A 72,089-nucleotide genomic window follows, 5' to 3' on the forward strand; every position below is an offset into this window, starting at 1 on the left:
AAAAAATCAATTAATCAATTTCATAAAAATAGATTATTATCATCATTTGAATTATTATACTGATTTGTAATTTATTTTATTCAGACACAACCAACAGTTTTCAAATAACTGGTCAGTGCTCAGCATCTATCAGCATTAGGCATTGCTGTAAAGAGACAGGCGATGAAACTTCTGCACCAGACTGATATTATGAAACACTAAAGATAAATTTGATAAGAAACAACCAGTCATGATGATCTGCAACAAGCTTTTTTGAAAGACGTGTGTTGCATATTTTGGGGGTTATATCGTTGAGCAACTTATTCGGTTGTTTTCCACATTTAAGTTTAGCTGAAATGTTTTCTTTCTTGTAAATGTTTCGAAGCGGAACAGACGAGTTTCTGTCCCGATTCCGCAGGCATCTAATTCAATAAGACTCTTGAAGTTGATTAGCCTGGTTAACCTTTGAACTAACGCGGCTGTGGAAGGGTTAATCGGGCCGGGAACTTGGAGACCTGCGGGTCAGAATCCCTCTATCTGCATGAAAGAGGACTTGGTGAAACCACAAATAAGTCAGACGCAATTTTTTTTTTATTGAAATTTTGACTTTTACCATAAATAACGGACGTTGAGCCGTCGCTAAATATTTTCATTTTTACTATTGCTGTTTTCCTTTTTATGTTTATTCAGACTATTTTTGGAATAAAACTGCCTTTCCAGTTAAACGGCATGAATTGCACCAGCTATTTCCACCTCACGCAGCGCTTGGAGCTTTTTCTCTTGGCAAGATCGTAAATCTCAACTATTATCCGTCGCTCTATCGATTAATTTAACTGCAATCATCCCAATCAGCACATCTCCTTTGCTGTCTTCCACATTATGGGTGCCCGCTTTGTTTCACCAACAATAATAAAGTGATTTAGTCCTGTTTTTTTCTTCTTCTTCTCTCCCCTCCCTTTTCCCTCAGCCTGAGCATGAGAAATCGTTAAAGACCCAGCTATTTGTGTGTGATCAGTAAATATTTAGTGCGGGCGACATCCTCTGTCTCAACTTAATCGATACTGATCCCGTTGGGCAGCGCTATTGTTGTGCGCATGGTGGCTTGCTGAGCATTTAATACTTTTATCCTCTGCTTGAAGGCGACACGCAGAGGAAGCCGAAGAATAGAAAAAAAAAAGAAAAGAGAAAGGGGGAAAAAAAAGAGTATTTGGAAAATGTTTCTGCATCCCACACAAATTCCATGAAATAATTATTGCAATACTTATAATAATAATAATAATAATAATAATAATAATAATAATAATAATAATAATAATAATTAATTCAGATTTCAATATATATGACATATATTGTCGTATTTAAATATATATATATATATTCAATTTATATTAATTGCATTTAAATTTTGGTCTAAAATGGCATGGTGGCTCATTTTCAAATTACAATTGCAATTGTCATTTAATTTGCAAAAATGCACAATTCCACGTTACTAACTCGCCCCACTTAAAGACAGGTGTCAGTTCTGGCTGCACTACCCCCCCCCACCCCACCCCCCACCCCCAGTCCCCCTCCCTCTCCTCTCCTCTCCTCTCCTCTCCTCTCCTCTCCTCTCCTCTCTTCTTCTCTCCCCTCAGCATTGCCCACACAAAGCAGCGGCGATCGAGCGCGCTTCGGCCACATTACTGTAGGAGAGAAAAAGGCGCACAGGATCTTTGCCGCTCGCTGCAAACCTTCCCCGGCTTTGCTTGTCGTTTCCAGAAGGCATCACACATGCTGTTCTGCTCGGACGACACTTCAACCTATTAGGCTGCGTTTCCTCTCAATCTTCACTCAGCAGCACATGACGTGAATCAGTTGTTTGTTTCGGCTCCCGAAAAGTTTTTGCATGCTCATCCTCAGCAGCAACAGCAGACATTGCACTTCGTTTCCAATAGACAGCGAGCCTTTTTGGTGCATGCAACTCCCCGACTGGGTTGGAGAGGAATCAGTCTGAGGACTGTGTCGAAAAGGGGAAGACTAAATTTAATCTGAATAAGAGAGAGAAAGAGAGAGAGGGGAGAAGATGCATCCCGCTACGGACGAATCAGCAGGATATGCATTTGGTAGGTTTGCTATGAGAATACAGCCTCCTGACTCGCTATTAATGTTGAATAAAAATTTTATGAATGGCTGTTTGCAAACTTGCAAGACTTATCGCGGTTATCTTAGAAATTAATGAATGAGGGGGTGGAAAAAGTCCGTGTTCGCTGCACAGCCTCTAGAATACGATTCGCGTTCCTGATGCAAATCTTGCAGCTTATTTTAAAGGAAAGGTTTTGATTTAAAGCTGAGAAATAAAGCAACGCTGCTTAATTTAAAAAAAAAATCATAATTAATAATTATAAACACTCACCTTTATCTGTGTGAAACTGGATCCTCGCAGCGTCTTTTGGGACTGTTTCCACTTTCGCTGGATCTGTAAACGAAAAATAATAATGCAAGCAAAAAATATACAATCGGCTAATTTCTCTCAATATTAGATGTAATTTGGTTTGATACAACCACTGAGATTAGTAAAAGTAGCGGGGGGGAAAATGTGCAAAAGTAAATCCAACTCCTGCAGCTATCAAAGCTTTTTCCCATCCACGGTTGTGTTGAGCGAAATTAAAACAGTCATCAGTTTAAACTGCAGCTCGTTAGTTTGCTTGGTCGATGCGAGAGGCGAGACTGAAGCTGTTTCCGTCTCGGATGGCTCCTCTAAATTGAATCTTATTTGAAGAGAGAAAAAAATCATACGCTAGGGGGCACCCATATACTGTAATACATCCTGAGACAATGCTGGTGGATGCTGGTGGATAGGGCTGCTCTCTCTGTCGCCTAACACACTGACCTGGCTGGAAGTTCATCTCCACGGCTGTGAAGTTTCACCTGCAGTTCAAAGCTGCACTCAAAGTGAAACAGTTGTGTTGCTTCTTGTCTTTTTTTTTTTTTTTAAGGTTGGAAATGCTCATTTATCCCTACAATCACTAGCACTTTTGGACAGGCAAACCGTCCGCGTCAATGAGTTGAATTTTTAAATAGACATTTACTCCTGCACAATGTCTTTAGTCAGGAAGTATCTCCACAAATGACGCCTCGTTTTATTCCCCAGGATGTCGTCTTGCTGCCTGTCCTGCATGGTGGTGACTTCTGACATCTAGTGATAAATTTATATTTTTGGATGCAATCTCTGTTTCCTGCTTTTTTATTATTATTTGACCACATGTAGACAAAGCTTTGACTTTTGGAGGACCAGAGTTTGGCCTCTTGTGACCCAGTTGGATTAGAGGGGGAAAGATCTTTGTTTCCTCTGGGATGTGCAGACAGAGGATTTCAGTACACTGCCATAACATCTTTACGACTGTGATAAACAGCGCCTGGTTAGAAGCACTTACAACCTTTTAAACCTGCATAGAACCACTGCAACTTCAATGAGCGTGGATGGCAGAATTTGATGCATGTTTTGTGCAAAATGTGTGCAGAATTATTTTCCAAAAAAGCAACAACCTTATATAGTAAGATAGACTTATTGGCTCATAATATGAGCTATCTCTGTATCTTGTAACATGATAATACACACTTCATACTGTTTTTGTTGTTTTCATAAAAAGTTTTACTTTTAAAGCAATTCAAAGTATGTCACTGTAAAGTTGTCGCGGTAAAATAGATGCATTCTTAACGGCTCAGCACTTTGTAATGTTTACCTTATCTCACCTTTAGATTTCCAGTGCAACATCTAAGCTGCTGTAATTTAGAATACAGTATTGAAACTAAACTAAACATAGCCACTACTCCATCTGCTCCTGACTAAACTGAACATTTTTGGTTAAGCTACAGAAAACAACTTCTGTATTGCATGCCCTGGGTTTATAAAATAGAATTGGACCACGAGTTATAGTAAGCATTTACAGCAAAAACAATTGATGTTGAATTTTGCAGGGACTTAAAGCCTTTCCACTGTCATAAATAGTACAGCAGCAATATTTTAACATTAATTGGACAGCAAAACAGTGATACTTTAACAACAAACATTTTAGAGTGTAATCCATGTTCAGGAACTGGAACATCCTTGGATTTTCCACCATGTTTAATATACTGCAACCGGATACATGAGGAGGAAATTATTTTTTCTTCACGTAATTCCTAAAGCTTTGTGGAGCTATATGTGTGCAGGCTTATATCTCATATAGTCTGAGGGATTTTGGTAGCTCTTTCTTTCAGAAAACGTCTCCTTTTAGGACCAAGCGGCCCTCCTCTCGACCTCCATGCTGGCTCTGGCAAGGTACCAAGTAGCACAAGTGCCGACTAGCCAATAGGGTTCAGGGGGAGGTCCCTGAGCTCTGACCAGTCAAACACACTCTCCTTCCTTATATGGCAGCCGATCTCCATGGTAACGTGTGCTAAGTTGCAGCAGTCGTGTCAAAGTTCACTATATAGAGAGCTCAGTGAGCTGATCAGAGAGAAAGCATTCTGCCAGCCCGGCTCCTACCAATCGCAAATCACTTCCTAACCTCCGCCTTTTTAACATATTTGATCACTTTGATTCTCCGCTGCTTTTTCCTATTATTTTTCAACGCACGGAGGAGGTTTTGTAGGTTGTGATCTTTGTTTTTTTTTTTTTTTTTTTTTTTAGGTTTCTTGTTTTTACTGCTTTTGGTTTTTGGAGGGGGAAGAGAGTTGTCTTCATATTCCAAGCTCTCAAAACACAGAGCTTCAGCTGCGCGCTTGCTTGGCGCAACCTCACAAGGAGAAACGGGAAGAAGGCGCTGCTTATTCTGATTTTTCTGTCATCATTTGGCTGGTTTTCTTCAAGACTTGTGCTGGAACTTGATAGTAGAGCTGCTACAGTGTGTGTGTGTTCATGTGTGTGCTGCTGTTGGGAGCCTGCTCCATCATACCCAGAACAGTCCCATGCTACCTCGGTTGGTTCTTTTTGACATATTCAGCCTACCTTTCCTCCCATTGATGGGTGTGCTGGATGGCTGACTGTAAGCGCCCCTGGACTTGGCCTTTAAGCGCAAGGCAGCCGCTCAGCTCGCCGTCGCATCAGTTTTGAAAGCGTGCCTCCCCGGGCGTCTCCAACAGCAATAAAACCGACAGTTTTCGGGAGATCCGGAGTGGATCCAAACGCCAGGCTGTTACAGTCCCCCGAGTTTTTCCTTGAGACATTCTCCACCGCGGGCAGCAAACACGGCAGACAAAAAGTTTCTCTCCGTTGACTGATAGATATGGCAATGGTAGCGTGGAGAGGCTCCCAGGACGATGTGGCTGACACCCAAGGCGCCCTTTCCTCGCAGACCCAAGGAGGACTATCCCTTCCCACCCCTCAGCCGGGCCAGCTGAACCTGACAGCCTCTCAGATCGCCCCACCGACTCCTCAGACTCCGGTGCAGGGACCCCCGAACAACGCGCAATCCACGCCGACGAACCAGACGTCGCAGCAGCAGTCGGAGAAGCAGCCGCAGCACATCGAGTGCGTGGTGTGCGGGGACAAATCTAGCGGCAAGCACTACGGCCAGTTCACCTGCGAGGGCTGTAAGAGCTTCTTCAAGCGGAGCGTACGGCGGAACCTCACTTATACATGCCGTGCCAACAGGAATTGTCCGATCGACCAGCACCACCGCAATCAGTGTCAGTACTGCCGCCTCAAAAAATGCCTTAAAGTCGGCATGAGACGGGAAGGTATTGGGATTTTTTGGTTTTCCTAATCCGTGTGTGTGCTTGTGCGTTTGCAGACCACCCGACACGAACGCTTATGCTATTATGTCGTCCTCCATAGTCCTATTCTCCTATTCTTCCAACCCCCCCGACTGTTCCATGCAAGGGTGTGCGGCAGGAGCAGGCAATGGAGCCGCTCTCTGTGTTGTGCTGGAGACCAGGCTTTCTTTCTCCGCCTCACATCCAGCTCCACGCAGAGCTGCATTTAAAAACAATATAAAAATGGCCGTGGTTTTGTTTTTATTATTATTAATAATAATAATATTAATATTATTGTTATTCAATTCGTGTGCAGACAGCACTATGAATAGATGTTACATTACATAGCCTCCTGCGCTGATATGGCGAATTATGGGATAGCGTGCTCTGGCTACATCTCTGTCGCTTTATTTTATTTCTCTCTGTGTGTAAAGCTGGACATTATCGTAAAATGTGCCCGCAAAACAAATGTAAGAAAAGCCCTGGGAAATATGTACATATAAGAAATAGCGAAAGTAGGCCTGCGTGTGTGTGTAAAATGGAGATGGATTGCTAAGTAGGTTAAGGGTTAAACATGCAAGGTCTGTCTTTGTGTTTCCTTCACAGCCAGCTAATGCTACTGTAGCTGATAGAAAAATATGTGCAAAATGGCACATTTCATTATTCAGAGCGTAATTTGCTTTATTACAACCTTATGGTTGTGTGCGTTAAACCCAGTGAGTGTATGTATGTGTGTGTTGATGACAAACTGTAAACATGCTGTTTTTAAATGTGTTTTCTGTGCACTCTTAGTCCAGATTTCTGTATTTCTAAAAGGAAATCTCTAATTTAGTAGAATTCAGGCTTCAATATCTGTAGTTTCTCTTTTTACTGCAGCCGTGCAAAGGGGACGGGTGCCACCCACACAGCCACACCACGGTCAGTTCGCCTTGACAAATGGAGACCCACTCCACTGCCATTCCTACTTATCCGGATATATCTCTCTTCTGCTGAGAGCGGAGCCCTACCCGACGTCCCGCTATGGCAGCCAGTGCATGCAGCCCAATAACATCATGGGCATCGAGAACATTTGCGAGCTGGCGGCCAGGATGCTCTTCAGCGCCGTGGAGTGGGCCAGGAATATTCCCTTCTTCCCGGACCTGCAGATCACAGACCAGGTGGCTCTGCTGAGGTTGACGTGGAGTGAGTTATTCGTACTCAACGCCGCGCAGTGCTCCATGCCCCTGCATGTGGCTCCTCTCCTAGCGGCGGCTGGCCTCCACGCCTCCCCAATGTCGGCGGACAGAGTGGTGGCCTTTATGGACCACATTAGGATCTTCCAGGAGCAAGTGGAGAAGCTCAAAGCTTTGCACGTTGACTCTGCCGAATATAGCTGCTTAAAGGCAATTGTGCTCTTCACCACAGGTAAGAACAATAGACAAGCGCAAAGTTCACGGAGTGCGTTAATGTCACTAACCTGCACACACTGACATCAGCCAAAGCAGCGCTGACCCAAATATGTATCTGCAACTGGTTTAAGGCTGTTGCATGTGACATCAGCTTAAAGCTTCAGCGCTGCACTCACTCAGCTGCTCTTTGGATGTACTAACCTATTGAAATAAATACATAATTAGAGAACCGATTTATAAGACACACTGGGGTGCAGTGACAAGGAAACAGTCTCCCTTAAACGCAACCCTTAACAGTTGCCATAAGCATCATAAAAATCTATAATACAATATCAAATAACCTGAAGATTTTTTTTCCCCCAGCCATTTATCAATGTGTTTATACCCCACGTCTTGTTTGTAGGAAATGACAGATATAAATGATGTCAGGCTCCAAAAGGAGAAGGGGGAAGGAGCAGGCAAGGAAAGACAAGCCTTAGCGTCCCATTTGCGCAACGTATATGAGAGCAAAGCGAAGGTTTTCAGCGCTCTCATGTCATCGAGAGACACGTGAGACAAAAACGCGCAGGACTCTTAAGTAAACTGTAATCACAGAAAAATCCATGCCTCGTTCATGCAGCAGAGTGTGATATTGAGCAGTGATTGTTTTATGTATTATTATTATTATTATTATTATTATTATTATTATTATTATTATTATTATTATTATTATTATTATTATTATTATTATTATTATTATTAATTAGTATACGGTTGTGCCCATTTTTAACGGGGGTTTTCGAGGCCCTTCTGGAGTCCCTCCAGGCGCGGGGTCATGACCCAAAACTTCCTCCAGCTATTTTCTTACATTAGCCGCAGCTACAGACGAGACAGTGCAAGAAAAAACAGCAAAATAGTTTCTAAACGACACCTTGCAAGCCACCAGCCCCTGTACTCCGTGGTTTGCTATTGTCTTGGCATTTAAAAGAAATATCACATTTTCAGCTCATTGAACTTTAGTATTAGGCTTTTATAGAGCTATCAAGCCATAATTTGTCTTCTCCGCATACCTGAGTCCCAACTGAACATGAGCTGTAAGCTTGAATGACACGCCTTTTTGCTTCCTCGGTGGTTTGCTTGTTGTCATGCATAAACTTTACAAACTTAACCAATGCGCGTACAAGTGTTTTTTGGCACATTATCAGCTGCCGCCCACATGCAACAGCAGCGCAGATCCAGATTATGAGTCTCTGACTGTATAGTATGACGGTTATTCCGTAGGCTATGAGCCCCCTCTTTTTTCTGCTTTTGCTTAAATCTCAGCTCACTAAAGGTCAGTAGGTCTCCGTGTCTTTCCCTACTCCAGGCCCCCCTCCCTCCCCCCTTCTCTCTTTGCTCCGAGAAAGATGGGGCCATCAGAAAAAAAAAAAAAAAAACACTGCGTTCAGCTACGAATATGCTTAATTATTTAGTTCGCCTTTTAAATGGCTGCAGTCAGAGAAACAGAAAGCGATGAAAGGAGGAGGCAGAGATGGCTTTTTAATCATCTGCCTTTACGATGATGACGTGTTTTGTGTTACTTTATTGTTTTGCTTTTTTTTAAAAAACAGAATAATATATAGTCAGGCGGAGTTATTATCTACAGTACTTTGTAAAAAGAATAAAAAATAAAAATTTGTGTTGTGAATATTTTAAATACATATTTTGCATTTTAAAAATATTTATTTTAAAGCTATTTATTATATCACCTCAGTGGTGACCAAGCTCCTGGTGAGAGGAACACTTTATTAATGATTATTTGCTTTCCACCCCCCACTCCCCGCCTCCCTCCCTCTCAGATGCTTGTGGCCTCTCAGATGTGGCCCATGTGGAAAGTTTGCAGGAGAAGTCCCAGTGCGCCCTGGAGGAATATGTCCGGAGCCAGTATCCCAATCAGCCAACACGGTTTGGGAAGTTGTTACTCCGCTTGCCTTCCCTCCGCACAGTCTCTTCCTCGGTCATAGAACAGTTATTTTTCGTCCGATTGGTAGGTAAAACCCCCATTGAAACTCTCATCAGGGATATGTTGCTGTCGGGGAGCAGTTTTAACTGGCCTTACATGTCAATTCAGTAAAAACCAGGAAAGAGACGAACTTGAACCGGGAAAAAAAATGTAGGGGGGCTCTGAAGGTGTGTGTGTGCGGGGGAGGGGGGGATTCATTGATTATAGCTGCTTTTGTGGAAGGATTTAAAAACGGCTGTTACACGGGGCTGGCTTTCATGAAGAAAGACATAAATGACTGTGAATTCAACCCCCACCCCTCTACTCTGAGAGAAAAAAGAAAAATTAAGACATCCAACTGAACTTTCAAAATACAAGCTCCCACAGTGTTCAGCAAGAACAACATGCTCCTATTCATTTTTTTAATGAAAGAAGAAAATGAGGAAAAAAAAGAAGGGATTTTTTTTTTTTTGTTGATCCTTATGAAAAAAAATTTAAGTATTAAGTGCATTTAAAATGGAAAAAAAATTGGGTTAAAAAAAAGAAAAAAGTTAAGAAAGGGGAAAAAATTCATTTTCTGAAATGACTTGTCCTGTGTCCATGTATAGCTGTGTTTTTGTACTTTCTTTGTTCCTCCTTTCTGGTTACAAACCGGCCTATGTGATTTCTGTAGTTCAGGTGATGTTATTTTTTAAGACAATGATTTATTTTAAAAATGGTGAAATAATGTAAAGAAATAAATAAAAAAACAAAACAAACAAAAGGTTCTAAAGAGAATTAAAACCACAGCAATAGGAGAATAGGCTTAATGCTGCAAGCGCACTTATACACTTAGGAAGACCAATACCATGTGGGGCAAAACTAGGGAGGTGTTGAACTTTATGACCCATATTTTCATTAATTTGTGCTATTATGAAGTTACGGGAGCTGTTTTTTTAATTTCTTTTCTTACTAAAGAAACGTTGAATCTGCTTGCATGATTCAATCAGCCCCTCTCCCCCCCACTGCCCATCTCATCCAGCTGCAAATATCAGGCATTACTTCTTCAAATTGGACACACCTAAAAGGAAACTTTTAACATTTATTAAATGTGTTATATTTACAAGTCTCCAAGGCCTGCTGCTATAGAGGCAAACCAAGAGCACTAAAGAGCAACAGAAAGCATAACCCGGCTTGTTGTTGAAAAAGAAGTTGGAGAGGTCAAGGGGTCATAAAAGTTTTGAAGCAGGGCCAGAGCAGCGTTTAATAGCAGTATTATTAAAGCCTCCCTGAAATGTCACCCTTTATTCACTTCAAGCATTAAGTGCCTGACAAGAGCATGATGTGATTTCTTATCAAAACCTTGTTAAAAGTAGGCCTACAGAATTTTTTTGTTTTGATTTTTGATTTTATTTTTTTGCTTTTCTTCTTCAGAGGATGGGAAGGGGGGACGGAAGAAAATTAGATTTCAGTCTAATTTCAGTCGAGTTTCACTTGCAAAACACTGATTTAGAGGCAGTATTCTTGTAAATATAGGTCAGTTCATTTCGACAAGTTTGTTCCTTTATACAAAGTATATGTGATTAAGAAAAAAAATCTGTGGTTGCCATTTTTTTTTCTTTCTCGGTAATACAAACGTCTTCAGAATTGAGTGGCAGGTTTTAGCTGGTAGCACTGAAAGTTCTGTTTTTAATGTATATACATATTACTGCGAAAATGTTTTCTTTTTCATGTATATTTAGACTGTGAATGCATGGCCACAGGTCGCTAACCTATTTTACCTTTGATATATAAATGTAAATGTTTTCTCTATCTCTCTCTCTTATTCTCTCTCTTTCTTTTTTGACTGTATAGATATAATCTGTGCATTCAGTACACACTAGCCCTTGTATTTAAAGAGACAGAAAAGAGGGGAGCAAAAAAGGAAAAGGACGTTCATTATTAGGCTACAGACGCAAAACAGGGTGAGCAGATTTGTTTTGTTTTACTTTTATTTCTTTTCTCTTTTTTTTTTCCTTTTGAAAAAGAAAAAAGGAGCAAATATTTTAACTTTACTGTCATTGCTCCTTTGCTCTTTGACAGGTGCCGTGGTGTGCGTGTGTGCGAGAATGCGTGTGTGTAGCTGTGTGTGCGTGTCTGGAAGCTGCGTTTTGTCCTTGTTTTGAAGCTTTTCTTTAACACACACACACACACACCCACCCACGCACCTACACACACACACACACACACACACACACATACACACACAGGGAGAAAAAGGAAGAAAAAAAAACACCATGTTGTGGTTGAACTGAAAGGGATTGAACACTGATGTTTGGCTGTTCGTGGCCACATATGGACCAGAGAATGATACATGATTGTAATTATGAACAGTTTAAACTGACCCACGTTTTTATATAAATATATAAAAATATATGACTGCAGGGTATTGATAACGTATAGATACTTTTTTTATGATTATCATTATTATTATTATTATTATTAATTGCAAGTGATATATGTGAGTGTGCGTGAAAGTTTATAGTTGAACACAATTCTTGTTTGTTTGTGTTAGCTTATTGTAAACAAGCATTCTGCTGTAAATTTGTTCTTGGTATTAAATTATAATTTATGAATTTGAAAACAGTTTTTCATGTTTTTTTTCTTTATATATATATATATATATATATATATATATATATATATATATATATATATATATATATATATATATATATATATATATATATATTTGTGCGAATCTGCCTGCGCGTGAGTGCGTGCGTGATGCGTGTGTGGTCGCCGACGGGAAGGTTTGGTGGGAGGTTGGGGTGGGGAGGGGGGTGTACTGGAGTCAATTTGCTCTAGCAGGATGTTGCCCTTTTGCCCTGCGAAAGTGATTAATGAATTACAAAATAATTAATCAATCAGGCAAACGGCGGCCAGCTCGGCGCATCCACTTCTTTCCTTTAAGGCGATGCAAAAATTGTGATCATTGCTTCTGTTTAGTTGGAATAAGATAAGCGTGCTTTGTTTGTGTTAAACTTTGGAAAAGACAACATGTCGTACTAGCACGAGAGACCGCTCAAATACAGATAATACACCAACTCAGCTTTCCCCAATGCTGTGCTTTATTTTATACACTCGCACCTCTCCGTGTGCAAGTATAAATATTAGCAGACCGAATTATACTGCAGCCAAGCGTCAAAATAAGGGAAGTCATATGAAAGAGGGGAAAAAAATAAGACGAGATGAATTCCTATACTGAGCTTACTGCGTGTTGTTGCGTTATTGTGATTTTATTCGCGTCAATCGGAACTTCTGGTCCGTTCAGACGCCCTTATTTTTATTTATTTGTGGAATGTTGTGGTTTTCAGTTGCAGTTGCGCTCTAGGCACTCGTGTAACAGTGATGCTCTAACCCTTTGGCCTATCTGTAATTATTAGTGATATTGGCTGAGTTTGGGGAGTTAGGCTTGAAGTTGAATTAAAGAGGTTTAATCAGGATTGGTATTGAAGCCAAGCTTCTGCTGCTGGTGGTGTGTACAGGGTGAGTGCACGCGTGCGGGTTTGTTGGAGCTGATAATGAAGAAAATGATAATCACAATGCGCTGCTGATGGGCTTATTTTTGTTTATTTTTGCACAGAGCCCCATTCATCCACACCCGCTGTTTTCTCTGTCCATTTCAGCCCAAATGTCGCTGGACATGTGCGTTGTTAGACCTACAGTCGGACTGGGGCACAAGACCCGTTTAAAAGTCCAGATTCAAGTATAAATTTTAACACGTTTTTTCCACCTAATTCAAATAATCTGGCTATACTGAAACAAAAAATAGACCTCACATAAAAATACAAGGCAGCAAAACATTTTTTTATTTTCATTTAAATATGCTTTTACGCTGAATTTCTATCCTATGTCACTTTCTTCTTAAGTGCACCATCTTTTCCCTCGAACTGCGCTCTGACAAAGGGCAGAAACTTAACAGGTTTGCAAGACTTTTCAGGCAAAACTATCTTATTAAACTTGTGAGTTTCCTCAAAAACATTATCTACCACAAATGTACTGTGGTAGGTGATGCTTGAGTAAAACACACAGAATATCTTTTTGATATGTTTAAATTTGCTTCCATCCAATAAAAACTTCAAATTTTATAAAATTGAATTTTCTGATTGTAATTCTTTCTACTTAGCACATAGCCTAAGAAAAGTATTATTTGGCATCGCCAACGAGCTAATAGGGCAGAACTCATGCAAAGGTCTGCATCACACCGCAACCAGACGCTTACTTGGAGAAAACTGAATTTTCTGATTATTGTTTCTCAAACTTAGCTTTGATGGGTTAAAGATAACTGGCTTCACTTGTCATCTTATCTGTACAGAGAGTACATTGGGGAGTTTTTGTTTTCCCATAACGCATTTTAAAATGTTTTATCTTAAAATAGAAAAAAATAATAATCATAAAGTGAAGATTTGGGCATTTTTATATTTACTGGTTGCAAATTATGTTATTTTTATTCATATTTTATCGGGAGCGGTTTTCTTTCTGATGCACAGAGGGATCACCGGGGACTGGTGGGGCACGTACCAAGAAAAAAAATTATTTGGCAACGCCTACGAGCTAATAGGGCAGAACTCATGCAAAGGTGGGCATCACACATCAATCAGACCCGTAATTGGGGGCCACAGCAGAAGAGAAAAAGTGAAGAAGCGTCCTGAGGAGATCCGGGTTCACTCTCAGATCAGACCAACAACTACAAAAGAGGCTGCATAGTGCGTTGTGCTCTGTCTTGACTGATTTCGGCTGACAGACGCTGATTTTATTATACGGGATTCCATCATTTGTTCTTCTGCTCACTTATTAGCGCAGAACCAAAAAACTAACGAGGTGTTACTCGCTGCAACGTCACTTTTATTTACATTCGCGGCTGACGTGAGAACTTGTGACACGCGAGCTGGTGCGACCTAAAAGAGAGGGAAGGAAAAGCTGCTGCTTCTGCGGGCTGCAAGTGGGGATGCTGCAGGGGTTTACACACCCAGGCTGAGAACTTATTTAGAGCTCACGGGCTATTAGCGGGGATATTTGTTTAATAAGATAAGGATACGGTTTGCAAGTCTCTTTCTCTCTTCCCCCTTCCCCCCTCTCTCTCTCTGCCTCTCTCTCTCTTTCTCTCTGCTCATGCAGACACCCGAACAGTTAAGCGAGAAAACACACACGCATTATTCTCACCTTGGCACCATCACTATGACAAATTAGCTCATGCAACAAAACGCTTTATTGCATATATAGTGTATTGTTTGAGGCAATAAATCCCGTAAGTCAAACGCTTTGCAAGTTGGGACACCTGCTCCTTCTGTTAATGTGCAGAATTTTAAATTATTATTATTACTATTATTTGCGGTACTACTTGTCGTAGTAATAATATCACTACACCGCAAGTTTGCTCAAAGCGATGATAAATCATTGATTCTCCTTCCCTTTTCTTCATTCTAAGCTTTCCTTTCCGATCCGTCCCCTGCCATTAAAATAAAACACCCTTCACTTCAGCTTTGCTCGCAACGCTTCAGAAATGTAAGAAAATTGTGCCATCTACCCGCTGCCCCTGGAACTGAAGCTTATATCCCAAGACCTCGGAGACCTCAGCTCACTTCTAAGGCAGATGGATGAAAAAAAAAAAAGATGGTAGCGCCTCCTTGCTCGCACGTCCACGAAAGCAGCTGCCGGCTGCTATTAGGCTGTAACTTTACAAGTAATGTGTGTTTTAAGCACCTGTCATCCACTCTACATCCCACTGCGTCTGTCTGTCTCTCTGTGTGTGGATATGAATGGAGGAGGGAGCAGGAAATAGGCTGCAGAGGGGAACCCGTGTTCACATGAGGAGCAGGGCTTTAGGAAAATTCAAATAGTCTGTTTGGATGAATTTGTAACAATAATAATAATAATGATAATAAAAAAACTGTAGCCAGGAATAAATCTGCATTGTCGCATATTTAACGTAACCCAAAGTTATAATTTCCCTCCTTCCTCTTCCCAAAAAAAAAAAAAATATCGGTAGCATGATTTGATTTTTTTTTTTCCTTTTTAAGCATTAGGCTGGTTTGGAAGTTGTTTATATAAAAAAAACAAAAACAAAAACACACACACACAAACAAATAATCCTTTCCCCCCCCTAATATTTCCGGATAAACGGTGATGGACGAACTTATCTGTTCAGTTGCTGTGGAATAGCGTCATTTTGTGAAGTTTTTATGTGTGATTAAAAATAAAACAGGAAACGACATTCATTTGAAAATTAAAAGTAGAAAAAATATCTGAAAAGTCGCGTTTTAAGATTTATATGATAAGATAAAGAGAGTTTAAATTGACGAAGAGCAGAACCTTGTGCAGTGTTCTTATTCTCACCAAACACGCTCCCATGACGCAGGGGCGCAACCAGAAAACTTTATTAGGGGGCGACAAGATGTGGGGGCCACCAATAACCAGAAACGATAGTTTCAGATGTTTTATTATGAATTTTGCTTTCACAGAAGTTTAAAATGTGGGATTTTTTCCCCCATACCTACCACGTTACCAAAAGCCGTCTGATTTGACACCTCAGCCCACACATATATTAAGGTCAATGATTATAAAATACAATTTCTTTCGTAACTAGTACATGTACTGTAAATAATTGTTATTGTCTTGAAAATTAAAGACGCATTCAATGGCTTGAATGTCGAAGCGACATACTGTCACTCTAAAGGTAAAGGTTTTCACAGCGAAACTGCTCTATTGTCAGCAATTCTGCACTGCATAATCTGTTAATATCATTTTACTGTAGATTTATTGTGTGTTTTAAATTGTGAGATAGTCATTTAAATTACAATATTAATAATTAACAGGTAAAAATATTTTGTCAGTACCTAATATTTGTAGATGTGGGTTGATGTTCTTAAAGACATATTCAATGAAATTCTTTTTACTGCAGCCATTTGTAATATTTGCACAATTCCAAAGCAATTTTTGGTACAAAAGCATCAGACTGTAGAACAGAACCTACAGTAATCATTTTAAACAGTAAACAGTCGAGTTTTTTTTTTTTTTTTTGACAGCAGGTCTGTAAAATGTTTTATAATTTCTTGTTGTACAGTAGTTATTCTGTATTTTAGTTTAAGTTAACAGTTACCTAATACTGTAATACCAATAATACAGGAGCTAAAGGATAATTGCTGACATTGTGTTACTTTTTCATGGTTATTTAACAATTGATCCTTTTCTTATATAACAAAACAAAAAAAAAATCTCACTTCTTTGGATCTACACAAAACTTAGTGTCCATTGTTCAGACACACATTTTTGACCCATGTCTTGCATCATTTAAAAGTGTAGTACTGGTTGAGGTCGCGACAGAGTTGAAATTGAACACCAGGTATGAATAAATAAAGGATAAATTGGTAAATGAATAAAAATAACCCATCAAAGTTTGTATTTTCCTCTCGTAAATTTATCAAAAGTAGATAATCATTAAAAGAAAATAGCATACATGAGAAATTGTCTGCACAGGTTGCGGATGAATGTCCAGGGTGATCATTGCGCCCTCTGCTTTTGGATTTACATGTCTAAAGTCTTGGCTTTCTAAGGACGTCTGTTTCCTGGAGGTTTAAGGCTTGTTTTTTAGCTGAGAAAAAAAAGTTAGTAAAATAAATGTATACATGCTAAATGTCCCGTACACATTTACCCTAAACAAAGACGTCGAAAGTCAAGCTTGTTTAGCCCATTTGATTAACTTCAACCAGCTTTATGCCACATGTAGGCATAAAGAGATGTCGCTACTTGGATGTTCTTTCTGCATCCCCCTTTCGACCACCTCTCCTCGCTGTTCGTGCATTTTCAGTGATTGTTGCTCAATGGGTGGCCGTTATAATCTAGGATAATAATAAAAATATATTTATAACTGAAAGGCTAAACTTTGAGAGAGAGAAGCAGACAGAGTGGGTGGGAATCAAACTGCTCTATTTTAAAACAGACACGAGGGCTCTTTTTTTTTTCTTTAATCACTCCATGTGATTTGTCTTAATATCTACGATCACACACGGAGGGGAAGATGGAGATGAGTGGTTAGAGAGACCGCAGACACCGTCCTGGATATTAGACGCCCCACGCCCCATCCGCCTCCCCTCCTCAAGGCTCCCAAAACCCTGACGCATTACTTCATGTGTATTTATTTTGTATCGATTCTAATACACTTTATTACGATGAACCACATAGGCGTATTTAACCACACGAGTATTTAAAGGTGCGCCACTTTAAAGCCGTTTTGGCGCAGGGGGGAAGGCTCACCTGTCTCCTTTTAGGGCTCCCTCCGTGTGTGACTGCATGTTTATTGGTGCACGCTCATGTAAAATCACTTGCTTCTTTTTAATGTCTCCCATAAATGATGATGACGGATGGAGATGGGTGATGATGTATCATGATGTGGGGAAAACGATGGACATCAGCAAGGTCCGAGTTAAAATAAGGAAATATCTGTTTAATCAATTCTGCATTAATTAGATGGGCAGGCAGGGCAAATCTCCCCCTATGCGTCTTTGTGGTGATGAGGGAAGATGCCCGGTTTCCTCCCTTAAGACGCAGCCCAGCGCGCGCGTTTGTGTTTGTGTGTGTGTGTGTGTGTGTGTGTGTGCGTGAGCGCGTGCGTGTGCCTGTGTGGGTGCGTTTGTCTCATTTTTGCCGAAAGTTCCAAAAGGCTCACTTGGCAGCGCTCTCTCAAACTGTGAAATTAATTTGGCAAAAATACTGGTCGATGCTGCTGGTGATGGTGGTAGACTGAAGGTGCGTTAACAATAAAACTCACACCCTGCGCGTTATTTCTCCTCCATTCTTTATCATCTTCCTCATCTCCGTCGCCATTCTCGCTGCCATAATCTTCCTCATCATCATTTCCACCACACAATGATCCGCAGCCTACATATGCTCCCAAGTTTTCACAGGTAAAAAAGAACAAAAACAAAACAAAACAAACAAAAAAAACTTGACAAATCATGTCAGTTGTGTTTCAGTATGTCTTTACTAAGTTTTAGTTTCGGGCATTTTGTAAACACTTTATAATACGAAAACACCTTCTGTTTCTCTACAGATGAACACAAATAAGGACAGCATTTTGTTAAACATCAGTACTGGCTCTCATTTAACTGGCCTTTTATACGGCCCAGTGGTTAATTTCTTTCCCCTAACAAATGTACAGTGACCATCAAAACACTGCTAGGTCATAAATATGAATTCCCACTATGGGACTTCAAAATTGCACGTTTTTTCAACTCACATTAAATCAACAGCTTTTGATTTTTGTGCATTTGGATCAATGGCATTAGAAAAGGCACAACTGTTTTGCAGAACATGTTTGAAGAGGCAATTTGGTTAAAAGCTTACTTGCAAAATCAAGTAAAAACCAACAGTTTACTTAAAATAACTCCGATTATTACTTAGCAGCTATTGTGATGTCACCAGAGGCATGTCAGCCTGGGTGATGTATTTTGTGGGACAGGAATGTTTAATTTTGATTAAATAAGGACTTTCAAAAAAAAAAAAAAAAAGCTTAACAAATCAACCGTGTTGCAGCAACTGTATGTAAATTGAGTTTGGTTAGTTTAAAAAGTGTAGCTTTAATGCAGACGTTTTGTAGAGTTTTGTTCAACTTATTTTTAACAGAGTACAGTCTATATTTCCTTTCGTGTTCGGTTCACTTAAACCAGACACCAAAAAGATAATAAGTGTTTGAACAACTCCTCTCCTGCCGCATACAGTCTGGAGTCTTTCACCTCCAATTCGCAGCTCTCTCAGACCTTTTCTCATGTGAAGAACACGCCGAAAAGATATGCTTTGCAGAACCCCCGCATCCCCGCTTGAGATTGCCACAGATACCCACATCTGACATTTTCTGGTGTTTGATGTTTTTTTTTTTCTTTGTTTTTTTTTTTTGGGTGGGGGGGGTTTGCCTTCGTTTCACAGTCTCTATGTCCAGGAGATGAGCAGAGATCAGCGGGGAGCTTGAAATCCACCCGGAAACATGCATCTGCAAATGCATACATGCTGTAAATGTGCAACTAGAACCCCGAACGCGACCTTCAAGAGAAATTAATTTTTATTTCACCCCCTCCTCAGTGACCCCGCAGCGTCCCGGGACCTCACTTTGGGAACCGGTGAAGCCTGTATGTCGGACTGTGATCATGGGGTTGAATTAGATTACAGGGAAATTACCCTCCACCCTCCCACCCTCTACCTCCACACCCCACTCCGCTCCCTGTCCTCCCCATCCTCTCTGACTGACCCCTGCAGGTCCCGGGACCCGCGGCTCCGGGGACTCAAGCCAGCCCCCCCTCCACCTTCCCACCCCCCGGACTAATGAACAGCCATAACACGTAAGAACTGGTGGCCGCCAAAAGACAGCGGCGTGCGGGCTGCTGTCAGAGCTGGCTGTGCGCACAGAAATCGCTCAACCCTGTGAGAGGACAAATCTTCACGGAGGGTCTCCGCAAAGAGAGAGAAAGAGAGACAGAGATAGGATGGGTGGGGGAGGGGGGGGGGTGTAGAGATGTGGGGAGCGAAAAGGAAATCGATGTGGGGGAGCTACCGCCTGTTGCAGCGAGATGGCGCTGTTCTGCATGTTTCACCAGAGCGGTGCTTTCACCGTTTCTTCCTTTTCAGTCGTCTCCATCTGGATTTCCGCTTCTTCTTTTTTTTTTTTTTTTCTTTCTCAAACAAAATATTTTCAATTGGAGTTTTTCTTTTAATTAATGGATTACTGGGAGATAGTTTGATTTTGGAATTCTAGACACTTTAATATGTTTTTAAAGCATACAAGAAAAAACAAAAAACAAAACTGGAATTTAAACATCGACCATGAAGGGAAAGGTGCAAATATTTGTTTGGCTCTAAAAGATAAAAGGAGCGCAATTATCTTCAGATATTTCGTTTTGTTTCGTTTTTTCTTCCTGTCTTTCTTTCCTTTTTTTCTTTCTTTCTTCTTTTCTTTCCTTTTTTCTTCCATCTTCTTCATTTTTTCTTTGTTTCTTTTTTACTTTCTTTCTCTTTCTTTACGTCTTTCTTTCTTTCAAAATAGTTGTTTATCGAGCTTTATTGCGACTTTAGGATAGCCTTTAGATTAAAAAAAAGTCCTTTTTACTTCTAATTTATCTTTTGAATTTCGATAATGAAATCCTAAATGATCATTACTGTAGCAATTCTCCTGCAGGACTTCCGCACTGCACGGGCAAGCATTTAAAGAAACCAACAGAATTAAATATGATCCAATAAGTATACTTTACTTATAAAGTATACTTTATATGTGTAGTAATATCAAACTACATGTGATATTAGTTTTCTTGTAAATATGTAAATGTCCTTTTCATCCCACTAGCATATATTTTTCTTTTCTTTATTTATATTACAATTATTCCTACACTGGATTTTTTTAAATCTCTTTCTGCACTTAACATAAAATAAGCATATTTGGTCTAAACAATAAACAAAAATAAATAAATGACCAATTGCCAGATTAAAACTCCTATCATAAAAATAAATAAAAAAGAGGGTAAATTTGATTCGATTTGAAATCAAATCAAATTTGAGGTACGTTGAAAAATTTGTTTCTGTACCAAAATTGCACATATTTTAAACTAAAAATCAAATTACTTCCAAATGTGCTTGCCATGTAGGTTTTTTTTGGGAGATTGGAAAGAAGAAGCAGTTGAATGGAGACAGTTTATGACGCACAATGTTGTGGATTCAGCGATCAAACTCCCTGCAGCCTTGGTCAGTCCTCTGAACTTTACCACTACATGTAAACAAGTTGTCAGAGAATAATCTTCTCCCCCCCTTTTTTTTCTCTCTTTTTATTGGAATGAAAATTCAATCTTCCAAGATCAGATTAGACGACTTTTTTTTTTTTTCCTTCTACTTCTCCTCTCCTCTCTCCCGGTTCCTTGTCATCGCTGGGGCTGGACTTTGGTGGACAATAATGCGGCAATTGTCGATGCTTTGTGACCCATAAAATTTGAGGGTGGCTATTCTGGCTTTGGTATGTAATTATGCAAAACACTTTGCATAAAGACTTGCCATCCGATCTAATGATAGAGTCTGCGGTCTCATTTTTTTGCAGCGAGGGGAGGCACCGTGCAAGCAAAAGCCCCTGCAACTCTGAGCAGATCGGCGGAAAAAAAAGCAGCTACAATCAAAAAGAAAAGTGCACGTATATGAACAGGTGCCATTATGCAGGTAATTTTGTTATGATGTATGATGGAGTGTATTTAAATCTAACCGCTGTTTGCCCAGATCACGCATTAAGGCATATTTGCAGAACAATTTTAGATGTTGTCCCTTCAATAAACAATATTTTGTGTAAGGCTTCAAAGTGTTTTAATGTAACAAGAATTTTGATTTGGCTTAATTTGTTTTTAAAGTAAAAGAAAAGGCTGTCTCTGCAAATTCGAAAGAAAATAAATCAACTGACCTCACTCGGATTTTCGTGTAAATCGGAGAATTTGTAACGTATTTCACTAAAACGTTGTTTTATTCCGTAAACATGCAAAAAATAAAATAAAAATAATGAATAAATCTCCAGATGTGTCCTATTTGCTGTTGTTTAGTACTATTTTTCTTGATGATTAATAAAACGCAATACATATCTTGCTGTTGAGGTGTGCAATACATTGGATTTTTCTCTTTTTTTTAACCTTTCCGTGTGCGTGTGTGTGTATGCACATAATAAACACTTGTGCTGCCTGACAGAGGTGCGAATCTGAGAGCTTTTCCACCAAATGAAGTGCCAGCAGAAAGAGAAATAAAGAGATCTGCAGCTGTCAGGGGTCAGGCAGGGAGAGATTGCTTCTAGAGATCTTTTGAAAAAAATCACACGTTTGAAGGCTTAGAGCTTTGCTGTCTCCGCATTTCAAGCTCAGATCAGTGGAATCAGGGGAGGAAAAAAAAAAAGGAAGAACATGGGTTGGGGAATTCTGATGTTGGGATGGACACGGGAAGAGTGCTGTTTGGAGGTCTGTTTTATGTACCTGATCCTTTAGTGAGGGGAAGAAAGACAAGCCGAGTGTTTTGTTCTGTGTGTTGGAACAACAGTGTTTCTAATGTCCGGGTGTGTAAAAAAGAATCCTGTGTGCAGAAATCTGCTCTGCTGCCGCCTCAAATTTGAAGCGAGTCTCGACAGAAGAGCGAAAAGAAGCAACTCTGGACCCTTAAGTGTTTCGCAATTTCTGTTTTGACGTTATAGAATAATAATTTAAAAAAATGATAGTTTTTGCTCTATTGCCATTCTGAATTTGATCTCTGTTAAGTAATAGAAATGCAAATAAATGACTCCAGAATTAGTTGAAATGCGGAACTCTGAGTCCAACTTTATTTTGTTGAGATGAGGAGCGACTTCTGGTCCTTTTGTGGCTCATGATCGAAGCAGAACCGCAGTTTGGTCGATAATATAGAGGGGGCACAGTTGGTGAGGTTTTGACAAATCGATCGAACATTTAATCATGTATTTCAATATTCCAGACAATTTAATTATCCGTTATGATCATAAAACTTAAGGAAATATTGGTAAGTATCGGGAGTCATAAAAGAAAAAACCAACAAAAAAAACTGTTTTGTTGATATTTATTATTTTGAAGAAACTTCATGAAAATAATGCATGGTTGTAGGTGTAGATTTTAAATGGAAGGGTGTCTCGATGTGAAGTCTGAAAATGATGATGTTTGGGAGTTACCTTAGAAATGAGAAAGAAATCAAAACTTAAATGTTTAAAAATGCATTTTTCATTCTGCTGGCGTGCAAAATAAAACTTCATCTTAGACAGTTGGTGTCTTGTCTTATTTTTTAAAATGCAATCGAGCACATAAAAGCATATGTGAGATATATATATATATATATATATATATATATATATATATATATATATATATATATATATATATATATATATATATATATATATATATATATATATATTAGAACAAAGATGACAAATATCCTCATGGGATTTTTTTCCTCTGTATCCCTTTTTAAGAATGAACATCAGCTTGATTAACTTATTTAATCAACATTTTGATTCTCTCTTCTTAACTTTCTGCCAAGTTTTTATGATGTTCCGCTTGGATAATAAATATATTACATGTGTTAATCATTTTTAGTTAAATGACAACTTTGAATGCATAACAACCCATTTAATAATACGTCTTTATGACAAGAAATGCAGGACTTCTCTTTAGTTGGGAGCTAACCTTATAAGACAATCCTTTTTTTTTTACTCAGCTTTACTTCGTTTAACAAATTTTTAATTGTAAAAGGTGTTTAAAGAAGACAAATCAGAAAGATATACTGGAAAAAAGACAGGGGAACCGTAGTTCACATAAGCACATTATGTCTAACTATTTGATTAATAATCTTCTGAGATGAAGAACAGAGAATAGGAAAAGCTTTTACTTTGAAAGTCCACAAATCTTTTATCACAAGAGAAACATGCCTATCTTAATTTGAAGCCTAACGTCTTACTGTGTGTCTTCTTCATATGTTATGTGATTTTTTTTTTTTTTTTTGCTCCTTGTGGAGAAAGAAAAATATGCAAATCCCATCAGATTTATAACACTCAGCTCCTTTGAGCTGTTCATGTGCTTTTGCTGTGGTGTATTATTATTTTCAAGGGTTCTCAGCAGGACATAAAGAGATCCTAAGTTATTCTTGCACCTGACAAAAAATATATAAATATATATTCTTTTTTCAGGAAAAGTGATAATGACATGATTTATTATCACCAAAATGGATGGTGGTGAAGCTTGTTTCTTCACATATGGAATTTAATATAAATTGACAGGCAATGAAGTAAAGAGTCTTTTATGTGACAGCATTATGGGCTCATTAAATCCTCCGCAGAACAGGTGATACAAACATTTCCATTCAAATGCACACAAAGAAGAACCGTTAGACTTCATTCAGCTGAGGATGGAAATCAGGAATGCATCTTCTGTGAACTCTGAAGTTTGTTGTTTATGGAGCTAAATAAAAGTTTGTCTTATTGCTTAATTTCTCATTTGGCTCATTCCAAACTCTACCAATGGCTTTGCTGTCTCCTCTCAAAAACAGTTTAGTTTATCTATTTGTGCATATGTGTGTGTGTTTGTCTTATTTTCTTGAATTCTGCCCTGCATTTTGGATCCAGTGGTTTCACCAGAGAAGGAGAGAGGGAACGACACAGAGAGGGAGAGATAGAGATAGAGAGAGAGAGACCCCTGATTGGCCTGGTGTTAAAGAGCTCTGATCTAGGCCATGACAGCTTAGTCCAATCAGCCTGCTCAACATGCTGGTTTGACTGTCACTTTCAATTTTCACATGACCCCGTGCTCCTAGAATGGGGGAGAAGTGGCAGAAAGTAGGACTGAAGGCTCATATTATCGGCCTGACAGCTTCACTCATCTGAAAGTAATGCAAAACGCAGTTCATATTTATTCTCTGACCTTATGTCCGAACAGGGAATCTACTGTAGCTACATTGTTAGGTTGCACAGACAGAAAAAAGGCCAACTGGATGGAATCCTTCTGCATAGTTTGAGAAAAAAAGAAAAAATTAATTTATAAAGTGGAATAACGAGTTCTACAAGAAGAAAAGTTTCAGGAATTATTATTTAGACAAAAACAATAAAGCAAAATTATGTTTTATTGTCATTTCACCTAAGTAAGCATTTATCTTAGAAGGGATGATCATATTCTCTTCTACTGAGCTCCAGTTCTGCTCATGTAGGTCATAAAAGAAGAAAAGTGCTATCAGTGCTGGTAGATGCGGTCATTATCAGACATGGTGCTAGACAGGAGGGAGGGGTTCATTGTTCGCTGTGTGCTGGTTGCCCACTGACTGAATAAGGTGTGTTCATTGTTCCTTCTCCGTGTGTTATAGCCACAGGCTCCAGCGTTTTTACACAGCTCCGCTGCAAATAATCTGCTGGCTAGAAATGCAGTGTGATTTATTTAAACGGAAGCAAATGAGAGAAGCTGGAAATCACCCCCTACCATGCGCAACATTCATAATATTGTGTCACTTACCAAAGGGCTGTGGTGGTGTTTTGCTCTCTCGTCAAACTGAAGCCACCAAACATCTGCAGCATGTCCTGTGAAAGTGCACACATTGGCTTATTTCAGCATTTTGCATGTTGTCGTCGTCGTTGTACGGTTTGCTCTGCGGGAAACAGAAGAGAGTTGAGTAGTGGAGCCGTAAAGGTTGTTGTAGTTTCTGTATAATCCTCACTTCTTGTCCCCTGCCTGCCCTCCTAATCCCTTGGCATGTGTTGGTGACATCACATGGCTACTGGCTCCAAATTCCCCCTGCAACTGTCATTAACTCTGTGAACAAATGAATAATGACTGGGAGACTCGCTGGCTCCCACCACTGACCTTGGGTATTATTAGTGTGACCTCTCTTTGGCTTGACCAAAAAACCTTTTTGATATCATTGCTGGAAGTACACTAGGAATGATGGCCTGTCTGCCTGCAAGAGGGGGGTGGGAGTGGTGCAGTCAGCATCCACCACTGTCATGTAAACCTACACTTTCCACCCACTGCTGTTTCATGAATACTTAATTAGAGAACACAGCCTGAAATACCTGCCTTGCAAGTCGGCTGACCTCTCTTTTACCAACAATGCACAATATTTGGGTTTAGCCGAGTGACATGGTCAGATGACATGTTTTTTTTTTTTTTGCGCTGCAAAGGGAGGGCCTTTTGGGAGTCCTGCGGCAGTTAGCTGTGTGATATCATCTGTGCAGACAGAGGAGTCAGTCAGGTGTGGCTGTGGGAGGAAGCATCTCCATATGTCAAAGAGTTGCTTCTCACAGGAACAGGCTGGAAATCACACGCTGATAGTGAGCCCAACCTGCACAAAGATCAGTGAGATTTATTATCAGATGGAAACTAACTCAGTTTCCATCTGAGTGGAATATATATATATTGTATTCCATGTTATATATGTATACAAATAAATATAGATATTTATGTGTATGTGTAATGTGTGAATTATTACATTGAAGTAATTATTGAATGACATATTTAGCGACATTTCAGATTAGATCTACTCGCTTTGTCTTTGCATTTCTGTTTTCAGAAACAGTATGTTTTAAGTAATTGGTAAATTCCATGTACAATGGATCATATTTTGTTGAGTATTAATTTCTCAACAAAATAGTTATATCATGAAATATGCTTAAATTTTGTTAAGTCTATTTTTTTTAGTATTCAAAATGTTCTGTACATTTGCTTTTGGAGGAAAAGAATAGCACTGCTTTTAGTTAAACACTCTCCACATGTCATTGTTCCGAACCAAACACTCCTGAATTGGGGAACAAAAGCAAATGTGTGATAAAATGTGGTGTGTTTTAACGCCAAACCCGCCTGAGATCAGAGACTGAATGAATGAATAACTAGTTGAAATGAAACTGTCAGATTACTAATCTCAGCGCCAGTAATGGAGAGCCTGCTCCTATATGGACAGTGACAAATACGCAGAGAGGCCGCGGCTATTTAAGGCTCGCCCAGAACGAATAAATACCTGATATGAAAGGTAGACACAGAGACTGGGCTGATGTAATCAGCGCTGCCACGTCGAGGGCTCTCCATCATTGCAATCTGCAGATTGCAATAAAAGTTCCCAGAATTGCTCTGAGGGACTCAATCTGAACCAATAGACAATCACAGCCTCTGATCTCGCTCCCAATTGAGACACATCCCAGCTGAATGTTCCAGAAATTAGACCTACTTGGTGTGCTCATGATCTTGAGATGGGCAGATAGAGCAGGTGTTATCCTCCTATCTCACACGCATGCGACACGCGCGCGCACGCGGCTGGCAGCGGAGATATGCTGCAGTAAATAGACAGGTCCATACATGTAACATTTTACGTAAAGCACCGCGTAACCCAGAAGTGACAAAGTGGGAAGGGATTGAAGGGCGGTAGTAAATCGCTCGTTGATGTGTGGATTATACTCGAACCGTTCGACACAGCTGCGCGACCTCTGTCAGCAGAGAGCAGCAAAGTGGGACAAGAAGAGGAGCGGGAGCCCACCTCCTTTACTACGGCAGGGCGGCTCATGTCGGGAAGCCGAGCGGCCAAGCGAGAGCAGGAGGTCGGCCTTCGGCTGCCTGCTGTGACGGAGAGAGAACAATGCTTTAGAAAGTTCCAAAGTTATTAAAAGTGAGGAACAAAATGCACCACGCAGTGTTGAAATACCCTAATTTATTTTAGGACCATGAAAATATAAGACTTTTAGGGGTACATTAAATACGCAGAAACTTTTGTCGGTTCTTGATAATCTGGTGTCGGAGGTGACACAGTTTCAAGAAAAAAACCGTGTCAGAAATTAAATATTTATTTTTTAAAATTATTATTGTTAATAATACTATTAATAATAATAAATTATTTCAATAACTAAATTAATGTGTTTATATTAAAATATATGCATACATGTATTAAATTCTTTCACACATAAATAAAATTTTTAAGCAGAAGCATAATCTTCAAAATATTATAACCTTTAACCAAAAACATCGCAAAAATATTTTTTCTTGAAGTAATAATAATAATTATAATTATAATAATGCTTTGCTGTATGAAGGATTTTTTTTCTGTTAAATTTTACTGTGGCAACATATTATAGACTAAAGATGCGTGCGGGTTCGATAGCGGTGGGAGCCGAAATGGTTCCCAGCGCAGAGACGCTTCCTTAGGCGAACATCCATCCTCGATGCGCCAGAATCCGCCTGGAAATGAGTCGTGAAGCACCGCCCGCTTGGAAGCAGAGAACAGCAGGTTTAATGTCCTTCCAGCACCTGCCACGATTTGGATGTTGTTGACGAGCAAGAGGGGAAGAGAAAAAAGAGAGAAATACTACGCTTTGGAGGGAAAAAAAGGATGAAAAAAAGAAGAATGGACCATAGATGAGTATAAATTTGACCTGTCATGGAAAGTTTAAATGGGGCTGGGCAAAGAGCGCATGTGACCAAGGTGGCCGGGATGATAGAAATCATCATCAGAGGAGTAATTACAGTATAGTTTATGGCTGGCTGCCTTTGGCAAAAACTGTAATTTGGAGCACATCTCTTCTTTTAACCAGGGGGAAGGCGTTCAGCTTAAAGGATGGAGGGGAGTGAAAGTAATGATGGATACTTTTGTCTCAAATGTGACCCTCTATTAACATCTCCTGGCAGCATCTAGATCCCGTCACCATGGAAGAGGACAAAAGTCATTTTCTCAGCGCACAAAATCCCCTCTTTTTAAATGCCATCCTCACCAATAAATGGGTGGAGGCCTCGCTTTATCACTCTCCACCCTTACCACCTCTCCATACTCCCTTTTGTTTTGCAGGTGTCTCCAATTACCTGCTCATTTGCCTTTAATCTTAGCTCTGTTCTTCAGAAACATGTTGATGCTGCCTCCCAACACTAAAGTATTTTGAGAATCAGTGCAAACACAAAGCAATGAGATCCCTTCTGATTGACGGCTTTATGAATTTAAGGGCCAAAATAAAAAAGAAACCCAAGAGGGGAGTGAGAGGTGTCAGTATTTGATACAAGTTGTTGCATGGCATTATATTATGATTCTTTGCTGGTGAAAGATGAGTGCCAAGCAGCAGTCAGGAAAGAGTGTTGCTAAGAGACAGGGATGCTGCACAACTTGCATCAGGAGCTTGACTTCGACCTCACATGCAAATTAGCTTGTGCCAAATCTTTTGTGTGAATGAAACCACAGCACAGCTAATACCTGCCCTGAAAGGCTTTAATATCAAGACTCATCTGTGCCTTGGGAAGTGAGAGTGTGACGAACGGGGCATACTCGTTGGGTTCCAAATGAAGCATTCAAAGTAGGGTTGGACGAGGTATGAAAAACATGCATTTATTAAACCATTCCTTGTGGCGACGATACTGATTGTAACTAATCCACATTTATTTTTTTAATCTTGAGCATCAGTGTTATGGATGCTCAGATCTTGAATTGACGGCATTCAGGGAAGTGAGACTCCATCCACTCGGTCCAGCACATTGTGGCGTATGGATGAACTTGAAAAAGTTAAAAGCAAAATAAAAGCCTCCTAAATGTGGCCTTGTTACATTCACTTGTTATTCAAATTTAATCAATTTAGTTAATTGATTTATTTCTGAAATGCAGACTAGTTAGGATGGCATTCTGCTTAAGGGCACCTGAGCACTTAGCAAGTTGTACAAGTTGAGAGTGTAAGACTGATTGCATAAAGCAATGCAGAAAGGTGTTAGGCAGAAATGTGAGGAAAGTAAACAATTCACAAATTAAAGATTTAAAAACGTACTCAACAAAGGAACAAATAAATAAATCCAAACCATGAGTTTGAAAGGCCAGCAGGAAAATTTGGCAAGAAGAAAACGAAAGTTGAATAATGAATAATGAACAGGTGTCTATTAAATGAATGAGATGCTGCTGTGGGGAAGCATGGATTGAGGCATTTAGGGCCACAGAGACTCTTCAAAGTACAAATATTTATAAGACTTTTTTTTTAAAGTAGCATTTTAAATGTATTTTGGTATTAGGATAAACTCAGACTGAGACTAAAAGAAAGCAAAAATAAATGAGCAAGACATTAAACTGGGCAAACCTGGGCAAAAATCTTCACTTTTTCAACAATAATCTTGGTGTTGCCATAAAATGGAGGTGCTAAAAGAGGGGCTTGCCTTGGGTACCATTCATGCAAAACACATCAGTTTTACATTGATGACTTCAACTCCAAATACTGAGCAGATCTAACACAAGGGGAAACTTAGACTTTTTAAAAACATCTAAAAAGTTTGCTTTTTCATTTTACAATCTGAGATATTATTTTCCCAAATTATCCTGCGCGCGCTACATTCGCCTGGAGCGCCTTTATCACATCAGAGCTCATGCATTTTTTAAGGAAAGCCTCAGGTGGTGTCTCACAGAAGCATATTGTATTCACATGTGACACGCTCATCTTTACCGACCTGCTTGTCATTTAAGACAAGAATGATAATGATGTCTCTCTGAAGGGGAGGGGTGGTTTAAATGGCTGGAGAGGGCAGATGGGGTTGTGACCTGTACCAGGTTATCTGAAGTGGACACTGATAATGGCCTTTTAGTCATGCCAGGTTTGATCCTTCACCACTAAGGAGCAATAGTTAATCAATAGTCCGAACAGAGCAGTAATATGAGGTTACTGTATGAGCAACTGGTAAGTAGGCAGAAAAAAACCAACATCTGCACAACAGTTAATTGGCTGGACATTTGACAGGGTCAGCATGAGGAAGAAGTAAAGAGCTACATATCAATAGGATCACATGGTGAAAAACCAAATCAATTGTGCTGAATTGATTGAACATTAGTTTTTTTTTTTCCCCCCGCTATTTATATGAAAAACACATGAAAATGTGTAAGTTATGATCAAAGCAAGCCAAGGACAGATTAACTCGTGGAACCAGCAAACACAACTTTGAGGCGGAGACATAAAACAGGCATTTTAATCAAAGCTAAGTGAAATATAGATCCCTCTCCTCTCGGGGTTCTTCAAATTATGCAGGGAGGAAAAGGGGGGGGAAAAAGCGAGGAAACGGAGAGTGGCAAGAGTGAGGAATACACTACAGTGTTCAAAGCCAACCTTGTCAATAGTACTCACAGTGGGCTAGGGGAGTGTAATAGCACTTCCCTGATTCTACATTGATATCATATAATCCAGTGTGCCCTGTTTCAGTATCATATTTATCTAACCTGCTGGGGGACAGGCTAAGGGGGACGGTGTCCCTGCTGCTAGGAGCAGACACATTACACACCGCCTCGTGTATTCTTATTGATTACTCCCACCCCACTGCCCAGGGACCATAATTTAACTCAGCAGGCACTACAGTTAATACTGGAATTCAAACATTCCATCTACACTTCAAGAGCCAAAAACAATTGACACTTTAAAAATGTGCAGGGCCCTTTCTAAATGGGATCTGAAGGGAATGGATCTCTATTTTCTTCTGTGCGCTTTCTCTTTTCTTTTTTTTATCCCCTGCCGCTTCTTTCTTCCTCTCTGAGCTGATGCTCAAACTGTGGAGATTTTAAAGAGCAACAATTTCTCAAGTGATGTTTTAATTAGGAAACTGAGGTTTGAGCATTCTGCTTTTGCAACTTATTTTCTTTTAACTCTAATATCTTGACACAATAGAAGCAATTTGACAACAGTTTATGGTGAAATGTGAATTTGTATTCAAGCTTTACTTATGCAACAAAGTGGACTACAAATCATGGACATAAGACAGGTTGACTGAAGGTGTGTGGGGTAACCTGCTTCCTCTCACCTCTCACATAAATCTCACGAGATTAATTCTGCAAAATGTTAAAACTGTTCAGGGAAATCATGAAAGTACATGTCACCAAAGAGGCTGAAGATCAACATTTTCCGTCAGAAAAGAGTTGATTTGCAAAATCTGGCAAGCATAAAGCCATATTAAAAAAGTGAACTCTATGGAGCCTTGTATAAAAAAAGGCCAAAAGTACAGCATACACAGTAAATTTTTTTAATTGAAAAAATAGCAATCACATTTTACACCATAACAGCAGTAAAACATGAGGGAGACAGAGCTACTACTATTATTTTGTAGGTTGTTGTCTTAAATCGAAACAAACTAATGTGAGAGATACCGTTAGTAATCCTTATTTATTATTTCACCCATTTCAATATATTGCAATTTAATTAATACATCTGCAAATGATTAAGGAGCAATAATAATAATAATAATAATAATAATAATAATAATAATAACAATAATAATAATAAACAAATAAAGGTCTTATTCTTAAGGAAGCTATCAAACCTTTCTTTTTAGGACCCAACGGAGGCACCACCATGCTTTACTCAAAGCTAAAAAAATAGTATCAGTGGAGCTTAATATACATTAATTAAACTGACTGTTTCCTTTAATGAGAGCTGGAGGATTTGATGTCAATGCAGCTAAATTCACAAAGGGTTCAATGCGCTTAATTAAGCAGCATATCTGCAATAAACTGAAATAATCAATACAGAAAAGAAATCTAGATATAATTCAGCTTTGTTATGGATCCTACGTAAGATGCCGACTCACCTTAGAAATAGGTAAAATTACCTTTATTAGGTTTTAGTTGGAGACCTTTTCCTTCCTGGTGCAACAATTAAAATGCCTGTTTTATCAAGGCTTTTAGTCATATGTGGCAGAGCTCGCTGTTGCATCTGTGTGTTGCGCAGAGATAGAGGGTCTATGGAGGGCCAGGGAAGCAGACTCCAGAGATCCATCCATCTCAATCTGAGGCTACAGCTGACACCTTACAAAGAGGTACAATTAATAAGGGCATTATCCAGCAGCAGGCAACAATGGAGTTCTAAAGCAGAGACACCAACCTCAGGAGGCCCAGGGAGCAGAGAAAAGGGAGCGTGTCTGTTTATGGGTGGGGGGAAGTGTGAGCCAAAGTGCTTCAAAATGGAATGCATTACAACCAGTGTCTTCAGGATATAAATTACAATCTATTACATCTGACAATTATGATAGATGGTGAACACTGGGTGGTACACAAAATAGGTCAAAATTATTTTTAATAATTTCTACCTTTGACTCATATGATATTTTTGGCTGGATAAAAGTAAAATAAAAAAAAGTACAAGAGACTCTTTACTGCCTGACTGATGATAGCTCTTCAGGTTATAGAGACGTCATTAGAAGGAAACCTGAGTTATCAAACCTGGTCTAACTGATAATGGAGCCCTCATGAAATTGTCCTGTTAGTGCAGGTTGAGTGCAGCTCTGTGGTTCACAGGGGATAGGGCGGGGACACCGCTGCACTGACATTTACAGCAATCCAGGAGTTGTTTGTGGTCACTGGACTGGAGACAAACGTTGAACCCAAAAGGTCAGAGGGATTGTGGCTAAATTTCATCCACAGTGGAGGTCCCTCTGTTGGAAAAGACAAACAGAAAGCAGCTGAGGTGTGTTGGGGGCCAATCCTGTTTTCCCTAGAAATCAATCTGTCATCATGTAAACACAAGCCCAGCCCAAAAGGAGGATGGAGCTGAATGAATATTACCTCCCCCATGCAAAAAACCCCCCAAAAAATAAACAAAGTTAAAAGGATATCAAACAAAAATACAATTAATACGACCTCAACAGAGGAGTGAAACAATGCTCTGGGAATAAATTCCTAAATAATACAGTCAAAATCACTTCATTTTTTTTAAACAGTCAAGAGTTCCCCCCACCCCCTCATAGTGATGGTTTTATATATTTTACAGCTCATTCCACAAGGAGAGGATGGGCTTGCTTATGGATTAAGGCTTTGATCAATAACAAGATAGGAGGCCGGCTCTCTAAGCTCAAGAAAATTAATTCGAAATGCAGTCAAACTCTTATCGACCCGCAGCCAGGGCTGCTTTCATTGGAGGTTGTTGATAATCCACCAATATTGTGATGAGCAGCTAATCTCTTATTTTAAATATGACTTCCACTGCAAATAATAAAAGTAAAGACTGGCCAGTCATTTGTTATCTAAACAGAATGTGGGGTCATGAGATGTGTTTGGATGAACAGTGCTTTAAGTTCATCTTTACAACTTTTCAGTCAAGAAAAAGTTTTGTTCATAGTAGCTAGGTGGAGAACTTTAGACATAACTGTTCAGTTGAAGAAAAATAAATGATTTGTTCATTTTTTTATTAATTGAAGAGGGACAACAAACAGTAACTGTTAAAAAGGAGACAGGCCTGACAGGAGAGAACCAATTTGTAGATGCAATTCCAGGCAGAGCTTTTCTGTTGAAAAGAACAATAAGGATACACTTGTAGGGTAAAAAATGCAACACATTAAACACATTTTTGATACAGATGGACTTTCCACATTTTGTAACAAAAATAAAGATAAAATACAGAAAACATATTACTTGCAAAAAGTGCTGCAGCTAGATTGAGGGTATCATTAAAAAAGACAGGCAAAAGAAGACAAAAAGGTACAAAGAATTAGACATGAGTCAACATTTGTTTCTAAACCAATCCAGTCTTAGTAGACCTGTTCTTAACTTTTGTTTCTGTAGAAACAATTTTTAATCCTTGAATATAAACATACTCCACAGTTCTGCTCATTTATAAGTTTGTTTGAAACCGGACTGGAAACCAATAAGACAAATGTGAAATTATCTCAAAGTGTTTAAACATCGAACATTTAAATATCAGACAGTTTCTTATCATCTAAAATATTAAGATTCATTTTTGATATTCAAAAAATCCTTTTAACAAAGTTCTTCAAATTTGTTCAAAATCTCATACCCAAGTATTTATCCTCTTATTATAAAAAATAATTCTCACCTGGATTGAGTTTAGGTTACATAGATTTTTAACAAAAACCTTGAGATTCTCATTTTTGCAATACCCTTGCAGATTGACAACTTTGTTATCAGTATGCTTGCATGTCAGTATGAGGATGCACATCCGGAAGATTGAGAGTAATATAAAGAACAGAGAACCTAATATAGTTCACTGACAAACTTCTGTTCCAGTTTTTATTGAAAAGAAAGCAATCTACTGTTATTTTAGAAACCACTCACAGCAGGATAATGATTTCAGACATACTGAATTTTCACAATTTTGACATCAAGACTGATCAACTTTGGGTTATATCTTCTTCAGGTGTAAAGACATAGTTCAAATTACATTATAAAGTGATTGTTCAATAGAAGGTAGACAACAGATTCTGACCAATAGTCTAAATCATAAAGGATTTAAATAACCTAAAAGTTACAATGAAAGGTTTTCTCTTTTTTATGTCTGAACTAACATGTTTGATTGGCAACTTATTACTTATGAGTAAGAATGTGGACTTATATTTTTCTATGAAAATGGTACACATAACTCCTTTAGAAGCTGTCCAAAATATTTAGAGACTGCTGATTAATCCTCTAGTGTGATCTCAAAGAAATTAATGCCATCTGTATCATGAATTGCAGTAGTTCTGTTGCAACTTATAGTTAGCTCTTTACACACACACACACACACACACACACACACACACACACACACACACACACACACACACACACACACACACACACACACAAATATATATATATATATATATATATATATATAATATATATATATGTATGTATGTATGTAAACCAATTTTTGACCATAATAAGATCCAAGAAAATTAAAATATTGCTGAACAAAACCAAAAAATACTTTCCACCAATTTACAGATCTCTCTGCCTGAATGTAAAGATTTAAGCAGATTTTATGACAATAATAGAATTCACAACACATTGTTTTACAAAATTACAGTTTTTGCTGTGGCCAAAACAAAAAACAAAACAACTCCCCCACCCCCCAAAAATGAAAGATTTTTCCTTTTCTGTTCTTATTTTCACTTGCTATGCCAAAACTAAAATAAATAAATAAATAAAAGTAACTGCAGATATCAGTTATTATGATACAAGATTCTTCTGAGAGTTTAGAATTTCCTTGGACTAAAGAGACGTATCGGTCAAGCTTTTCTTTCCAGTCAACCAATCAAAAGTTGTCCCTCTATGCCACAGAGGCAGCACTTATGATGAGCCTCATTCCCCTCTGGCACAAACTTTTAACACTGGGGAACGGTTGTTGTGCAAGTTACAAATCAGAAGCAAAAACAAAGCAGGTTAATTGATGATCAGCACGATTGGGTTTTAATGAGGCCACGATGCCCACGGCCAGGCCCGGATCAGGATACGCAGGACTTTCTCCTCAGTGCTCCGTCTTCTTTGATCTTGTTTGGTTCCTCGACTGCGGCGACAGCCATTGTTGGCTTTAATTACTTCACGAACCAAATGGTACGGATGAAAGATAGGTTTCTGTAATTAATAAAATTTCCATAAATTTGAATCACTAACCAGTCTCATTAGCTGGCGCCTTTTGTCTTGACTGAAGTTCCCATGTCATCTTTTTCCAACTTTAACTATACAGAAAAGATATTTCTCGAGGGCAGGGATTCACTTGATATGCACCATATTTCCTGATAATCAAATTCACTGTAGGTAATTAAATGCAGCACACACTGTAGTCCTGCTCCAGTGATTGAGGTCAACCTGAGGAAAACGGCAATTGCTGCATTAAACCAAGCAAAGGTAAAAAAAAAAAAAGTCTTTTCAATTAGGTATTTCAGAGGAACGCTGCAGCTGCGGGCATGTTGATCTTATTCAAGCTTAAAAACATAATCAAATTGTTGAAGAATTTGTCTTTGATCATGTGTAATCAGGTTCAGGGCTGCTTGCTGCATCACTGAGTTGCAGGGTTGCTTGTTGGCACTTGGCGGTTTGGATGGAAGTCAGCTTGGCAGTGACCAAGCTGCATGGTATTCACAGGACAATAAAAAGGACAGTTACTCAGAGGGAGAAAACACCTGTTGTTTTGGAGATTTCAAATATGTTTGGATTGGAAAGCATTTGCTGAAATTTAAAGAAAAGCAGTGCCTTGTGAAACTACAAACAAAACTTGAACTTCTTCACATTTTGTTGTATGAATTTCAAAGTATTTAATTGTACAGAGGACGGAAAATACTTAAAAAAAAATTTTAATACCCTTTTATCGTCAATACACTTTATCCTGATTTCATGTGAGATTAACACAAGTAGTGTAAAATTGACAAGAAAAATGGTACATGGTTTCGTCAAAAGAAGAGCCTTAAAAAGTGTCGTGCAGATTTAGATAATGGACAAATGAATTTTTATGTGTTTTGAAATGTTGCATGCTATATAGCAATACAAAAGAGCATATAACTCTGAAATAAAAAAAAAAGCTACAGATTTTGGGGTGCATTCATATTCATGCCTTTTTAGTCTTACACCTCATCTACCCTCAGAATTCACCCAACTCCTAAACAAAGCCCAGTTTTGTATAATAAAGCTCAGTTGTTCTGTGAAGGTTTCAACGGCTTGCAAAAGATTATTAGAGTACAAACAGCATGACGAAGATCAAAGAACTGCACCAGACAGGTCAGGGACAAAGTTGTGGGGAAGATTAGAGCAGAATTAGGTTATAAAGTAGAATCCAAGCTTTGAATTGAAGGGCAGGTGTTTGTACTTGGTTTTATTTTGGGGGATCAGAGTACAGGGGAGTGGATGTGATTGCACATCACACCTTTCAGTTTTATTTTTGATGCACTAATCTTTTTTACAATAAAAAATAAAAAAAATACTATTTTCTGGACTTTTATTCAGATGCATAAATCATTAAAGCAATTAACTGCATCAACAGTATTTCTAATAAAAACACACCTCCATCAATGCATTTTTTTTTCTCCTTTGGTGTAAAAATGAAGCTTTTTCCAATTATCACAGACCAGGTCAGACAAAAGGGAAGCAAGTCTTTGTTGCTTTGTGACAATGCTCTATAATCTTGCGGAGAACAGCCTGTCATTACCCGGCTGTGGTGTAATAGACTGACATGGATGCTATGGGGAGCAATTGATTCCAGCACATCAATCAGTAGGGGAAGCACACCTTTAATGATTGCAGAGAAGTGGCTTGTTTGTCCTCAACATCACGATAAACGCTAACACGGAAGTGGTGCACAATGCCAGCGTGGCTGGCTGAAGAGGTAGTTGCTTATAATGAGGAATTCTACAGACCACTCCCTGGTCTTGTTTCTAAGAGTTTGCTTGATAATCCTGCAGCTCTGGTCTTGAAAACATAATCAAAATACAGAATTTTTCATTTTGTATATTACATGATTCAAGCATCTCATCAAGGATGAAATTAAAGAGAACATTTTTATCTGTGTTTGTTGAGATTAAAAACTCTCTGTCTGTAGGTATGTGTGCCAGTTAGAACAAAAGATGCAGAGAATATACAATCTTCTTCTCTAAAAGGGAAGGTCCCACCTGATTAAAAAGGGCAGGGGAAAGACTTTGGCGGGCCAACGGGAGAGGTCAAGGATACACAGAGCAGCTCCACTCACCCCGCCTCCTCTCGCATCATTTTTTTATATGACAGCAGCACCCGGAGGTTGAAGTTCGGCGAGACTCTTCATGAACAGAGCGCTTAGCGTCAAACACAAGATTAAAGCAGGGGTGTCGCATCTTGGCAGGACCAAATGAAAATATCAACTGCTAAGCTCACCCCCACCACCACCACCCTTCTGAAAAAGCCAAGGGACAGGTATCTAATATTAGAGAGTAAAGCCTAGTTAGCAAAGGCAGCCTGCTGCTTTCCACATTCTCAGCTCTGGTCAAAAGGCCAGACTGGCTTTGGAATTGCTTTATTGGGGAAATATATTACAGTAGAGGCCTGCAGAACAGCCTTATTAAGGAGGCAGAGAAAAGATGCCCCCGTGACACGTAGTAGGAACTGGGGACATTTCCATATTACTGAATGAGATGCAATTTTAGATTTTTTATTTTTTTTTGCAAAGCACCATAATCAAGGGAGCTGAAATCTTTAAAGCTTAATCCTGCGGTTCAAAACATAAGATAGCAGTCTAAAACCCCACAGTGTCTCTAAACACGTTGAGCTTGTGAAACTGTATGGAAAGTTAATTTCATTTTAAACAGGAAATAAAAGTTAAAGAGACACACTATCAAAGTGGTTCAGCCACGTGTTTGGGATTTAACAAGCACATTTTAGAGAGAAGCAATTTTGTTGTTCACAAATGACTTGTTTTCTTCCCTCGTCACAGCGCGGCGACAGAAGCTGGTGCTTCAGCTCTTGAGTGGCTTGGAGGAATAAAAGAGGCTTATCTGGCCCCTCTCATTTCTTCGGCCACATAATCAGATGACCTGAGGAGAGCTTAAAGAAACAAAGCCAGTCCAACAGTCCCTACTCTATCTATCTATCTATCTATCTATCTATCTATCTATCTATCTATCTATCTATCTATCTATCTATCTATCTATCTATCTATCTATCTATCTATCTATCTATCTATCTATCTATCTATCTATCTATCTATCTATCTATCTATCTATCTATCTATCTATCTATCTATCTATCTATCTATCTATCTATCTATCTATCTATCTATCTATCTATCTATACAAATCCAACTAGAGGTAATGTAACAAAGTAAAAATCAAACTTTATGACCTCAGCTCACCCATAAAACTCTCTCCAGAAAACCTCATTTGCAATAATTTATCTGTTCTTTTCGTGAAAATGTGAACTTTTTATCGTAAAGTTTAATAGTCTAAACACAATTCATGAAGAAATCAATATTTACACACATAAAAAAAACACTTGAAAAGTTGACTAAACAAAGCAGCAAGACATCCAAACAAACTCCTTCCACTCTATTTCATTTGACATTGTAGGTAAATAAATGGCTTAAAGATTTTTTGCCACATGATCCCTGCCAACGCCTATTTTCTTCCCCTGTCATACAGCACTATTAATAATCATAAACTCCAGCAAGACATGAAGCTGATCTCGAAGGCTTTTCTATAATCCCTCCCCTGGAAGTGGTCTTTACTGGAAGGCTAGTTTTGTGATGGGCTCACCCAGTCGCACAATGTTGCACTGGGATACAGCATTCAGCTTAAGCCAACTTATCTACTGCATTCAAAGCACATCCATTGAGCTATGTGGGGGAGACTTTTTGCCGATCTATTAAAAAAAATGCTCTTATCTGTATTTAGCATATGCTGTGTATGTCAGCGCTGGCAGCTTTAGACGGATTTACACAGAAAAGGAAGGGGAAAAAACACCTCAAGGTATTCTTGAGCTGAAACCAGTGATAACATTTGGAAACTTCTGCAGACAAGCAGGTTTTACAAAAAGACACATTTATTTGTTACTTTGTGTTACTTTTTGGTGCAAAGTGAATGTTTTTGAATTAAATTAGCCTTTTTTTAAAGAAATGGTTCCATTTTCTGCCTGAATGCATAGAAACACTGTTGCCACTCAACAACAGGAATCAAAACAGCTTTTCCTTCACTAAACATTTAAAGCGCAAAATAACAATATTTATACAACGTGCATTTTTGCACTCTTAATACAGAAGAGAATTGAAAATTAAAACATTTTTGAATGTGTTTGATGGAGTTAGAAACAGTTTGTATTAAAAACAGTCGGGAAGAAAAAAAGATCTGTTGTTGCTAGCTGATGGGTACTTTTTGGATTCCAGCAGCAAATTATGTGGAAATAATCCACACATGAGGCTTTCAGTGTGTTTTAGTGGGAAATCCTTCAGAGGAAACGCTGCTGCGGCAGAAAAAAAGGGCTCCCAGCCCCTTTCTTTCACTTTGCTTTCATTACAACAGACAAGCCTTGTTTGCACTGCGACGTAATCACTCTTAGACAGAGGGGGAAACTCAACATTTGCTCAACAAAACTGAAACAAATTTTGCACAAAAATAAAATAAAAAAATACACAACTGGATTTCCTCCTTGAGCTGTGAGAGAGGAAGAAAAATATTTGGCCTTCAATGGGACGGGAGGAAAATTTTTATGCAAACCTAACTTTGTTAGTTGGTTGCTTTTGTACATTGTCAATCTGAACCAAATGTAAAATATTTATTAGGTTTTTTTTCTTCTTCCTTTTTTATTATGTTGCAAGAAAACCTTTATTTAACTCTGCTCTCTGGGCAGTGGAGCTTTGGCCTTTGAAGCGATTGAGAAAGAGCTCCGTCATTTATGCTGCATTCAGTGCTGAGAACTGAGCCTCCAAAAACAGCAGTATCCTCTCATACCTGTTGAGAACACTTTCATCCTTAATGGGCTCATTAGCCACATTGTTAATTGAGTGCCATTCAGGCCAACATCAAAGCTAATAATAATTGTTTACTTACTTTAGTTGCTTCACCAAAATAGACCCAACTGAGGTGGAAGGTTGCTTGGTTAGAAAGTGTGCGTTCAGACAGGGATGTCCTCTCCAAAATTAACTGAAAGGAAGAAAAATGGATCATTAAAAATGCTGTTTTTAGTTCAGATGTGTCTGAATTTTAATTAACCAATTAAGGAAGGATGGAAATGAGTAAGTAAATGTTTTAAAAAGTGTCTTAATGTCAAAAATTGTGTTTTATTTGTGCATTTGTATCTTTATTTATTCTACATTTATTTTGTAATAAAATAAATATAGGATAAAGAATAAACTAAATACTTAAAATAATAATACAATAAAATAAAATAATAATAGTAGTAGTAATAATAATAATAATAATAATAATAATAATAATTTCTGAGTTCTTTTCCTGCAAGTTTCCTCTCTGCCAGCCTGCTGCCACATTAGTGGATAATGGGATGGCAAAATGGAGGCTAACTCATTGGAATTAAATTTATCAGCATGTGCTCAGAGGTAATAAGCTGTCAGTTATAAAATGAAGATTTGTATTTAGATATATGATAGGAAGAAGAAATGAATAGGCAAAATAAATGAAGCTGCTTTACAACTAAATTACTTATTTGGAGCCAACAGACCACGGAGGGGATCACGTTGATGACAGTGATTATTGCAGATAATATTTTCTCCCCTGTGGAGGTGAAATAGCAAATATGAAATAGGTTCACAAAGAGTTAACACAAGGCTCACACAAATGTTTTGCTGGACGGTACCATTATCAAACATTATAATGTAGGAAATCTAATTAGTACTGAGGTGCTGAATGACAGACGTGTTAGAAGTGACAATTATCAGCAATATTTTAAACATTTTCAGACGTATATGCATGCAGCTTTGTTTATAATCTGAACTGCTTTCACATTAAATGCTGTCACTTTAAATTCAGCTCCAGCCCGGTGGGGAAGCTGAGTATCCATTTCAAACTAAAATTTTCATGAAAGCATGGATTTCTGGTTTGTTTGTTTTTTTCATAAAAAAGAGAGAGAGACGAGGGCTGAGCTGATGAAAGCTGGTCAAAGTTACACCTGGGCTCCAGGCTAAGGCAGATCCATTTCAATTGATTAGGTATCTGAGCGTGATGAAAGTTTTTCAAAAAGTGACACCACAGTCAAAGCATTTCAAAGACAACAATTCCCGCTGCATGCCAGGATGCAAAAAACATGCCAGAACCCACGTGAGAAAAACAGATGAAACATTTAAAAGCATTGCATTTAAAATTATGTGACAGTAGCTGTCCTTCTGATTCCCTGGCAACTAATTTGTCGTCTGTGTAAGATGTCATTTTAGTCATCTAAATTATTTGATAGCAGCAATCTATTATTTACTCAATTTGTGCATTGCGGGAAGACTTTTGTAGCATTTAAAAAAAAAAAAAATCTAAATGTGAACACTTTCAATTCCAAACAGGAAATTATTTAAAAAGAAATACTTGAAAAAAACAAAAAACAAACTATTTATCAGGTGCTTTTAACAAAATGGACTGTTTTCAATGTTTTGTAACTAAAACATAGGCATTTGTGATAATATATTTTAAAAACACAGCTTTTTTATTGAGAATGTGTAAAAAAATATATATATTTATACTCGTTTCTTCTGAATGGAAGTAATATTAATTTTTTGGAGTGGCCTAGACAAATTGAATCTGATAATATAGATAAATAAATAAAAAATTAAAATAAAATAAAAATTCTGTGGTAGGAGACAAAGATTAGGGTCATTGTAAGGAGTTCTTCCAAACAAAGATTTGGGGCTAATCACAAAAACAAAAAATAAATTGTAAAATATTATCAGTGAATACACAGAAAAAGTTAATCAGCAATTACAATAGGAGTTGGACTTTCTAAATCCAAATTTAGATTATTGCATTGATTATTGACAAGCTAAGTAGTACTGTTAATGAAAAAGAGGAACAAATATAGATTTTTTAAAAAAAGTAATAGTCATTTTACATTGTTTTATTTTCTTTTAAAATATCTTTATCATTTCCATTTCAAAACAAAGTTTGTGCTTGAATGAAAATCTTTTAACATGCTCAGCGTATGAATACATATGAGTTTAAATATTTTCATACCAGCATTATTAAAGACAGCAGGTCTCAGGAAAATTTGTTTAAAACAAGATATTTTTAGTTTTGCAGAGCTAATTTTCTTTTTTACTTGCAAAAATAAAGCAAAATTTATTTGTGACAAAGTCACATGACTGATTATTATCTTAAAGCTGCAGTACCTTTTAATATATATATCACCTATTGTGAGAAAGATTTGTTAGATATGTTCTTTTCATCTGAGCAGCCTGGTGTAAACAAGCAAAGAAAAGTGTATTAAAAATGCTGTGTCTGTAGGGCTCATGTCTGATGTCTGTCAAATCATTAAAAAAAAGGAGAGACTCTGTTATCAAATGCCTGGGATCAGCAATAGTGGTGGCACATCACTGAGATGAGGTATGCCTTCCATGGGGGCAACTCGAGGGGGCCTTTTGTGAATTTATAGAGTGCGATAAAATCAGCTTCATATTTCTCCGCGAAATCGGCTGATGAAAGGAGCCTGCAAGAGAATTACACGACGGAGAGTTTTGTCGCCAGACCCGTAGGCTTTAGAGGCTGGGAATTGAAAAGATAATGAGAAAAGCTATGCTGCAAGGTTGGCTGTGTTTAATAAGTCATCATGCCTCCTATCTATTGTTAGGAGCCCACCAAAGATTGTGTTTCCGCCATTGCTTAATACTCTGCAGCAAGCAAGCGTTTCAATGGCTATATTATAACCAGCACGGCGTCGAAGGGGGCTGGAAGCTTATAGCAGAGACACCATTAGAGTCTTATGATAGCAGTGAACAAAGAACTGAAAAAAATGGGTCTGTTCTCTGGTTTTCTTTCCCTCTAAAAGAAAATGTGACTGTAGTTAAGATTGTTCAGCTCTCAACTTATATTTTTCTGCAAATTATTTGTGTCAGTGAAAACAAAATGAAACAAAAAAAACAAACAAATAAGGCTGCAAATGACAGCAATATAAAGAACAACATAACAGAATGGAAGAAGTGATACTAAAAGAAATTTTCATCTCATAACTCATCAAACAAATTTCCCCCACTCCAGTGCTCGCTTTCTTCTCCTTGCAGAGTGTATGAAGGAAAACGAATGTAAATGTGAGCTGATGATGAATGGCTAAACTGAATTTCTGAAAAGAATTAATGCTTTGTAGTGACACTTGACACATATTGGATGAAGGAAAAATGAGGAAAAAATAGAATAAATAAGGACGTACTTTTCTTTTTTTTTTTTTACAGCTTGTGTAATTACTGTATGACACATGTAATGGCCCATTTTTTGCATTTTGACGGCACGCTTCAGAGCCATCTTTTGTCTTCATGTCACCGCCTCAGGGCATGCATGAAAACAACACCATTACTACACTCAGAACTAGACTGTTTGTTGTACATTTGTTCGCTTACATCTGTCTCTGCTAGCTTTAAAAAGACAGCCTTGTCGCACACTCTGATCAACAAGAGTCAGTCAGAAAGGATTTTTGAAGCGTGCAGAGTTTTTAACATGGAAATTGGCTTTGAACCCCATCTGCACAGGTCGGCACATCTCTGGGCAAAGCTCCGCTGCTGCTGCTGACGGAGAAAATGAACAATCGGTTCCTCGTAATGTGGCCTGATTATTATCCTACTTGCCTCCCACAAATTTAAACTCAGAGCAAATTTCTGTACCCTGTGAAATCTGTAAACTTGGAAGTAAGGAGGGGTATTAATGTCTGTTTTCAGAAAAAAAAAAATGAAGCTCTATCTACATTGAGGTTTGAAAACAAACAAACAAAAAAACTCAGATCAACAAAGCACTTTCTGAGTCCAACACAGGAAAACAACACCTTATGGAGACTACATGGAGAAAAACAGAATATTCAAAATTGGTTGGTTTTAACATTGCCATCAACTCCGGCCATCAGGAAATAACTTTTAAAAATCCTACCTGGGTAGAAATGTTGTTTTCAGACTCCAAAATTAAAACAAAAAAAGCTCTAAGATTTATATGTCAGGCTCAAGTGAGGTGGGACTCAGACTGTGCAACATGATACAAACCCGAGCAAAGTTTGAGCTGAGTGAGTTCAGCGACTTTGGGAAGGGATCTGTCAGCATCCAATCTGAGATGTCTTTATTTGACGTGATTGTGTGTTTTTTGTTTTTTTTTGTTCGCGGCCGGTCCAGCCCGCCAGTGTCCCTTTCAGCCCTAAAAGCAGCTGGGTCCCTGACCTCTACAGCAGCGGCCCTCAAAGCCTGGCTCTTTTCAGGCTCGGGAGCACAGGGGGAACCTCCCCGTTCCCTCCCACCGGCAACATCCCTTTCAGCTGCAGAGATAACTTTATTCATCTTGTGCATCATTGTATCCAGTTGAATGCGAAGAACTATGCAGACACTTGAGTGAATTGAGCTAGCGTGCGTGCATGTGTTAAGGACAGGAAAGAATGGGAGGTGTTATGTCTCAATTTCAGCAGATTGACAGAAATATATATATATAGATATATAGATATATATCCATATATCTATATATCTATATATAGATATATATATATATGCAAGAACTTCAAAAAACCAACTTCCAGCATTTTTCAATTCACCAGGAGAGAAGAAGTTGATCAAATTTGAGAAAGACAGAGTCATGATTTCATATTAGCACTTAAAATTTGCAATCACTTTCATACAAATATTTTGAGAATTACACTGGGGCCTGCAGATGCTTTCTCTCAGTTTCCGGAGCTAATTTACATAAAAGTGCTAAATAGCTGTGTTTTTCTCTCCCTCTCACTCTCTTTTCTACAGCGGTAACCTCTGCTGATTCGGCGATGGACAGCTGCCAGAGACAGTTAAGCTTATGTTCACCTGCCTAACACCAAAACAGCACGAGGACCACCCTGCTCTTCTCTCATCATTCATATTCAAGCCAGGGCCTCTTGACAAGTCTGCTGATCTCACTCAATGTTTTGTGATTTGGACAATACGTTTTCAGTGTGTGGGCAAAAAAATGCTGAGGCCATCTCCCTTCTACGGGCCGGTCTTGTGAGACACAACTAAGGCAAAAGCTCTCAAACCTTCTCTCCTCTGTGAGAGTTCAGCCTGTCAGTGAATCTGTCTCATTGCTGACGAGTCAAACGAGAGTTTGATTCTTTAAATAAGGCTTGAAAAAAAAAAAGTAAAAGACTACCAATCTTCTTAAAGTTTTTAAAATATATCAAATGTTTTATTCTAAAAGAAGAATCTGTACACCAATTATTTCTGCTACATCACTTAGTGAAGCCATTCATTTTGAAGTCACATGTCACTTTTTGACACATTATATTTCGGAAAGTTTAAAAATAAAATATTTACTCAAGTATATTTCTTATTCAGGGGCAGCCCAATGGATTACTGGGCAAAGCAACTGTTGGGGACCCAGATTGGCCTGGGGGTCCAACAAGAGTTTAATTTACCCAGTTAATGTTGACTAATACAATTATGCACATCCAGGTGCATTTTGAAAAATTCTAATATCTCAATAATTAAATTCAAAATCCAGACTATAATGATTAAATACACACATCATGTGCTTATTCATGTTAATTGTTATGATTATGACTTACAGCTAATGAAAATCCATGTTTCAGTTTCAAAAAAAAGTAGAAGAAATTTGTGTTTTGTTGTTATTGCAGAAATGATATGCTATGGCCGACACAGCCCTGGAAAGCTGGCAGTTGTTCACAAGGAGGGCAAACCATTAAAATTCACTGCTCACCACAGAGTGCTGTATCCAACCATAATAATGTAAAGTTGAGTGGAAGGAAGAAATGGGAACTTAAACCACAGTAGAAGGGCAGCAATTCATGCAGGAAGAGCCACAAACAAGGGATGATTGCTTATCCTCTACAGCACATGGACATGCTTTTCAGTAGCAAGACATTATTAGGAAGATAGTATTTTAAAAAAAAGGTTTTATGTATTCAACCCTTCTGGTGAATTTGGAACTTCATAAGCAGCAAGCCATACTCATCAACATTACCAGAAATAAGCACTTAAAATATCACTCTGCAAGCAAATAATCTGTACTATAGACACCTGTACTTTTTGAGTTGGGTATCTGAACCAAATTAACTTTCATAGTTTAAGGTAAAAAAAAAAAGTAGCTAATTTTATAATTTCTCTGCTAGTTGTGTCTGTGCACACTACAGATGTAAATAGCTAAGCAATTAATAGAGCTAAAAGACAACCTCTTGATGTATTCAGACTCTGAAAATAATTAAAGCAAATTTTATCAAATTTTACCTCTCTGCACCTTTCTTTGACTAAATCATAGAAGTTGAGAAAAACTTTGTAAAACTGTCAACTGCTTAGAAAAACAAATCTCATCAAGACCTAGAATTGCTTAATTTCACAGTTTACATACAAAAGAAATAGGAAATTCTTAGAAAAATTAATATTGAAACAACAGTGGTCACATCCATCTAATACAGAACATCCATCTAACATGCTGCATAGTTAGAAAATAAAGTAAAAGGACAGATTGTTTAAAACAGTCATTGTAGTGCATTGTTGGCTCACTGGTCAACTGCAAAACAAGTTATTCAATGGTTATTTAATTAATTTCAATTCAGTTTGAAAATACTTTATTAATCCTAAAGGGAATTAATAAATGCAGAATGCAAAAGTGATCACGCATGGACAATATAAAAGGGAGTGGCACAGTGGTGGCTTTTGGGCCTCATAAGTCCTTGTTTCCGCACTGTTAAAACTATTTTGAAAAGTTTATTTGGCATCGGAAAATAATTAAAATAACAGCATTAAATCCATTTTAGAGATTTAATGATATTTTAGCACACCAAGTAGACAAATAATATTAAAAAATAGATAAATGCATGACAACTTTGGCATTTATTTTAAAAATATTTCTGCAATAATAATGCACAAAAATAAAATTTTCTAAATAAGGGCATCCATATTTGTGATGTAGCCATGAACTAAGAACTTCTTTTGGGGATTTTGATATCCTAAAGAGAAAGGTTTATACATTAACGCTGTAGTTGCAAAACACTGTTGATATTCAAATGATTATTGTGCAAAATCTGGGATAAGCTTCAGTGTGAGAGCTCTTCTAAGTGCCTACAACTATTGCTAATTCCCCTCACCATTGTGGACCGAACAAAGGCCTTAATCCCATTTCACTTTTGTGGGAGGCTGGGGCTATTTTCCCCTCTCATAAACCAACAACACTCCCCCCTAAGCCAGAGCTGAGAGGTTCTGAGAAAGGGGCCAGTGTGTGTATACTTCAAGGCTCCTTTTTTGTCCAACTTGGCCGGTACTCTGCATAAACTTTTAAGTGGTCCCAGTAGGCCACGGACACCTTTTTTGGCAGAAAAATAAGCTACCAAAAACTGTAAAAAAGGAAACCAAACACTCTCTTAACCTGAACAATACAAAAGAAAATATATGAACTCTTTTATACCTCAAGTCTGGGCTGCAAAGACTTAACACATTTTTTTCCTTTTTTTGGTCACATACTAGTAAAAGAACGTTCACTCCTCTGAAAGCAGCTCTCTTTCTCTGCTTTGCAAATCCTTTTACATTATTTATAACATGGTGGTCCACTATCAAAGCGAGTGGAGTAGGACAGGATTCAGTTCTAATTCTTTGTAGTATTATGCTTTAGCTTGCAGTGGAAAATAAAACCACTTCTTTGACTTTGACATAATATTTTCTCTTTGTCATAAAACCCACTTCAGCATAGCTTTCACATTAATGCTTTAATTAAAAGAAGTGACGGTTTTGGGGATTCAATTCCTTTAATTGTAAGTTCTCAATGCAAATGTAAACTTCTTTAGACTTGTATATAATCTTGTCATTCAGTGTTACATCAAACAACATTTCATGTCTGATTAATGCTGATTTTTACTTTTAAATGCAAAAAAAGTCTTTGAAACCTCCACTTAATCTATTTTTTAATAACAATAGGCCCACAAAATGTGCAGTAGGAGTTCCTGAGTGGATAGGAGGCTTGGCAGAGCTCCCTTGGAACAGACAGCAAAGCCACTGGGCTGGTTATTTAGTGAGCAAGTGATGGCTTTATTCAGCTGCTGTGTCATGCAGTGCATGTGAACCAGCATGCAGGCCAGCATGTGGCCCGTGTTGGCTCATGTTAGGTGTGTAGTCCCACTTTAAAAAAAGGAGGAGCACATAAAAACACAAAAGTGGCAGGAGTTTCCTTCGACAGCCCCACAAACCATCCCCTCCTTTAATCTTAATCAATTAGACGCCCGTGAAGTGCAAACAAATCACAAACCTGTCAGCATACACAATACAGTGTAAAGAATCTGCAAATTACATGCAGTGTAGACAAGCTGCATCCCTTTTCTACAAAGCTCCATTGAAAGCTTCACATAAACCGGATCATATTTGTGCCCACTGACTTGCAGCATAATAAAGGATATCTGCCTGCTGAGGTGCCCACCGGAGTCCTCAGCTGTTAGGTTAATATCCACTGGGATCCACTAAGGTGAGTGTAGCCTTTCACATGCAATACTCATCTCTGCAAAGTGATACCTCTCTGATGATGTGAATGGTTTATAACATCCCCTGATAGAAACGTTTATCCATGGAAAACTTGGCCTAATGATATTTCCCTTTCTCAAGTTGACAGAGAGAAAATCCTGAGTTAAAGTATTATTGAATTCATACACCTGCAGACATGGAGTCATGTATCAAATCTAACCAACTCTTATCGGCACAGGATGCCACTTGAGGGTCTTTCTGGGATGTGGGTGTGGGGTGATTAGGCTTCAGGCAAAGATCTTATCTATTGTGGCTGGAAGGCAACAACAACATAAAAAAAACAAAGCAAAAAAGCAAAAAACTTTCTTCTTGTACTTTTGAATATATAAGTGCAGCTATGTTAGTTTTCATTACTTTTCAACTGAAACTGTGTATCACATCTACTGTAGGTGTGAGTTTATAATGTAATTGAGAAAGGCAACAATAAGGATTTATAATGTAATTGAGAAAGGCAACAATAAGGATTAAGCAAAAAAGGACAAATTATTTTAACAGAGAAGATAAATATCTATATTTTTTCAGTCCCGTTTCAAAAGGTTTTGAAATGTGTAAAACACAAGAAAACAATAATTATCAACCTCAGTCTATCCACCTCTTCACTTGTGAGTTTTGCTCACTATCACTTGTGGGCAAAACACCCGGATACTTAAACTCTGCTTAAGGGAGAGACTGACCCCCAACCCGGATGCAGCAATCCATCTTTTCTCCATAGAAAACCACATAACTAACCTTAGAGGATCTGACTCTCATGCGGACCATTTAACACTCAGGTGTAAACTGCTCCAGTACACACAAAAGCCTCTCTCCTGAAGACACTGACAAAACTACATAATCTGTAAAAGTTAGGGTTAGGGTAGGATAGATGAGTCACGGAGGTTCTAAAACCAGATACCCACCTCTCTACATCTACATCTAGCAATTCTGTCCATGAAAACCATAAACAAAACCTAATGTGCAGGTATGTCAGACCAGGTACCCAGAAATACTGCTGTAACACACACACAAAATACTTCATGGGACACTGCTGTAAATCTTCTCTAAATGACCGTGAACCCCACTTAAACTCTACAAGGATAAAATATCTAATGGTGTCATTTTGTTATCCTTGGCTGGACTTTAATGTGATGGTATAACTTTAAAAATACAATGGTTGTTGCTGAAGAATATCTTTTCACCTTGCTGGGTGAATATCTTAGCCTGAACACTGAAGGTAATTAATCATGAAAAAAAATTTTGCTTCTTAAATTACTTTAAAAAATAAAAAGTGCAGTTACATTTCATTTAAGTTGGCAAGATTTTTAAAAAATATATATAATCAATTAAGTGTACCCATGCAGATATTTTTAAACTTCAATTACAAATAAAATAAAATGTGAGGAAAATGTATGGGGCGGTAGCTGTTTGCTAACAGTATTTAAAATGCATTATAAGAAAAGGAGGAGAAATGTGTGGTTGTTTAACTTTGCAAAGATTGTAATCTTGAGTTTAATCATGAACCCCACATGAAGATTTGGAGAGGCACTGATTTACTTACATTGCTGTTATTTACTCACAGAACTGCATGGAAAGGTGTGAGAAAATAACTGCAATTTAGACTGACTAAATCACTAGCTTGTCTATGATGTTTTTCTCAATCAAGTAATGTCACAGCCTACCATGGCTCCAGACACTGAAAGCTTCAGAGGACATAGTTTAGATTATTATTGATATTTTCATTAATCTTACATGTGTTCTTGCTATCATCATGGAAATATTTATATTTTCTGGAGTCCCTGTACCAAAGGGTGAAAGGTGGTTATTTAGAGCGCAGACAAAAGCAGTAAGCTTCTTAGCGTCAAATTGGTGCATTACATACATACATCACGGGCAAACATTAGCAATTGGGTAAAATCTAAAACCTCAACACAGTCCACCCCTCCAGGAAGCACATTTTTCTGAACAGCTGAGAGCCCAGACCGACTGAAGCAAAGTCTAGTACAAGGTTTTCACCAGGCAAGATTTAAACAAGATCTGGTTTAACTTGCTTATTGGTCTGGATTAAGAACTAGTCTATAAAGACAAGGAGAAGGATGATGGTTAATGATCCTCCTCTTTGAATGATGCAATATTTGAAAAGGAAGTAGAGAAGGAGGAGAGGCATTCCTGTCCCACTTGAAAAAAGGGCTTTGCAGAGTAACCGACAGTTTCACTGGGTAAAATAGTTTGATGTCATGTTTGTCTGTTTATTGCTCTGTAATAACCTGCCAATGTGTGCAGATGCTCAATGACCATTGGAGATGGCACCAGTTCCCCCAAAACTCTGTAAGTATTAAGTTGGTATAGCAAATAGATGGAGGTCTGAAAGGAACACTTCTTGCTACACATCAACTCTGAGGATATCCGTTACCATCAGATTTTATGCTCTAGTTTTGTAATAACTTAAAAGGACAAAAAAATATATATTTTCCACACCTTTGCCTAGAAGCTACAATGCATAAACTACACTAAAATAATGCAGTGCTTAAAACTCACGAAGTGAGGAAGCTCAGACTAGAACAAAATTTGAAAGCAAATAAGTGGCTTGACTAGTCTTAAACTAGTCAAGCCACTAGTCACATGATTCACACTCTAGTGTAGAAACTGCAGTTACTGAGAGCTTCTTGAGCTAATATTGAGAAAACAGACTGTGGCAGACACTGTAAATTTGTCAAAGAACTTCATTCCAAAGTCAATAAGTCATCTAAGCACCAAAACCTCTTTAAAAAAACGATAAATCTTTTTCAGATGCTCAGTAGAAAAATATGTCAATGTCAAATTATTTCAGTCTGCAGAGTTAGACTAGTTTATTGTAAGGATTTGGTGTATATTTTTAAACTACACTGTGGTCTGTTGAGGTTCTTCAAAATGTTCATTAAAAATGAATGTGATTTAAATGGTATCCAGATGCCAACAAGAATGCCAACAGCTGGCAGACTACTTGAGGATTAAAGGCACAGACAGATCACACTGAAGAAAAATGTTCTGTTTAATACATTTATTTGATGATCATAGTTAGAAATATACCTATCAGGCTTTCCCGGTTGTCACCAATTTGTGTTCTTTTTTGACCTACCAATTCTTCTACAAAATTTATGGCAGGTTCTTTGAAAGAGGTAGTAATTTTGATACTAATGGACCTTTAAGCCCAGTGGGCTCAGCCCTTCCTAAAGAGGGGCTGGATTTTCTTCTACTCTGAAGTCGCCTAGAGAGCAGTTTTGGTGGGTGAAGGGATATTTACTTCCAACTGCCAAATACCCCTCCCTTGGTGAGCAATAAGGTTGCCTTTCAGGTGTTATAGGTTGCATGAGGAAAGGTTTTCACTTTCACAATGAATTAACATCAAATTTTATATATGTAAAGAACTTTAAGAGAAAAGTAGAGGTATTCATCTTTTATGCATTTTACTTAGGACTCAAAAGAGACTACTTCATAGATTTAAAATATAAAGTCTTCTTTATTTTATCGTGTGACTTTTTAGGCAGAACACACAAGTCATCAATAAGAGAATTTAAAGTGCAATATTTGTGAAGAAATGCTTAGTCTAAATTTTAACATCAAACTATCTGACATCTGTAAATATACCTCTACATAACCACTTAAAATAAAAGTTAAATAAAATGTAAAATTAAATCTTTGAGTTCAGATAAACCTACTCTGCTGATCAACATAAACTGCCTGATTATTCAAGCATGACATTTGCCTTACATAAAAATGTGATTATATTTTTAGTTGAGAGAAACATTAGAAATCCACTATCATCCATAAGCACTTGTCTTTCCAGTGGTCATCAGGCATGCCCTGGTTAGTCATTGGTTCAACTACGCATATGCACACTCAATTAGAGAGATCATTAAACAGTCGTGGTTTTGTTAAGTGAGAGGATGTGAGAAAACCGAGAAGGAACCAAAACGTGCATCAGGAGAACATGCAAACTCCATGCAGAATGACTCAGCTCATCAGGATTTGAACCCAGAAACTTCTTGCGTCAAGACAACACTGCTATTGAGAGTGCTACCATACAACCCCAATAGACATCAATATTATTATTTTTAGCAGCAAAATTGTCATCTATTTGACTGCATGTTTAGGGATTAAGTAATTGGAAAATGGACCCTCCCAACACCTTAAAAAAGGCCTTATTTAGTTAACATTGTAGAAAATGTAATTTATTTAAAAAATTTCACAACACAAAAGAACCACTTAGACCTAGCTGCCTATTAGATTTATCAAGGTCATAACCTGTGTGATAAGTTGTAACATCCAGATGATCATTAAATAAAGTTCCTTATCAGGTGTTCACTTGTGCAAGAATTAAGCAGTACTTTGGTTTGGAACATTTTAACCTCAGAGTTTAATTAATATTAAAGAAGTGGCAAAACAATAGCCCCACTGCATTTGAAATCTTAACCTCCTGTGCCCTCATTTGGAGTACCTTGCATATCTCCATGCAGCACCAGTCTAATCTATGGCCCGTCGACGTGACCAGGTGAAAAGTGCTGTTAATTCTATATTGGAGTAGGCCATGTGTTGAGAGCAGCAGAGACAGGTAGAGCATGCCATGGGAGTCAGCAGGTGACCTGAGAGGGATTGCCAGGCAGGGTGTTAATTGGATAGGTGCGCCAGCCCATTTGTGCTGGCTGTCCCATCGCACAAGACATGGTACCTATTTTTGACTCCCAAGACAAGCTGCTAGTCTACTCTCATACATGCTCTAAATATAGCTTGTGAAATAATTTTTTTCTTACCACGACATGACTTTTCCCAAGTCAAAAACTCAGGAGGTGGGGGGAATTAGAAAGACAAGACACAAGTACATCCCATGGCAGAGACTCTCTCTCAGATAACAGTTTATGAAAACCTGTAAACTTATTAAAGAACACTATTTAAGAAGATAGGTTTGGCAGCTGACAACAGCTTGATTTTGTCATTAGTAAATGCAGTAATTGACGTTTGTGAGGAGATAATCTAAAAGGAGTTTGTTAATAAATGTACAGTAATTGCTGTGTCTCTATTAAAAAAATGTTAGCTGTGAGGTTAATCAACTATAAGCTAATGAAAACATATTTTGTCATGTTGTCATGTCTTTTACTTGCTTCACAAGCCTGTTTACCACTTGGCGACTGCAATTAGTTCACAAGCTGTTGGTTACTGACATCAGAGGAAATTACAAAATAGTGGTTTAAAATGAGCATGTTAAAAAAACCCTGAATGTTCACTCTGTATTTATTTATATGTTTAATATCAAAATTGGTCTGATTTTAGAAAAACATTTGACAGTCAAAACTACATAGGTCTGTATATTTGGATTTTCAGTTTTACAGTTTTTTGGGGTTTTTTAACAACAAAAATGCAGTCAAAACAAAACCATAAATAAGTAATAGGCAAAAACATTAGAGCAACTAAAGTTAAAACATTAAAACATTTCTGGGATGGCATCTAATTCTCATGGTTATTTGATATTTGTGCTGCCCTGTAGTGGACTGGTGGAAATCTGTCCATAGTATATTCCACTTCTTGCCCAATAAATGTTGGAGATAGTTACCAACTCTCCAGTAACCATGTAAGAATAAAGCAGGTATAAAAAAATGGATGAATGGCATCTGATTAATTTAAAGTAGCTTTTTGACTGTTTTATACATATATATATGTACATATTTAATGTATCTTGGTAATGCTTATTTTGGATTAAAGTTCTTGACTTTCTGCTTAATATACAGTACATATATATATATATATATATATATATATATATATATATATATATATATATATATATATATATATATATATATATATATATATATACAGTACAGACCAAAAGTTTGGACACACCTTTTAATTCAATGAGTTTCCTTTATTTTCATGACTATTGACATTGTAGATTCACACTGAAGGCATCAAAACTATGAATAACACATGTGGAAATATGCACTAAACAAAAAAGTGTAAAACAACTGAAAATACCCCTTATATTCTAGTTTCTTCAAAGTAGCAACCTTTTGCTGTGATTACTGCTTTGCACACACTCTGCATTTTCTTGATGAGCTTCAAGAGGTAGTCACCTGAAATGGTTTTCACTTCATAGGTGTGCCCTGTCAGGTTAATAAGTGGGATTTCTTGCCTTGTAAATAGTCATGAAAACAAAGAAAACCCATTGAATTAGAAAGGTGTGTCCAAACTTTTGGTCTGTACTGCATACAGTACTCTATAATACTCTATAATATTCTAATTGAATTCAATGAGAAGGTGTGTCTAAATTTTTCCGTCTACATTCAATTCCTGATTGTGAAGTTGTACCACATAACGTGTTAAATGCTGCAGAAACCCTTTTTTTTAATAGAACTACTAACATGCATCTGTAGAACATAACTACGCAGGACTGATTTCTAAATTGTGAGTTTGCCTAATGTTGTCTTTAACAATACCATATGATGTAGGGGCGGTTGATATGACATTAGACCGAAACGTCAAACTTGACTCTCATTGATGCAGTCGATGGACTGAAAATTCTCCTCCACTTCTCAACACCAGACACCATCTCAACTATTTGGTTGTGTTGTGATTGAGCAGAAGTTTTAATCTGTCATTTCCTCCCCATGTATTCCCCCTCCTACTTCTGTTTTATGCCCTCTAAAAATATTTCATAATCATGTACTAACTGTTGCTCCACTAGTTTTTAATTTAATGTGATATATATATATATATATATATATATATATATATATATATATATGTACAGTATATATATAACTCTTTGCAGTCTCAGATACCTTGAGTTTCAAAATTGTAAGAAAAATTGTAACAAAAGTATAACAAAACCATGTTGTTTAAAGCAATACAACATTTGAAAACTCAATTACTGAAAAAGATTTTTACCATCCACTGTCCAGTCTGAACAAGCTACAGCTGCTAGCGCTTTTATGATTTATTGAGTTAAATGTTTAGAAAACATGGAGAAAATGAAACAAAGAATATCTTAGTCATTGCCAAAGGAAACGTGGGTAAAAAACATATCAGACACCAACTCCGGGTTTGCTTTGTGTGAAAATTAACTACTTTTCACGGCCATGCAGCATGAACCAGCCCTGCCTGCTTTTATTTGAATGTGAATGCTTTTAATACAGCAAAGGGGTATACATAACCTTTAATTTAACCTTAACCATTGTGCTCAGTGCAGACTAGCCCTTCTATTGTTAAAGATGTGGCATCTTATTTTTTAATAAGCAAAGGGGATTAAATTAAATCTCATCCAATCCAAATGAAATGAGGATTTTTGGATGCATTCATACAAAATGTGTCTGGAAAAGATAATTCCTCTTAATGGAAGGAATTTAAAGAAGTTGGCTCATGCTTTTGCACTTGGATTACAATGTGCTTTTTTTTCTGGTATCATAGTATAATTTTAAAATGGGAAGAAATTCAGCAAAAAAAAAAATAAACTGACAGAAAAAATGTGACACAGGAAAATGTCAAATTAGGTACATTCTAATATCAACCTGGCAAAAAAATAAAAAATAAATAAATAAATACACTTATTCTTCCTCACTATAGTCAGCAAAAACATTGTTTTGTGTTATCTTAGTGACTTTTACATCTGCTTATTTCCTTTACCTCCTTTTCCTTGCTATTTGTGCTCCTCCACGTTAGGGGCTTATGTGAGCTGTCAAATTTGTGGGTGATATCTCAATTAAGCCAAAGGGGGAGAAAAAAAAGGAAAATCTATTGTTTATGGGGGTGTGCAAGGGTATTTTCAAGCTGCAGGAAACAAGAATGTGTTCGGTCAGCTTGAACAGCGCAGAAGGATTTTGGGGAGGACTCGTCCTTTGTGACACATGCAGCATAGACATAATGAATTATATTATAATTACAAAGCGCAGTCTGTAGAAGTGGACAATATAGATATTTGGCCAGGAGGGGGTTGGAGTGTGCTGCTCCATAGAGACTCAGCCACTCCAGACAGCATTTGCTATTCAGATCAGTTTAACTTAGACAAATCTCAATATAGATGAATGGGGCCTTTGTTTGGAAAGTAAAAACATTTGAACAAGAAAATCTCATCTTCTCATGCACAGTAGTTTCAAGACAGCAAGACTTTCTGATTCAAAGTCAAAAAGTCAAAACAATATGTTTATTCGTAAACCATCAAAAATGGCAGGAGTAAAAAAATAAGTAAAACTCTTTCAGTAAATAAATGTAGGTGGGAGCATTTTTTTTAAACCAGAAAACACAGGTTTGGCAGGTGGAGCGTGAGGCGTGCTGGAGGAGAGATGCTGGAGGAATTGCATTTTGTGGGCAAAGCAGAAGCGAGGAGAGCAGCAGAGGGGAGGGAAGCTGGCAGTGACTGAGAAGATGAGGATTTGACGGCAAGGTGACAAAGAGTTCAAACAAAATGAGGCTTGTAGATTAGCAGCACTCCCCTCAGTGACAGGTGTCATCTCTTGGGGCAGTCTGTCATTCTGCCTGCTGCCACTCTTTATATAATACAACGAGGAGAGGCAGCAGCACTTGCTCCTCACGGCTCTGTCCACACACTGCTGTACCTGTCTAAAACCTAAATTAAAGCCTGAGCGGCAAGACGGGAACATAGTGAAACAAAACTGAAGCAAGTGTTGATTTACATTGGGAGGTAATGTGCTCTAATAGGTCAAGACAGGTTGCAGATAGAACATTTCATGGATTTTTAGGCTATGCACTTTTGATTAAAAAAAAAATATTGCTAATTTTAGAGGCTAAGATTACGTTAAAACCTGAAGGATATATTAGATTTGATGAAATTGACTTACACGTCACAGGATAAAACGAATACTTTTTTCCCTTTTAAAAAATGGAAAATTATATATTTGAACATTTTAAAATGATAATGTTGTACAAAAGTATTCTTATATTCCAGGGAATTATTAGGCATTATTCAGTTAGTGTTGTCAGAAGTATAATATTTTGAGGAACATCAATGTCTTTTAGATTATGATTTACCAGCAAAATCTATATTGCTTTTAAATAATAAAATCCTTCTAATTTTACATGTCTAAAAATTGTATATTGAATGTATTCATTTAAAAATCCAAATTTGTTCACCTGATTTATTTACAAAAAATAATTGTGAATTAATTTTTGAGAAATAAGACTTCAAAAATCTAAATATTTTACTAGTGCATAAAACCACCAAAAACATATGTTTATCTTCTCAGCAGAAAAAAAATGAAAATATATAACAAACTAGCAACAGTTTTCCATAACTAGTTAGAAGAATCAAAAACAGGCATTTAGGACAAAACTAAACAGAGACATTGTATTTTTTTCCCCAGTCAGTTTAGTTTTGGCCAAACCTTTAACAAGTCTGCAATAGAGGAAGGTATTAACTAAAGCTCGGAGGGAGCAGCCAGCTCCCGTCATCCTGGTGACACGCAGACTGAGACCTGCTGCTCTCTGCCCAGGACTCCAGCCATCTGCTCCACAGATTGCACTCAAACACACACACACACAGCAAGTGCTGCTGCCTCCCCTTTGGGTGCGAGAGTCACCAGAGGGTCAGCCACTTTTCCAGGACTTTCTCCCTTATATTTTTTTGACTGCTTTCACTTGCATATGTTGATTATGGTTGCCAAGCAACTCAACCCCCCAAACAAGAAAGAGAAAGAAAGAAAAAAGTGTGCACAGATTGACAAACTGCAAAATCTGCAGCGAGTCTCAACAGTAAGAAGGAATGGATAGAGAGGAAAAAACCAGGAGACATATTCTGATGTTTGTTTTTGACAGATGAGGGATGCCCCCTATTGACTTTGTCAGGGAAGATAGAAATGGGGGTAGAGAGTGTAAAACCAGGGAGCAGTACAGACTACAGGATAAGAAGAGAAGTAACCCGAGTGTCAGCGTTCTCACTGAGGGAAAGAGAGGTCTTTCAGAATATATGGACAAAAGAAAGACGTGCACGACTAATATACATTGGGGTTTTAAATATTCATAGCACAGGTTGGAAGGGAACGAGGGTTATAAGAGTATTTGGCAGGTTCCCAAATGGAATTCTCTTAGAATAGCAAGCAGGTTTCATAAAATCAGACATCTAATGAAAACCAAGATGAGTTATAGGTGGTTATACTGTCGAATGGCAATTATCTGCAACCTTGCTGAAATCAATTAGTAATTTTTTATACAAATATTTCTAACTTATAAGACCATTAAAATGTTTACAATTATGCTTTGAAATTCCTTGTTTTCAGTTTAAAAAAAAAAAAGATGTCTAGCTTTAATGAATTTCCGGATAAGAACAGAATTTCACACACTTGCAGCATGACGACATCTGTGGCCCCACGCATAAAAAGAAAAAAACAACAAAAAAAACAAGTCAGATGCCTTGCAGTGCCTCTCTGGTCTGTGAACCGGCATCCGTCGGGGAAATCAACCACCCTGGGCACAGTTGTGTTAGAGTGAGTAATGAGCCGGGCTTTCCATGATGGCTGATAGAGGCTCCCATTAACATCCACGCTTCAGGGTATCCTCCGTCTCTGTGTTGTGGAATTGAAATGAGATCTGATAGAACCATGTATAATTTGTTGTCACATCAAAGTGACACTTATTAGCTTTATTTCCTTATCAATGCTACATCTACAGTACCTCTGGGTAAATATTTCAGAAGTGCAATCTGCAGCTGGAGAGCTTTTGTTATGAGCTTCTAACCAGAAGTGAGAAACTTTCAAGGACTGTGTTGTTGCCTGAAATAGTTTTAATATACATTTAATACATGTTCCAATTGCTTTAAATAAGATTTTTCAACTGACATTTAAAGAAAGGTCTGGCCTTTCAACAGGAGAGGAAACATGATAATCCCTACAACTAATAATAATATGAAAATGTTTTGGTTTCCGCACAAGTTTTGTACATTCATTTTCCTTTACTCTTACTCTAATACGGACATAAACACATATTTTAAATTAATCTCGTATCCTGAAGTGGATTATTGTGAATTTGTCCCACATCCCTCTTCATTTCTTTGTGACTTTGAATTGGGATATTGCTGGATATCAGACTATCAGAGCTAAATAATTTCCACAAGTCCAACAGAGTGCTGAGAATTGAAGAGTTACATTTTTTACCATTGCATCTACGGTTGTGCAGCATTATAGTTCGTGAGTGGCACCTCATTTCACACAGCCTAATGGCTTGACACTGAGATCACACTGGGGATCCAAGCAAGGAAGCTTCCCTCTTTTTTATATTTTGTGCCAGGTTTCCAAAGATATATGGCTTAAGATTGACTACAATATTATTATATACCAAATTGTCTCTTCAGATGATGTAATTCTTTTAATGCTATGCAGTACATAGAATTTTATTGTGTTGTAGCAAACTTAGCAGGCTAAATTTACAAAGATTAATACTGGTTGCTTATATCATAAAAAGCTCCTGCAGGTCTGTGATATTTAACAGATCAGGATAGAAAATGGCACAGTAAACTACTCAGCTGAACTTATCTCACACGCCTGGATGTGACAGACAGTGTAGCCCCTCCAGCTCAGTTGTCATACACCGGCGACCAGTCAGAGCTCGTCAGGTTGCACGATTGTATAATTGTGTTGTGACACCTTGAACCCGCCAGTGGTGCATAACCACGTTAATTTTCTGATAGCAAGGCATGTGCCGCGAGAATCAGAGTTATGATGGGTGTAATTTGTGCCTCCAATGGCAGACTGAAAGGAAGGGGGTCATCGTCAGGATAAATACAAATTAAAATTGATGCAGGTCTCGTTTCTGCTTGACCAGCTTGTTCCAGAGAGCTGGGGATAGGGCACTTGGCGTTTATGTCGTTTGGTCTTCCATCTCAGTTCAGGGCCTGAAGGTAAAAACTCTGTATAAAATACACAAGTCCAAAGGCATCCTGGTTGATGAAATAAAAAAGAAAAAAAAAACTTTTAAGGCTTCAAATATGGCAAATGATAGATGAAAAGCTTAAAATGAGGAATTCCATTCAAAAGCTGTGCCGTAGCAGAATTCCTTTAAGTTTCAGTGACTTATACTTCTGATTTAAATTTAAGACATTTAAATAAAATTAGATGATATTTATAAAAACAGCACTATCAATATTATGTGGTTCATTTTAGACTTCGGCATGAGGTCCACTCTTACGCTAAAGTAAAAAAAAAAGTAAAGCTTTAATAACTCTGAAAATATGGCTGAAGAATATATCAAGATGTCATCAAAAATATCACTGTATATATTAGTGCAATTTCAAATGATAAGAGTAGAGCCAATATTTGGGAGTACATCTTATTTCAAATGCGGGTCACTGAAGCTCTGCCTATCAATAATATAACTGGCCAGTCTGATAGACTCTAACTGATCTTAACCCCCGCCCCCAAAACAAAGTTTACCCTGAACTTATTGTTTTTATTTAAAAAATAAAAACCCAGTTTTGCTTACTGCTGACAAAATAATATAAAATATTAATTATGATCTACCTTTTTCTTGGTGAGGCTGCAGGAGGATGGATTATGTTTATTTCCTCTATGATAGTGGCAGCTGCAGTAAAGTTTTTTTTTTCTAGCATGTTTAAGCTGGATTTCTTAAGTGACTTGTTTGCAGTCCAGTTAAATTCTTGTTTTGTTTCATCTGTTTTTTTTTTTTCTTTTTTCAACCACACACCCACAGACATGTTAATGCGAAGTTTGGACATGTCCAAGCGTGCCTACCTCTTGTTGTGTACACCTTTAATCAGATGAAACTTGACTTGTGGCTTTGGTAGATTAGTGTAAAATGCAATCAAAGTAAAACAGAATTATTCTTGCGATTATTGAAATAAGTTTTATCAGTTACCAATGGATATGAAATCGAGATTAATATAAGTGAAGAACATAACCAGATAAGAAATGTTGGCTTCTGTAAAACTGACATTCATTAAAAGGGATTTAAACCACTGAAATTTTATCAAGTTTTTAAAACTTTAAAAGTATGCCTTGATACGGCATATCCCTAGCCTTGATTTGAACAACTATTTGCTGTTGTTTCAGAGTGTGAAGATGTGCATTAAAAGGTGTGTGTGTGTTGTATGTCCAGCAGAGGAAAAGAGGCCTCCTCCTGAACCCCTGTCACAGCTTCTTTGACAGTGAGTTCAAGAGCTCTTCATTACAGCCTCTGCGCATCTGAGGGAAAGGAGAAACAATGCTTAGAGCCGGCCGCACATAACCTTTCGATTCAATCAACAGTTCAAACTGTCTCCCGCTACTGCAAATCATTCTGTTTCGAGCCAGTCAAGTGCACCACTGAGTCAAAAAGCCTCCTATCAAAAATGGATAAAAATACCTTTCCTCAAGCTGACCAGCAGGCAGAAACCTACATCACAATTACCAGGATATAACCTGCTGCTGTAGCTTTGTCACAAAGACAAGTAGAATCCAGATTACAAAAACAGTAATCACAGTGTTTTAACAGATACCTATACATTACCTGGAACTGTGTGAAATATGTACGTCAGTGAGAATATGTCGCAACAGCCTGACATCAAACAAAAACTGACAACGCAATATCGACATCAAACAAAGGCTCGTCAGTAATGTTTCACACAAATCCACTGATATAATAATTATACTATCCCCCGTCCTTAGTGGAGGTTGATTGTTCTTGCTGTGAGCTAACACACTTAATTGTAGTATGCAAATGAGAGCAATTACAAAGCTTTTAGGTGAAGAGATGACAGCTGAGGTTGGTTTTTATTGGGGCGAGAAAGAAGGGGGGGGTGCTACCTCGCCCCAAACAGTCGTCATAGAAACTACATACAATAACGCAACTGTCAAACAGATATAATCTCATGATATGTTGAGAAAGGGCCTCCTCTGTACCTTGTGTTTATAGAGCAGCCGCACGTGAAAAAGAAGAAAAAAAAAGAAAAATTCTTTGATTGCTGAACAAACAGTCAATTTGTTGTTGCAGCGGAAAAGAGGGCTCATTTTAGGGAAATAGAAATGTTGGAACAGATTCAATTTCCAAACCAACACTTCATAAAAATGTAAAACACGCTTAAACAGTCCAGAATGATTTTTGTAGTGGCTGTAATTAGTCGCATCTATCAAAACGGAGTTTCTGACAATTATCTTTATAGCAGTCATTAAGCGCACCGTGGAGTCTGTGGCTTCGGGAAACAGGCCTTCACTTAACATCTGCTCAGAGCATGCAATAATCTGTACACTGTGATTTATTTTAAATCAAACTGACTTTTTTTAATGTTTATGCCTAATAAAAACCGATTGTATAATTGTGTCATACACTCACCAAATAATAGGATTGATAAGATATCGCTTTCATCAATTTTTTTAAATAAATTGCCCGCTTTTATTACAAACATAATAGGATTTGGGTAAAGTTGCTCAATTTGTGGAAAGTTGCCCAAATTGTGGAGTATGTCATGTTTTGGAAATGATTTTTCCTGCACTGAGAATTTGCTCTTCTTTTGCATCAGAAAGGACACCATCAATGCCATTATCATGCAAAGTAGAAAGTTGTGCTCAAAAATGTACTCAATTTTTTTTTTTTCAAAAACAAACTGTATAACAATTACTCATGCAGAGGCCTTCATGAATTAAATATGAGTTGTGTTTCCAAATGAGATGTTATGGAGGTAAATGACAAGAGGCAGCCCGTAATTGAGGCGGTGGCAACACGGGCCTCCTGAACTAATCCCCGACTCGGCCACGTGACCGGTGGTCCTCCAATGGTGGAGGGGTCCTTTTCGCCACAAAGCCGAGGCAGCTGGGAAAATTGATTTCTCATCTGAGCTGTATTTGATAGCTTTGGAAATCAGAAATTGAAATTAACTAACCTGCGCCCTGTCATTACAAAAGAGCAAATTAAAGTGCACCACCGCGGCTCTGCTGAGGACGGGGAAAACAAACTCAGGCTCGTCTCGGCCCTTGACTTTGTCGTCTGCCTTCTGCCAAACAAAGCCTCGACAAAGATGAAACAAAAACAGGGAAAAAAAACGTTTATTTTTTATTTTTTTTACTTTGGCTGGTAATTCAACGTCATAGAAGAAATAATAATTTTGCACAAAAAATGTCACAATGTATCTGTGTGTGTGCTTAAATTTATTATGTATTCTATTTATTTATCAATAATTGAACCCAACATTATTTGTACCTCTGGTCAAATGTGATAATATCTAGGTGAAGCTAAACTTGATTGACTAAAACTGTTTTCATTCAACCAGAAACTATATTTCTGATAGGTTATGAGATAGAAATCCCTAAAAAGATAATAAAACAAGACAATTATGTTTGTTTTATTTATATTTCATTAGATATAGCATGTTGAAATTATTTATAATCTATGTATTAATTAATAAAAAAAAATTATTATTTATATTCCTCCAATCATTTTTTATAATTGCTGGAAAGTTTTTTACATGTTTTCACCAGACAAAAAGATTGATTTATCTTTAAGGTTGTAAGGCCCTGTTGCCATCAACTTAAACTAGTTCTATCCACAGATTCTGAGTCACATTCAAGTGGGAATTTTGACTGAGCCACTCCTAAGTGTAAAATATTGCTTTCACTCAGAAGAACCATGTTTGTAAAATTAAAATAATAACTTTGAACCAAATCTGCCAGAGGCATGAGCAATTTCAGGCATAGCTGTATAGATTAATACAACACAATATAAAATGAATGTAAATCAAAAATAAATTATATGAGATGCAGTTATTTTCTTTTCATTTATATCTATATTCCTATCTATGAAGTAGTAAGAGGAATTGTACAATTTATAGTCTCAGTAGATCTAACACATTTTCCAAATATACTAAGTCTTGGTTAATTACAAACTAATTTAGAATTAAATATAGACACTGATTATTTGCCAAGATATAATGAGCGACTAATTTGCTGTTCATTATTAGAGGAATGTAAACAACTACTTAACAAGCATTTAGGAGTAAAAACTCTTTTACGCCAACGAGTGAGTGAAAGTGGACAGGATGTGAAGCAGAAAAACAAAGTAGCTGGCCGCGTTCGCAGACAACACGCTGAAACAGATGTTCCCGCAGGTGGACGTGCAGATCAATAGGCGGCGGAGAGCAGCGAGAGACAGTTACCTGAGCTGCAGAAACTAGCAGCAGATGTTAAACAGACTGATGCCCTGGAAGGCTGATCAATGGACAGGAGGCAGATGGAGTAGAACACGGAGGAGTGGTGGGGAGGTGCCGTTTGTGGAGACAAACATAAACAATAATAGGAGACACATTTGATATGCAGATGGGCGCCTGTCCAAGACATTAACCTAGCAATACGCAAAAATAAAATAATAATGATAATAATAATAATAAGCAACTTGCAGGAAACTCCAAACTACACTCCCCTCCACTGACATCTGTGTCATGCTAATTACGAATGAATTTAAGTGCTCTGTTGTTCTTCCAAAATCATAATTCTAACCAGGTAACTTAGGGGCAGGTGAATGACCGGGTATCAGGATAGAGAAATGAGATTCAGCAGTTTCACAAGACTAAAAACTTGCCTAATTAGGAGTGGTAAGAGGTAATGTCAAAGTGCAATCCAAAAGACTATCACCTTTACCTCCTATTAGTGAAAGAAATGCACAATGAAAATCCTACTGCATCAGATCTTGTCTTCAGTCAGATTTCTTTCATAATAATGCTTATTTAGAACATTTTTGGGGAAAATCCATTTAGGTATTTTCTAATCCAATAAACTATGAATCAAATTAAAATATTTCCTTCTCAAAAGAAAATAGTAAATTCAGCAGGCTTGCATTTTTCCTACCAATCTTTCCACAAATGCTACACATCTTTTACAAACCCGCTCTCACACCTACACACACACCCAGATCTCTTGACATCCAGCGTCCCAATGGCCCCCGTTGTCCGAGAAGCAACTTGAACTAGGCGATAACCTGATAGACTTTATCTTGTCTTTGCTGGCTCTCAGTGAAGTCTGAAGAAGACACTTCAACTGCACAGCATCCCCCCAGAGTCCTAACCTTCCCCTCCATCTCTCCTCGCCGCCATCGGTGCCTGAGAGCTGTCAGCGGCCTGTTGCTTATTGATGTTTCTGCATGTTTTATGTCTTTCTAGAGATATGACGGCCCTGACACAGTGCTGATTTCAATCAGCCCACCGCATACCACAGAGACTGACAGCTGGGGAAAAAGCAAGAGGGACAAAAAAGGGATAAAAAAAAAACTAAGAATTGGTGGGGATGTCATTGGCTCAGATCAGCTTCGGCCTTGTCTCTGTCTGAGGATTCTCCTCCCTTCTAATGAAAATGTTTCATTCACATCTCACATCTCTTGCCTCCCTTGCTGATGAATTCAACAGAAGAAGGAGAAACGAATAGCGGGGAAAGAAATTCAGCTTTTGTCAGATTGGGGAGGCAAGAAGAGAGGGTGACCCCTGAGCCAAAGGTTCTGACACTGCATCAATCCCTTTAGGGGTGAGGTCTGCTGGACTAGCTTTGGCTGAAGATTACTTCAGCACATCTGAGGGATGACTGCTCTATCTATTTCACACATTCTATGCAGAGGAGAGTCTTGTATGCTTTGGATCCTGAGCTGCCCAGTAAATTAGGTCTGAGATCATTCCATGGAATGAGGGGAGCTATCCAAGCCAATTCAACTCCAAACCATTGACAGAGAGCTTACCGAATCCCTGGAAGAAGAAAAAAAGGGGGGACACACATCTACTCCTTCTTTTTTTCTTTATGATACCAAACAGAATGTACCATGGATAATCCTAATAAGGCTCTTTACTTGCAAATTTAAGTGTATGCACACATGTACCGATAAGACGCTCCCACACAGCTTTCTCACATACATGGTTTTGAGAAACACGTCACCTCTGCTGAACTTTCTGGAGCCTTTGTTCCAAAAGTGAAGTCATATGTTTGACTCTATTGGTGTTGTGATGCTAAAAGATGATGTCTTGTGGATTTTAATTAGGACTGCTGACTTAGAGGGCAGACATATTTGGAATAAGTCTTTTAACTAATCTTCTGTAATATATTTTGAAAGAAACTTTTAATACTCATTTCTTATTTAAAATGTTATCAATCCTGGGGGGGAAATTTGCTGCTTCACAGCAGTACAAACACAAGAAGCTATATTACAGATGACATAATTAAAAAAGTAGAGTATAAGTAAGACTGGAAGTAGCTCTATAAATAACTTTAAATGGAAAAATGCATAACCTTGTACAGCCCTATGAGAGTGAAAGCAGTGAACAGAGGTATCCTGTATATACATATATAATATATAAAGTCTGTATATACAAAGTACTTCAATTGTGAACTAGTATGTCGCTTATGTTCTCAATCATGAAATGTGAGTTCTACCTTTATTTCAATAAAAAACAAGGAAAGATACTTTGGAAATCACAGTCTTTTCTGGACATGGCCCAGTCATGGTAGCAAGGTATGCCAACGGTAGAAGTTGTTTAGCGAGAAAAAATGTATTTAGATGCCAGAGTTCACACAGGCTAATATTAACAAAGCCCTGCGCCACTTGTTGCTGGGCACTGCTGGTTAGCTAGCACACTGTTCTCTCGTTAAGAAATAAATATCCCCAAAAGACGATAAAGAAGACTCAAACCTACTCCTGCTTTCTCTTTATGCCAACAGACAAAACATATGAACAATAATCAGAGTCAAACTCGTCACTTCCGAACTTCAATCACTTCTAGCATCCTGGTGCTTCTGTGCCAAAAAGTGAAGTCCTACAATTAATTTGTTGAGTTATGTAGTGCTAAAAGTTGACAAGCTAAGCATTCTCATTTTGACTCAGGTTAAAAAATATTTGGTGCCAGTCTTGTTTACTCAGTGCATGAAAACAGTACAATTTATCATGGCATTTTAAATCGTCATGGATCCTTTAGGTTCACATTCATTGAATTGTCCTCACTTATTTTATTTTAATAAAATTTTTGACATTTAACAACAATGAAAAAGACAAAACTCCAAAGAGTTCATTGCCCCTTCTAGGCAATGCACTCTGGGCAAAATATATTAACAGTTTTTAGCTAGCTTACGCACAGCAATTGGTTGGGAGGGCAATTCAGTATTACTTAAAGTTGCATAAGGCCACTTAAAACTGTAGTTAATTGAGTAGTTTCTTTTATATTCCCTTAAAGAGACTTTAAACTGTCAGAAAGTTGTGACAGATCATCTTTGTAGTTTTAAAACCTTAACCTTTCAAGACCTTATCATCCTTGGAACACCCAGTCTTCAACCATTTACTGGTAAGAAGGCATGTCAATGTTATGTAATTAAAATAATATAAAAATAATAATTAAAAAAATGCATCAACAATTTTTAGGCTCCTTTAATAAGATGCCAGAGAAAATTCTGGAGTGAATTTTCAATGACTTCATGGAGCATAGAATAATGAAACACTGACTAAACTTCCTCTACCTGTTCCTAAACACTAATGGTTAGAAGGCTGAAAGAAGACTACTAAAGTTTTTTCCCTGCCTACAAAAAGACTCATTATTTAATTCCGTAATTTAAAATGTTTTCAACCATGAAAAACATGTATCCTTGTGATAAGGACACTAAAGAGGCACCACCTTTAAATATAATTAAGGGTACGCTGCTTAAAAACTGAAGTCTGCAAGTCTATTGAGTAACAGCCTGCAGGCTATTCAAACAGATTACTTCATCAACTAATATTAGGTTTTAGTGTTACCCTAAAAAACATAATAGAAAAAGCACATACTATTCTGAGCAACTTGGCTGAATCTGATGAAGAAAAATGTTTCCCTTGTTTATATTTAAAGATATTAAAATATTAGCTCAAATCTGTGTACTTTTCTTTTGAGTGTGTTTTAATATTCCTCTATCAGGCTTTTTTTTTTAGAACACAATTACTGTGGCCATAATGAGATTCAAAACAAAGCCTAAATTAGCTGTCATTAAATTATTTCAATTTCCTTAGCCTAATAGAAGATTGTGACAGGTGTCATAGTTGCCATTATGTCTGGCATCGCAACATGTTATAATGGATAATTGATCCATCAAAAAACATCAAGCCGAGGCAATAACTAGCTTGGGACTGGCATACTGAACATGCAGAAAATCGAATTTAACCCCACGCTGGCTGAAACACTCCCTTGCTCTGTCGATCAAGCATGTCTCCCTGACAGCTCTGTTCGCATGTTGTTAAATAATCTAAAGGGAGAAAAGAAACATGAAAGAAAAAAGCAAGTCTCAGAGGAGCTGTCACGGAGAAAGGCAAAATGCCACGGGGGGGTGAGAAATGCCTTCGGTCGCGGCAGCTTTTCACATTTTAATTTTGGTCTGCTGGACTGACTTATGGTAGCGCCTGAGTGAGCGGGTCCTGGGAGTCAGGGCTTGCACTGACCCCTGAGCATAGACCAGCCCAGAGAGATGTCAGCCGAGAGCTCCTGAGGGTTCAGCAGGCTGCCAGGCACTTTGAAAGCTGCTGCCAATTCAGCCTAGATTTCAGCTGAATGGTCGCTTACAGAGAAGGGGAGCGACAGCAATCAAAACAGGTTGCAAAAGGAAGAGAATTTGCTTTCAAAATGTATTTGGCCTCTGACCTTGCATCCAACCTCATGGCCCACGCCTTTGAAGCCAAGCATATTTTTTTGAGAGATGCTGAAAGAGGGGAGGGTTTTAGAGGTTACTTGGAGCCTGTCAGTATAAATATATTAATAATCTGACAGCTTCATCTGCTTTTGAGGGCCAGCCTTGACAGCTCCACAATAGGCTGCGCAATAGTCCTCCTCGTACATGTCTAGCTTCCCCTGTCTGAACAACACAGAGAGTTTATTAAGACATCACACTCCTGTGAAGTATTGATTTTACACCAGTCTCTGTCACTTACTGTATTAGCCCAAGCAGGAGCTCCGAAATAAACTATGACAGCTGCATGTAACCTGCTGAATATGTAAGAAGGAACAGCTCAGTTCACTTGAATTTGCTTTTACTTTTGTCGTATGCCTTTAATCTGGCATCACCTGGATAAGTTCAGTGATCAAACACAAACATGCGACAAAAAAATATTATGTAATATGAATTTATTTCTTTACTATTGTAAATAAATGAGAAATTAAGTAGAGAAAGGATTGCATCAATTAAGTTATCGGAGTAAAAGGAGGAAATGGTATGTTGAGGGGGATGTGCATCTGCCTGTGGAAACATGGCCCGCCTCTCAGACAGCGGTGGAGAGACAGAGAGGGAGAGTGGGGGTCAGAAGGAGCACAGGTAATTGAGGTGTCCCCTCCCCTCCTTTTTTTTCCAGGGTTTCTCACCCCACCCTTTCACCCTGCCGCATCCCTTCTCCTCGCCTTCACCCTATCTGCACAGCGGGCACAATTATGCTCCCCAGCACCCTACCAGCTGGCCCCATGATCCCGCACTTCTTACTAAATGCGACTCCATCGGCCCTTTCCATCTTAACCTCTCAGCACCCGCTCCAGGGGAATGGTAAATGGGGGGAAACCTACACACTTCTACTTCTTTTAATCCAGTTTAAACTGGAAAAATAATATAAAAATTGTAAATGCAAGTTGTGCATTAGGATCTGCCTTGACAGCTCCACAAAATCTTTGACACTTGAATCTTTGATACTTAAATACCATTGTATGCAATGGTATTTAAAATGTTTTGTGATGCTTTGCAGTCTTGCATAGTTTTCAAGATGTCTGGCACAGCAAAAAGCCCATAGCTTCACAAATCCTCTACCATATTTGATGGTAGACATGAAAAGGCTGCCCACATATTTATCCTTTTTCACACCAAATTAACCTAAAGTTTTTGTTGTTAAAAAGCCCAATCTTGGGCCAAAAGCGTTCACTGGGCAACAAAAACTATAAGTCCCAGCAGAATTTAGCAAACTCCACATATTTATGATCATGATAGTAAGACCAAAAAAATGTCCAAGAAAGCATATGTAGACTTGTCATGTTTTTTCCCCAGAGAAACAAGAAGACCTGAACTACTAATCAGATGTTCCTACAGACTGATCAACCTACAAAACTATTTTTAGAAATGCTTCAATATCTTCAAAGTGATAGTTTTGGGTATTCTTATGTAAACTGGAGATTTTTTTGAAAATAATTACTACTTAACATGGTGTTTCTCCTCACCATTGAATACTTGCATTCAAGTAAAGTTTAAATTTTTCTAAATTATTCAGTGTGTAATTAGTCTTTTCATATTGTTTGCAGAACAAGTTGAAATTATTTTAATGCTACTTACCTTTACCACAACATATGGTTTTAAATTTGCAAATTTGTCTTTCTTTTTTTTAGCAAAGCTCACCATTAAAACTGACTACAATAAGCAATATCCTATCCAATACGTGGCAATACTAACTATTTAAATTAAATTGTAATAGATATCAGCATGTAAGTTAATTGAATGGCTTGAAATAGATTTCCACACCCCAGAGTAGCCCTGATCAAATTTCTGCAACACGTTCTGAGTGTCTCTTGACAGACAGCGTTTTCACTCCATCCCTTCGCATTAATGAGTGGGAAGACTCTCCTGCGCGTTATTACCTGAAATAATACCATATGGTAAAATGTAAACAACATCTGCATATTCATGTCATAACTTCATCTGTTTAATTAGTTCCAGCAAAGCAGTTTACCCTCTGAGGCCCTCGCTGTCAGAGTAGTGATGGT

General features: G+C 37.9%; 1 protein-coding gene and 2 long non-coding RNA genes across 5 annotated transcripts; 2 read left to right on the top strand and 1 right to left on the bottom strand.

Moving 5' to 3' along the window:
* The first annotated feature begins 1,597 nt into the window (after positions 1-1,597).
* On the top strand, positions 1,598-11,644 carry nr2f2 (nuclear receptor subfamily 2 group F member 2). 3 transcript variants are annotated; one of them, XM_023349169.1, is made up of 3 exons: positions 1,598-2,081; positions 6,571-7,098; positions 8,900-11,644. In XM_023349169.1, the coding sequence occupies exons 1-3, from the start codon at positions 2,042-2,044 to the stop codon at positions 9,172-9,174; spliced, it is 843 nt and encodes a 280-aa protein (XP_023204937.1). In that variant the 5' UTR covers positions 1,598-2,041; the 3' UTR covers positions 9,175-11,644. The 3 variants fall into 3 exon arrangements, with proteins under 3 accessions (XP_023204937.1, XP_005817197.1, XP_005817198.1); XM_005817140.3 differs by lacking the exon at positions 1,598-2,081 and adding an exon at positions 4,395-5,679 and having other exon boundaries at positions 6,553-7,098; XM_005817141.3 differs by lacking the exon at positions 1,598-2,081 and adding an exon at positions 4,397-5,679.
* A 7,933-nt stretch (positions 11,645-19,577) lies between these two features.
* On the top strand, positions 19,578-21,939 carry LOC111610581. The gene is made up of 2 exons (XR_002753729.1): positions 19,578-21,052; positions 21,134-21,939. It is a non-coding gene; the product is annotated as an uncharacterized LOC111610581 (long non-coding RNA).
* A 9,876-nt stretch (positions 21,940-31,815) lies between these two features.
* Positions 31,816-44,935, bottom strand: LOC111605841. Its single transcript, XR_002751854.1, has 3 exons — positions 44,826-44,935; positions 40,809-40,901; positions 31,816-32,963 (listed from the first exon to the last, which is right to left on the bottom strand). It is a non-coding gene; the product is annotated as an uncharacterized LOC111605841 (long non-coding RNA).
* Between the last annotated feature and the right edge of the window lie 27,154 nt (positions 44,936-72,089).

This window comes from Xiphophorus maculatus, chromosome 2 (genome assembly GCF_002775205.1).
Source record: "Xiphophorus maculatus strain JP 163 A chromosome 2, X_maculatus-5.0-male, whole genome shotgun sequence".
Classification (NCBI taxonomy): domain Eukaryota; kingdom Metazoa; phylum Chordata; class Actinopteri; order Cyprinodontiformes; family Poeciliidae; genus Xiphophorus; species Xiphophorus maculatus.

Coding starts and splice junctions, on each gene's coding strand:
- nr2f2 (XM_005817140.3), top strand. CDS start 5,226: ATGGCAATGGTAGCGTGGAGAGGCTCCCAGGACGATGTGGCTGACACC. Junction 5,680..6,552: donor AGTCGGCATGAGACGGGAAG/GTATTGGGATTT, acceptor CAATATCTGTAG/TTTCTCTTTTTACTGCAGCC. Junction 7,099..8,899: donor AATTGTGCTCTTCACCACAG/GTAAGAACAATA, acceptor CCTCCCTCTCAG/ATGCTTGTGGCCTCTCAGAT.